Source organism: Tursiops truncatus, chromosome 18, assembly GCF_011762595.2.
Source record: "Tursiops truncatus isolate mTurTru1 chromosome 18, mTurTru1.mat.Y, whole genome shotgun sequence".
Taxonomy (NCBI): Eukaryota; Metazoa; Chordata; class Mammalia; order Artiodactyla; family Delphinidae; genus Tursiops; species Tursiops truncatus.
Genome location: NC_047051.1, coordinates 50,797,036 through 50,869,124, shown reverse-complemented (window position 1 = coordinate 50,869,124; position 72,089 = coordinate 50,797,036). Strand labels below are relative to the sequence as shown.

At 38.1% G+C, this 72,089-nt stretch overlaps 1 protein-coding gene across 1 annotated transcript; it reads left to right on the top strand.

Annotated features, from left to right (window-relative positions):
* The first annotated feature begins 43,255 nt into the window (after positions 1–43,255).
* LOC101339587 (uncharacterized) lies at positions 43,256–71,638 on the top strand. The gene is given in 5 exon segments (XM_073795047.1): positions 43,256–43,333; positions 54,861–54,946; positions 68,456–68,520; positions 71,068–71,520; positions 71,523–71,638. Coding segments are annotated over 5 exon segments (798 nt in total).
* The last annotated feature ends 451 nt before the right edge of the window (positions 71,639–72,089 follow it).

Below are 72,089 nucleotides of genomic sequence, written 5' to 3'. Positions count from 1 at the left end.
CTCACATACTGTTGGCAGGAATTCAATGGTACAACTTTTTGTAAACAGTTTGGCAGTTCCTTATAACATTAAACAAACAACATACAACCAGCAATCCGATTCCTAGGTACTCACCCAGGAGAAATGCAATCTTATATTTAAACATAAACCTGTTCACAAATGTTTATAATGGCTTTGTTCATAATGGCAAAAAAATAGAGACAATCCAAATAGCCTTTTACTGGTGAATGAATAAAGAAACTTAGGAATATTCACGCAATGAAATAAAGTAATAAAGAGTTATAAACTACTGATACACACAATATCTTACATAAATCTCAAATGCATATGCTAAATGAAAGGAGCCAGACTCAAAAGGCTACATAGTATATGATTTCATTTATATGACATTCTTAAAAAGGCAAAGCAAAAAGGGAACAGAAAACAGATCAGTGCTTGGCAAGAGCTGGGAGCTGGGGGCAGTTAACTACTAAGGAGCATGAAGGAAGAACTTTTCTATATCATAATTTTAGTAGTATTATATAAATGTATGCATTTGTCAAAACTCATGGAATTTTACACTAAAAAAGGGTAAATTTTATTATATGTAAATTAAATTTCTATAAACTTGAAATTGCAATAACATGGAATTAACATAAGAACTTATCAAGAATTATGACCTTTCAAAAACTGAATATATAAATGTTTTAATCCTTTAACTGTAGATGAGATAGTTAACCTCTGACTGGTCTAGGGTAGGGACTGGCAAACTTCAGCCCATAGGCCAAATCTGGCCCACCACTTATTTTTATAAATAAAGTTTTATTGGGACATAGCCAAACTTTATTTATGGATGCTTTAACATTCCAATGGCAAAGCTGAGTATTTGTGACAGACAACATATGGTCCATAAATCCTCAGATGTTTATTATCTGGCCCTTTGCAAAAGGTTGTTGACCTCTGGTCTAAGGCTAAATACCACACTCATTAAAACTCTTGATCTTTCTATAAAATTTAGTATGTTTTTAAAGATACCCAAAATTTAAACAAACACAAACAAAGGAAATGCCATCAGTAATACAATCAATCAAACCTTATAGTAAACATTTATTAAGCATCTACTATGTGCCAAGTATATAAAAGTGAAATTTCTAGGGCTTCCCTGGTGGCGCAGTGGTTGAGAGTCAGCCTGCCAATGCAGGGGATGCGGGTTCATGCCCCGGTCCGGGAAGATCCCACATGCCGCGGAGCGGCTGGGCCTGTGAGCCATGGCCACTAAGCCTGCGCATCCGGAGCCTGTGCTCCACAATGGGAGAGGCCACAACAGTGAGAGGCCCGCGTACTGCAAAAAAAAAAAAAAAAAAAAGTGAAATTTCTATTTTTGCCTGAATTGCAGAACTTAAAATTCAGTTGATAGAACTTTTTCTTAAAAAGTGAACGTTCTATTATAGAGACTAAAATTGAAGGAAGAGTTGTTATTTCATTGAATATTTTATTCTTCCTTTCAATTTCCATTTTCGCTGTTCTTTATTCAGACTTTGAGTCTTTCATGGACTTCTGGCCTGGCCTCCATGCTGATCAATTAGTTGGCCTTCATACTAATGCCAGATATATAAAGCTTATCATGCCTCGTCTCAATACAGTTCAAAAGCTCTTGGAATTATTTACAAACCCCTTAGGATATACATATGGCGCTTTATCATCTGGTCTCAATTTATTTCCATACTAATTTCCTATTTTATTTCTTACATCCCAGGTTTCTGCCACTCTAGAGAATTCCCAGCCCTTAAACATGCAATATTTTTCTATACTTACACATTTCCTTCTTTACCCTAGAGGGTCCTCTTCCAGCATTTCTGCCTCTAGAATTCCAATTACTCCTCAAGACCAAGTTCATTTGCCAAATTCTCTGTGAAGTCTTGCTTGGTTTTGTAATGACGTAATTGCTTCTTCCTGTTTTCACAGCACTTTGCTTCCATCTGTAACTCTAACACTCCTACCATGTTGCCTTATTAATTGTCCCATGTTTGTCCCCCATCTTGTTCATGTGCACTGACAGGAGGGACCACATCCTGTCATTTGGTCCCCTTCTTCCGTAGCACCTAAGATTACATTGATACATGGCACATGGTAGGTATTTGATAAGTACTCCTTGACTTGTATTTAATTAAATTCAAACTTTGGATAAGCTATTTTTCGTAAAATCTTACAATAATGATGACAACTTCAAGATTCATTCACAACATTATTTTATATTGTCTGCCCCTCCAGCTACCTTATATACCCATTTTTACATCCTCAATATCCTTAGCAGTCCAATCCAGGGAATTTAGTGTGTATTTTTAGAATTCCTAGTTGAAACTCATCTAGTCCCTTTAATTTTCCTAATCATTTTGATGTTCTACTATCTCTCTTTTTTTTTTTTTTTTTTTTTTTACACGGGCCTCTCACTGTTGTGTCCTCTCCCATTGCGGAGCACAGGCTCCGGACGCACAGGCCCAGCGGCCATGGCTCACGGGCCCAGCCACTCCGCGGCATGTGGGATCTTCCCAGACCAGGGCACGAACCCGTGTCCCCTGCATCGGCAGGCGGACTCTCAACCACTGCGCCACCAGGGAAGCCCTACTATCTCTTTAATTCTCTGCATGTTTATAAGTTCCCATGGATTTACAGAACAGATGTTTATGGTTTCACTAGAGGCAAAGGAAAAAAGAGCTAATACTTTTAGAATCTAGGCAGATCAGCTTTTCTCCTACTTCTCTCATGGGGTATCTTTTTCATCCAGATATGCCTGGGCTGACAAGGTTGTTTCCATGTGTACAAAAATGCTTGTGCACGTGGATTATGTCTAAGGTAACTATACTGTTTCCTCTACCGTTAGTCCCCACTGCTAGGGTAAAAGTGTCATTGCTGGGACTTCCCTGGCTGTCCAGTGGTGAAGACGTTGCGCTTCCACTGCAGGGGGCATGGGTTCCATCCCTGGTGGGGGAACTAAGATCCCATAAGCAACTCAGCACGGCCAAAAAAAAAAAAAAAGTGTCACTGCTTTCAAGTTTTTCTCTTTTGCTGTCAATGTGAAGCACATTTTTTTTTTCATTAAAGTAAACATCCTTTCACTAATTGATTCAGTGCACTGTTCTCTATCATTCCAATGAGGCTGCAATGGTCAGCCTCACCCAGCTGTTAAGTGGTGGAATCTGAATTTAAACTTGTGCAGTGAGCACAACTTGTCCAGCAGGAAACACTATGCATGTAGCCTCCAGATATTGTATGTCCACTATCTCACTCTTAGCATCAAGACTTCTGAGGATCAGAGTGGACAAAACAAGATATGAAGGATCTCTTTAATATGCTGATTTTATTTACAGAGCTAGAGCAAAAAATCTTAAAATTTGAATGGAGACACAAAAGATGCCATATAGCCAAAGAAATCTTGAGGAAAAAAAAAAAGACAGAGCTGGAGGAATCGGATCCCTGACGTCAGACTATGCCACAAAGCTACAGTAATCAAGACAATATGGTATGGCACAAAAAAAGAAATATAGATCAATGGAACAGGATAGAAATCTCAGAGATAAACCCACACACCTATGGTCAACTAATCTATGACAAAGGAGGCAAGGCTATACAATGGAGAAAAGACAGTCTCTTGATAAGTGGTGCTGGGAAAACTGGACAGGTACATGTAAAAGAATGAATTTAGAACACTCCCTAACACCATACACAAAAATAAGCTCAAAATGGATTAAAGACCTAAATGTAAGGCCAGAAACTATCAAACTCTTAGAGGAAAACATAGGCAGAACACTCTATGACATAAATCACAGCAAGATCCTTTTTGGCCCACCTCCTAGAGAAATAGAAATAAAAACAGAAATCAACAAATGGGACCTAATGAAACTTCAAAGCGTTTGCACAGCAAAGGAAACCATAAACAAGACCAAAAGACCACCCTCAGAATGGGAGAAAATATTTGCAAATGAAGCAACTGACAAAGGATTAATCTCCAAAATTTATAAGCAGCTCATGCAGCTCAATAACAAAAAAACAAACAACCCAATCCAAAAATGGGCAGAAGAACTAAATAGACATTTCTCCAAAGGAGACATACAGATGGCCAAGAAGCACATGAAAAGATGCTCAACATCACTAATCATTAGAGAAATGCAAATCAAAACTACAATGAGGTGTCACCTCACACCAGTCAGAATGGCCATCATCAAATCATCTACAAACAATAAATGCTGGAGAGGGTGTGGAGAAAAGGGAACCCTCTTGCCCTGTTGGTGGGAATGTAAATTGGTACAGCCACTGTGGAGAACAGTATGGAGGTTCCTTAAAAAACTAAAAATAGAATTACCATATGACCCAGCAATCCCACTACTGGGCATATGCCCAGAGAACACCATAATTCAAAAAGACACATGCACCCCAATGTTCATTGCAGCACTATTTACAATAGCCAGGTCATAGAAGCAAACTAAATGCCCATTGACAGACAAATGGATAAAAAAGCTGTGGTACATATATACAATGGAATATTAGCCAGAAAAAGGAACGAAATTGGGTCATTTGTAGAGATGTGTATGGATCTAGAGACTGTCATACAGAGTGAAGCAAGACAGAAAGAGAAAAACAAATATCGTATATTACCGCACATATGTGGAACCTAGAAAAATGGTACAGGTGAACCGGTTTGCAAGGCAGAAATGGAAACACAGATGTAGAGAACAAACTTATGGACACCAAGGGGGGAAAGTGGGAAAGTGGGGGTGGGATGAATTGGGAGACTGGGATTGGGATATATACACTAATATGTATAATATGGATCACTAATAAGTACCTCCTGTATAAAAAAACAATAAAATTCTAAAATTCAAAAAAAAAAACAACAACCCAAAAATGGGTTGAAGACCTAAATAGACGTTTTTCCAGAGAAGATATACAGATTTCCAACAAACACATGAAAAAATGCTTAACACCACTAACCATTAGAGAAATGCAAATCAAAACTACAATGAGGTATCACTTCACACCAGTCAGAATGGCCATCATCAAAACATCTACAAACAATAAATGCTGGAGAGAGTGTGGAGAAAAGGGAGCCCTCTTACCCTGTTGGTGGGAATGTAAATTGGTACAGCCACTGTGGAGAACAGTATGGAGGTGCCTTAAAAAACTAAAAGTAGAACTACCATACAACCCAGCAATCCCATTCCTGGGCATATACCCTGAGAAAACCATAATTCAAAAAGCTACATGCACCCCAATGTTCATTGCAGCACTATTTACAATAGCCAGGACATGGAAGCAACCTAAATGTCCATCAACAGATGAATGGATAAAGATGATGTGGCACATATATACAATGGAATATTACTCAGCCATAAAAATAAATGAAATTGAGTCATTTGTAGTGAGGTGGATGGACCTAGAGACTGTCATACAGAGTGAAGTAAGTCAGAAAGAGAAAAACAAATATCGTATATTAATGCATATATGCAGAATCTAGAAAAATGGTACTGATGAACCAGTTTGCAAAGCAGAAATAGAGACACAAATGTAGAGAACAAATGTACGGACACTAATGGGGAAATCAGGGTGTGGGTGGGATGAATTCGGAGATTGGGATTGACATATATATACTAATATGTATAAAATAGACAACTAATAAGAAACTGCTGTATAACACAGGGAACTCTACTTCACTTTGCTGTATAGTAGAAACTAACACAACATTGTAAAACAAGTATACCCCAATAATATAAATAAATAAATTCAATTATAAAATAAAAGAAAATGTTGATTTTAAAACAGATATTTGCTTTCTGGATATGCTGCAAGTTACCTTGTCACCTCTCATTTATGTCTCCAAGTATGTGTCCCATTATACTTAGTTAGCTATTAATATATCTGGATACCTAGTATACTATGGAATCCTTTAAGGTCCAGTGTTTATTTATACTTTCTTGGCACTTATAGCATTGGCTGTCTTTTAGTAAGATCTCAATATGTCTTGAATAGATACACTGAACGGTATCTTTAATCCTAAGGATGACTCAATCATCAGAGGTTCTCAAATTCTTGTTGAGCTTCAGAAGGAGGCCAAATCTTCATCCTCCTATGGTTAAGAGTAAAGGGTCGGTAGTTAAGTATTCCTTATGGAGTATTTTTGAAACGTGCCTAAGATAGAGTCATAAAAAATAAGATTACCATGAAGTTGTGTAAAATTCTCAATTCTAATTCAACAGGCTACTAAATGATCTATTAATTACTTTTTTTTTGCACCACACAGTACTCAAAGCATTAGCACATTTTATTAGATTATCTTCAAGAAATTTTCACCTTAAATAAAGCCATGTCTCTGTGCATCTCTAAAATTCTTAAATCTTATGGTTTTCAGGTTTTCTTTTAATTTTTTTATTAACAAGTGCTACACCTCATGCTCTTACCACTATTCTTCCTAGTCTCTCTCATCTTCCTAGGATTTTTTATGTTCCAGAATATTTTTATGCATATGTTAATATAATATAGTCTTACCCTTCCTTGTTTTCATATACCAGAAATAGCATGCTACCTGTTCTGGACCTTGCTTTTTCATCCAAAAATGTATTCTGTAGTATCTCTGACATACTATATACAGAAATATCGAAACCTCTTCTTTATAGCTGCATGATATTCCCATTTGTGACTATATCATAGTTGATATTGCCTTGTTTCCAATATTTTGTTATTATAAGTGACATCAGAGTGTAATATAATTGTTTTATTTGAGCCAGCAGTGTATCTTAGGCTAGATTCCCAGAAACAGGATTTCTGGGTTCAAGAGTAAATGCATCTGTAAATTTGATAACTACTGCCGAATTTACCTCCATAAAGTTTGTACCATTTGACGTTTTTCCGGAAATGTATAACAGTACCTACTTCTCCATGGCCTTGTCAACAGAACATGTTAACAATTTTGGGGGTTTTTGCCAATCCAAAAAGTGAGAAAAGATATCTAGTTTCATTTTATATCTCTCGTTATGAATAAGGTTTATCTTCTTTTCGTATTTTTAATACCAGTTGTGGTTCTTTTTTCTATGAACTGTCTGCATGAGGCTTGCTCATTTTTTCTATAAGGTTATTGGACTATTTCATCTCAATTTCTAGTAGCTCTTTATATATTACAAAGATTAATCCTTTTATCTGGTATAAGTTGTAATACTTTTCCCTGATTTGACATTTGTCTTTTGACTGCTTATGGAGAGTTTTTTGTTTTTGTTTTGTTTTTGTCTTGACAAGATATTTTTTATTTTTATGTAGCAAAAGTTTTCAATCCTTTCTTTTATGGCTTCTGAATTTTGGGTTGTAGTTAGAAAAACTTTTTTCCACTCCAAGGTTACAAAAAAAAATGAACCCATGCTTTCTTCTAGGACTTCTACGGTTTCCCTTTTCACATTTACATCTTTTATTTATTTATCTTGATGTATAATACAAAGGACCCAACTTTGTCTTTTTCACAAATAGTTATCCATTTGCTCCAAAGGCATTTATTAAAATAGCCCATTTAAAAAAAATAATTCATTTTTATTCCATTGATCTGAGTTGCCATCTTTACTGTAACCTAAATTCCCATGTATATCTGAGTCTATTTCTATGCTTTCTATTCTGTTCTATTCTGTCCATTTGTCTATTGTGCATCTTAATTGCATTTTATATCATATCAATACTTCTTTCAATTAAAAGCAGAAATGTCAACTGATGCTGGGAATATGGCTTACATTTCAAATTAACAAGTATGACCATTAGTTGTCACTCTGTCTTCAGCTTTTTGTGAAGTTTAGATTACCACCTAGATCTCATTTGCTAGGTTTTAGTCTGGCACATCTACCATTATAGATCACATTGCAACATAGAAACATTCTTTTGGAGTTTTAAGCCCTATATCACCTTTAGAGATCTTTAGGCATGTATCGGGTTTCTCTAGAGCAAGCTGAGGCATAACTTCCACCTTCTGAAGTTAGATCGTGGGTCTGTAGCCGTGCACCGACAGTGCAATAGAGTCATCAGTATATTTCATGTCATCTTATGGGTACGAGAAGACTGGAAACATAATCTCTCCACAGGCCACTGGAGATACAGAACAAATCACACAAAATACCGTCAACACAACATAACACAACTAGCTGTACCTCTCACATTCCCAGCAAGCCCAGCCCGGCTCATGAATACATACCTCTAGGCGGAAGCAGCCCTATCAACTTCCTGAATGTGGGCTCATGATGACAGAGAAAATAAATGCTTTCATCAATTTAATGATTTAATGTAGATACTTGGAGGCTGTTCCTGGCACTGTTCATTTGATGACATACTGCTCAAATCACATCAGTTTACTTCACTGATACCTAGTATCACATTATTAGTTTGATTTCAACAGAAAGTATTTGATACAAAGAACTTGCAGATAGAATTTTCATGCAGTAGGGAAGTATTGAGGTGCTCAAATAGAACATTGTTCACCATTTTTTTCTATCAATGGCAGTTATGGTTGTTTTCTTAAAATAAATCTTTGGAAAGATGCCTAATAATAATAATGGAAGTCACCATTTATCTATCTCCTGTCATATGCCAGGCCCGCCTTTACTCATGAATATTGATTGAATACTGACAAAGAAACCTTAAAACTATGAGTGTCTGTATTTTTTCATGTTTGTTTAAACATCTTTGACTTGCCAATAAGATTTGCAGATTATAAACTTGGTGTTAAACACGCTTGCCTTCCAGTTGCTTATGTTAAGAGCTTACTAAATCGTCTTCAGTGTCTTGAAAGTTTTCTGACTTTAAAGTTTTTAAGGTTTAGAAAAGTTTATCTATGTTCAGCACTCACTCTAAAGTCAAAGCATTATATTCGCCACAAAACTAAATTCAGTTTTATGACCTCTGAACTTGCTTATTTGAAACATCAAATTCCGTAAGTGCCTGAGGGATGAATATCTATAAGACCGTGACTTACGTATTTGTAGGAAGCAGAAAATGAGTAAGAGATAATCCTCTTTCTCCTTTGGAAGTTTGCAATCTAATGTCTTCATCATAATGTGAAGAATTCATTCTTGCTCCCTACTCCTTCTGCTACATAATAAGGATATGATTCAACCACAGCAACATAGCTAACTTTGCATTGTCACAATCCAGAAAGATGTACTTCTCTTAAGTGTTGACTGCTAATAGTGTTGGAAATGATGTTAGATGGGATGTCAAAAATTACTCATTAAATCCAAATGTAAGAAGCTATCTATAAATAAGTCCTTTTCTAGGACAACAAATATGGCCCAAGCTAAACATGAAATAAAGACATTGGAATCTTAACCTATGTTTCTGCGGTCCCTGTCCTGTTGTGAACAGAAGATAATATGATTAACAACAGATAATTGTTGTAACTTGTAAATATGCCGTCTTTAAAACGTGGGTAAAAAATCCTTCAACATTTCAGAACTATACATCTCAAGTTCCTACTGATGCCTGGAAGTGTCCAAGAACTCTTAGGAAGAACTGGCCTGGGAATAAGTAGCTGAGATCTGATTCATAAATCATGGGCGATAGTGTAGTGGCTCTCTAATTTTTAAATGATGGTCAAAAAGCTTTATTTACATGCAAAGTTAAAATGAAAGCTTAGCCCTTTCTTCTGAGATCAGGTGGAGATGTCACCAACCCCATTTTGTAGATGCATAAACAAGTTCAGAAAAGGTAAGAAATATACCTAACATCCCACCACCGCTAAGTAGTGTGGCAAGTTAGAGTACAAAGTAAATCATTGCAGAATGAGGAAGGGGGTGAGGGAACAATTGAGAAATAATAGAATTAAATATTAAATGGGAATGTGTCATCTTGACAACCTGATAACATAGCAAAACACCTCCAGAAATTACTTCCAGAAATATTTCCTAATATTTAAATATGTAGGAAAGTGGAGATTTTTCCATGTTGTAACTCTTAAATTTAATTTTTATTTATAGCTCTTAGTATGATAGCAACATGGAAAATTAATGTTTGAAACTCTTCTTTCTTTTAGAGAGAGAACAACATTCAGTGTCCAGGTGACTTGTGCTAAGGGACAGAGGCAAGGTAAGTGTCCTCGTGTATTAACGGTAAGGATTATATTGCACAACCAACTGCATCTGGTTTACAAAACAATGGAGTATTAGAACTATTTTAAAATGTTATATGATCTTAGCTAATTGACTTTATTACAGGTGGGAAATCTGAGGTCCAGAAAATGAAGTTACTGATATAGTCCTGGGTTTTATTCAATGCGTCATGATTACAATGTCTGATTCTTTTTCCTTAATATTTTCCACATCTCATTAGGCAGTGGCCTAATGTAGTACTAAGAGTGGCCTCGTCGTAGCTTCTAATTTCTAATTGTTAAATACGGTTAACTAAATTAAAATTTTTACCTAGACCAGAAGGTCTTATAAAAGGAAAATGTTCCAAATTGCATTGTCTGTGCAGCCAGTGAAGGTGTTAAAATGAACAAGGTAAAAACTGGCATAAGGACTGGCCATTTGAAGAAATAGTGAAAGACCAAAGTTAATCTTTTGCTACCTTCCTAGGCAGTGTTCTGTATCCTTCTGAGCCTAGAAATTATCTGACAGTCATCATCATTTTGGAGAAAATTTCTGTCCAGGATATTGTAAACAAGATGAACAGACAATGAGGGAATGGCTGGTCTGAGTATGTATCTCCCTATGTATGCGTGCATTGTTCTAATCATTCACTGACTCTCAAAGACAGAAAAATCCTTACCATCTGAAGGAATGGGGATGCATCCAAAGTGATGAAGTGTCAAGCAATACGATTTGGCTCAGATCCACAAATGTTTATTGAAGACCTGATGTGTTTCAATTTAGATATGCAGAGATAAACAAGACATGTCATCTACTTTAGCACTGATATATTGCAGGGAGGCTCTCTTGACCTGTTTCCCTCTAATCATGTCATGATTAGTAAACAAGAAAATCACCAAATCTACTGGGAAAGAGTAGTAAGAGAGGTTAAGTCCTAAAGGCATGGAACCAAATTCTGGCTCTGCCACTTTCCAGATGTATTACCTTGGTAAAATTTCTTAATTTTGATGAGCCTCTTACCTAGAATGACTATTTTCTGGTCCCAGGGCAGTCCTGGTTCATACTTGTTGTCCTTGATTGTCCTGTCTCTCCCTCTCAACCGTTTCTCATTATTTATATTCAGTTTTTGATCACCTTATATTTTATTTCATCTTTAAAACTTGGATCAATCATGCCAACATCAGAAGTGGTTGTAAGAATTCAACGAATGTGTGTGTGTGTTTGTGCACAAAAAATTGCCTAGATGTATATAAATGGAATTTTAAAAACAAGAAATCCAACAAATGAATATAAGATTACTGGAGAATGGAGATTTAATTGGTATTTTAAGATATCTCCTCCTTAGCATACGCACAAGCTTATCCCCTGATCCTGGACTTATTTATCGTAGTATGAACTTACATACTGAGTGTTTTTACCAGTATCTCTGTGTGGCAGAAATACATCCCATGTCCATATAAATATATGTCAGGTATCTAATGACATTGATTTTATTTTTTATTTATTTTGAAGTCATTTAAGATATAGCATCTTAATGCTATATCAAAAAATATAGCAATGTGAATGCCATTTTTTGTACGATCCAATGGGCTTTGTGATCATTTCTTTCTTTCTCCCCCACTAGAAGGTGGGTAGCCTGTAATATTCTCTCTGAATCACGTATGAGAAAGCACAGGTCTTGCTTCTTAAGCTACAGAACCCTAGAGGATTATTCTGCTAGAATAACAGCTTGTGAAAATATCTCCACAAGATAATGTGACTTAGAAAGGAAGACGCAAGATGACCCCTTAATTACCAACATTAGAACTCAAAGCTCTTGGAGACTTGGGGGTTTTTCACTTCAATACTTAGCTAAATAGATTAAGATTATGAAATAGCCTAAACAAAAAGCATTGATATTGTTTATGAGAAATGCAAAATAAGTACAAAATTGGTATGTGTGCCTCTAAAAAGACAGCTTTAAAATAGTCACTTAGATGAAAGTCAGAATGGACCCCTCATCTTTCTGACCGCTGTAGCAATAACTAGGTTTATGACTTACCTGTTCACCTCAGGAAGTGGTAATAACAGCCATTATTTTCTGTGGAAGCAATGCCTGTAACCATGTCATCCTCTGATAAATCATACCAATTGCATCTTATTATCTCACCAATGGTTCAATTAACTCACATCACCACTCAATTTATCAAATTAAAAAGGAAGGATTTTGTGTGTTCTAATAATTGTTTCATTAACATAAAACTAGTTAAAAACCGCGAAGCTTCAGATCTTGATTCATATTGTCTTTATGCAGTTTTCTTTTGATTTGCTCTGATGGTCCTACGCTGACATGGCTCTTGTCTTCTATTAGTTGTCATGATTATTCTTTCATTAACATACATATGGCTATTGAATGTGGCAGGATTTCACAGAAGACAAACAATATTGTGGAACAAAATGGCAACCATAATTTTGAAAGTCTGGGCATGTTCTTAAGTATTCAAAAGGCTTTAAAATAAGCATTGCTATCAGTTCAGTAGGGGAGTGTGGTCTTTGTGAAAGAGCCATGTTAGAATAATATATTCAAAGATTTTTAAGTTTTGAGATCAAGGAATTTCGTAGTTAATTTGAAATGATTCTTAAAACTTTTTGTCTCAGCAGAATAGACAACAATTCTGTTGCTCCATTTTACATAAATATATCAAGTAGAAGAAATATTTGAGAGGTATTTGTCTAATAAAAAATAATTTTGGAAATTTTAAGTCAGGTTATTAGAGAATGTCACCCATACCTCAGTCATCTCATAGCTACCTCTTCCAAGAAGAATGGTACAAATGCATATTTAAAGCAGTGTGTTACTCATCACACAATAATAATAACTAATTTTCCCCACTATACAACAATTTACACAACTCTTTCACATTATTTTAATCTTACAACAATCACGTAAATGAAAAGTTATCATTCCCACCTTATAGATGTAGGAACTAAAGTTCAGAGGGGTTACATCGCCCATGTTGAGTTGCCCAACGATGTTAAGATGAAGGTACAGACAGTCTAGTTAAAGACAATAGCCTTGGAATCAGAAAACCAGCTTTGATGCTTATTAATTGAGAAGTCTTGGTTAATTCACTTAAAATCTCTGATTGCCACATTTCTCACCTCTAAAGTAAGGATCCTGCCACTTAGCATAATGATTATGTTAAATGAAATGTGTGTGTGAAAGCACTTGGTATGTTGCGTACACACTCAATAAATACTCTTCCTTTATTTCTCCTTGTGTGATGCCTTGTTGCCTTCCTTATTCTTTCAACCCAACACCAAATGGACTTGAACATTTGGATCATGTTTCTGGTAATGTTCACAGCTGATTCTATGCTGGTCTCTATCCTTTCATTCCTAATAGTAGATTTTCATGTTTATACCCATGGAGATAATTGAGAATGGTACTTCTGACCATCTCCACTGGGGTAACAATAAACTCAAGATTCCTCATAATGAATTAATCACCTCCTCACCCTATTGATTGTTATTTAGACTTCTTCTCATGACAGCCCTGTAATCCGGGTATTCTTGTTCTTAGTTTGAATTCATTTTATCATCATTGTCTCAGTCTTGGAGACTCAGAGCTTTCATACTATTTTCAACTCTCCTCCCTACCTCATTTCTCAAATCCTATTAAGTGCAAAATCTCAACCTGACAATTTTAGCTTCGAAATGCCTCTCACATCCTTTTCTTTCCTTATGTTTCCAATTCCCCTGTGGTACAGGCCCTTTGGCTACATAGCTGGACTATTGCAAAAACCTTCCAATTTGTTACCCCACTTCTAACTAATTTCCGTATCAACATTATCATGTTTATTTCTAAATTAACCTTCTAAAATACTACTTTAATCATGTCATCCTGTTAAAAACCTGTGACTTCTCAATGCTTTCAAGACCTAGCCTAAACTCCTTAACATGGCACTAAAGATCTGCCCTCACTTTTGTAATTTTAGTTCCTTATGTGCCCATATAAAATAGGTCTACTATAATTTCCAAGGCACATCTGATAATTGTGTAACTCTGAAATTTTATTCTCGCCATATTATGTCCACTTGGAATTACTTTGATTCTTTTTCCAGACTTTCTAAAACCAAACTCTTCCTCTCCACAACTAAGATTACATCTTAGCAAAATAATAATTGATATATTGTTTTTCATCTTGCCCTATTTTATTTACTTTCCTTCCTTCTCTCCCCAGCTGTATACTAAAAAATTTAAGGACTATGAGTTTCACTACTCTCAAACCCCCAAATTGCATAGTACACAGAATGTGTACCACAAATGCATGATAATTAAATTGCAAAAAACCATGCGTGTAGCTAAACAGATACAGAACAGATGCTCAATATATATTTTTGACTTAATTTAAAATAAGGTACAACTTCTTTACAAAGAACCAAAAAGTAAATTTTTTTTTTGCGGTATGCGGGCCTCTCACTGTTGTGGCCTCTCCCGCTGCGGAGCACAGGCTCCGGACGCGCAGGCTCAGCGGCCATGGCTCACGGGCCCAGCCGCTCCGCGGCATGTGGGATCTTCCTGGACCGGGGCACGAACCCGCGTCCCCCGCATCGGCAGGCGGACTCTCAACCACGGCGCCACCAGGGAAGACCCCCAAAAAGTGAATTTTATCTTTATAATGTAAATCTTAATTGCAAGATGCAGCAATCGGCATCAAGATCTGCTACCAGTCTCTTAATGTGCACCAGAAATTAGCCCAACGTGGAGCACTCTGTATTTAAAAAATGATATAATTGATGGTACAACTATAGTGCAGGTATTCACAAGCAAAAGAGAATAGTCAACATAATGATCTACTCCATTGGAGAAAGACTCATAATTTTATGTCACTTAGCTCTCAGCTCTGTTTTGAGCCATTAAAAGAACCCTTATTCAAGACCTGTGGTTGCCAGGGAGAGGGGGCAAAGGGAGGGATGGATTGGGGATTTGGGATTAGCAGATGCAAATTATTATACATAGAATGGATTAACGACAAGGTCCTACTGGATAGCACTGGGAACTATATTCAATATCCTGTGATAAACCATAATAGAAAAGAATCTGAAAAAGAATGTATACATATGTATAGCTGAATCACTTTGCTGTACAGCAGAAATTAACACAACATTGTAAATCAACTATACTTCAATAAAATGAATTTTGAAAAAAGAACCCTTGTTTATTGTGACCAAAGTGTTGATAATGCAAGAGAAGACTTATCAGTTGAATCCCAATGCTTCCATATGCAATGACTTGCTCCTTCCAGGGTCACTGCCAAATCAAATCCTTGGTGGGAATATTTCCAGTAGCTCTATAAAGATAATTTTAAAGCCTGCATGTTTGAAAGTATTTTGACAAGTTTCTAAGGCTGTGCTGTTAGTCTGAATGTACCATTTCCTTCACATCTCTCAAATGGGAAATCACCAGAGATCTAACCAGTGATTTAGTGTTCACCCATGCTGGAGAGAAGCTTCAATGGTTCATTAATGAAGGCAGATTCCCACTCCTGTTGCCTTTGATTCTGGTTTTAATATAAGCTTCCTATCTGTGTGACTGTCACAGGCATAACACGGCACAGAGACGGCAGCTGAGAAACCAGAAAGTTATTTTTTCAATCACATATAGGCAGCCTCATTCATTATACCAAAAAAATAAATTACTACTACTAATAAAAAATGTAACCTTTTCATATCACCCAAGTGACTCTTGAGTGTATTGTTTCTAAGTGGTTGTCAGTGTATGAAGCTCTCTCCTGTTGCATATGAAATTAAAAGTTATTTTGTCCTGAGATCCTTTTTTAGAAATTTACATTAATTCTGTATTATTCTTCTCCATTCTGTATTATTCTTTTTCCAGCTAACAATTATTTTGCATGACCAATGGAGAATTGCAGCACCTTTGGCTGTGTAGATACTGAATGACTCGTGATACTGGAAAAGTAACAAGGAAACAAAGTAAGACAAGCAAAGTAAGGATAACTGGATTTTATATATCAAAATCTCTTGATGATAAGGAGACTTCTTTGCTATTTTTCCTAAAGAAGCAGTGCTTCACTCATTGCATAAACCAAACACAAATGAAAAAGAACAGGGTCAAAGGATGCTTTAAAAATCCATTTGCTGGACTTCCCTGGTGGCGCAGTGGTTAAGAATCTGCCTGCCAATGCAGGGGACACGGGTTCGAGCCCTGGTCGGGAACGATCCCACATGCCGCGGAGCAACTAAGCCCGTGTGCCACACACAACTACTGAGCCCGCGCTCTAGAGCCCGCGACCTACAACTACTAAGCGCACATGCCACAACTACTGAAGCTAGGCCTACAGCCCGAACTCCGCAACAAGGGAAGCCACCGCAATGAAACGCCCGCGCCCCGCAACGAAGAGTTGCCCCCGCTCTCTGCAACTAGAGAAAACCTGCGCACGGCCAAAAATAAATAAATAAAAATTCATTTGCTTCTTCTCAATGGCAAAGTACTACCTGGAGTTTTTTTTTTTTTCAACAGAAGAGATGAAAATGTCTCTTTTTAAGTAGCTCAGTGAGACAGGGAAGCAGAGAAGTTAGGAATGAGCTTAAAAGCACTGATACAATCTGAGTATCCCAGGCCTAATTCTGTTCGAGAAGGGTTCCCATTTGACCCAATACCCAAGAGACTTGCATTAAATATCTGGGCTTAGATGGTTCACACCAAAGCAAATGGGCAGCAGAAGATGGAGTGCATGATGCTACCTCACATTTCAGCAGTAACTGGATAAAAAGAGAAGGATACAAAATGAACCATGGTGTCCTAGATTAGATCCTGGAACAAAGAGTATTAGTGGAAAAACTAGTGAAATCCGAATAATGTTTGTAGCTTAGTTAATAGTATTTTCCCAAAGTTAGTGTCTAAGTTTTGAGAAATATATCATGTTAAGTGATATGTTAACATGAAATAAAACTAGATGAAGCGTTGACAGGAACTCTTGTGCTGTCTCTGCAACATCTCTCTAAATCTAAAATTATTCCAACATAAAAAAGTAACAAAAAGAGAGATGAGAGAGATAGCAAGAATGGTAGTTCTTGATTCCTCTTCAGCTGTTGGTTCATTGTTATAGAAGAAATATAAAATCTAAAATAAGATTATCACTCAATAACATATCCCATCAACAGACACAGAAATTATAATACCACTAATTTCCATAACTGCCAAAGTGAAAGACAACTGACTATTGTTAGGCTGGGTTCACATAACCACTCATGTCCAAGTTTCATTTTCTTCCCTCAGCTTTGTATGTATAGAGTCTAACACATCATTCCACACTTGTCCAGAAAACATAAGTTCTATGTTCTAGATCCCAATTAATTAAAATAATTGAGACCCCACAGCGTACACCAGCCATTATTCAGAACAAGCATAAGGTTCGGTGACTGTTTATTTACAGATAAGGGAAAATTAAAATTGATCCTATACACAGCCATTAAATAGAGGTATAATGTCTATCGTGTTCAAATTCAACTAAGAAAGGAATAAAATTTACACATTGCAGAAGGAAATCCCTTTTATATGATCTGAGTTTCTCAACTGCTCTATGCTTCAGTTCCTTCATCCAAAAATCCCCCAAATCAGAGCTGGTAATAAAAACATCCGGGTTCTAGGTTTGCTGAAAAGATTAAATGAGGTAATGGAGGCCCATTCCTGATAGTAAGTATTCAGTAACATTTTATAAGAGTTTCTTCATCACTAGGAATCCCAGGGCTGTTGACGCAAAAGCTATTGGTGAAAACAGAGAGTCATAGATGGGAATGGGTCTAAACTTCTGGCCCTAAAGCACTCTGTGTGCCTTCTAAATAGCATAAAACTGCTGTTAAATGAAACTGGCTACAGGTAGCAAGCCAATATAAGTGGGTGGATGTGAGATGAGGCCAAATTAGAGCTGAACAAAATTCAGCCTGCATTCCCAATGCTGAATTCTTACATAGTTTTCCATAATGTTTGTTTCAGTCTTGAGGTACTCTGTCAAGCTAATGCATGCTGACAGAGCAATGCAAAAAGTGCCCGTGTAAATCCGAGCTGTTAACTGAAGAGATAATGTCTCCTTTCTGTTGCTTCGGTTGGGACAATTTGAAACAGAATTTCGAGTTTGTAGACAATACATTCTCTCAAAATAAGAGATGTTCTCAGTATCTTCCTTGGGAACTTCAACAACAGGTGTTTGGCTTCTTGGATGGATGGATGCGGTCTTGGACGTCACCTCTTCCAAACTTGAGCCTTCAGGGGCCTCTCTTACCCTCATGGGCAGCACCACAGCGTTTAACACCGCTAACTGGCAGCCACGACGATGTCCCTCTCTAAAGTGCCACTTCCTTTTTGGAAGGTAAAAGCAGTCCGGCCATGATTAGCTCAGCACCCGTGGGCGGTTTAGAAGCCATACTGGGACTCCTTTCCCATCCTGTTTTTGTTCTGAGATCACAGCCTTAACACGTTATCTGCTTAAGCAATTCTGCCATCTAGTGGGCACTTCCCATGCTACCGCTTTTCCTTCGGGTCTTTCCCTGTCCGATTGAGGGGCAGTTGGTAGTAGGTGGGGAAGGGAAACCGTAACCCTCCCATAAGAAAATAATCATTGGATAAAAGCAGGCAGAGGTTCCTGGGGCCTTACCTCCAGAAAACCAAGCAAGTAGGAGTCCTGCAGAGCTGTGTGGCTTCAGATCAGCAGACTGCAGCAGGCTCGGAGACCACCTGTTAAGCGAAAATCCCAAAATCTTCAAAGACCTTCCAATGCCAAAAACCTGTGATGAAAATCCTCCTGCGTTTCAACCATCTTCGAAGGCAGCCCCTGGTTAGCCCTGCCCCCTCCTTTCACCGAGAGCTGAGTGTGCCCCCCTCTGGGCTCCATGCAGATATTTTTGAAGAAAAAGAAAGGTTATTTGTTTTTCTACAGACATACAGGGAAGATCTATGGCTACCTCTAACTCCACACTCTTTGCTTTCTAACGTACTAATGTCTGAAAACCCTGATATTAATAAAGTGTCATATTTTAATCATCAAATTAAGACAATGTACTAATAAAAATATCATTTCATAATTGAGCCTGCCATACCCTTTATATTGCCATTAGAGACCAGGTATAGAGATCTTTGGGATATACTATCAAGCTAGGAAAATAATGATTTCCATGATTACAAAAGTATTTCCAGAATATTGATTAAAAAAGCAAGCAATGAAAGGGGGAGGGGGGGAGAGGGAGGATGGGAGGGAGAGGAAAAAAGAAAGCAAGCGATGGAAGGCTTATTCAAGAATAAAAATAGAATTTCAGGAAAAACCAAAATATTAGAAGTGTTCACAGCATTTCAAATAAACATAGATTCATCAGGAATTTTTTACATTTGTGTTACCATTAACCTGAGAGCAACTTGAAAGATTTCCCCAAGAATCAGTATGGTGAATGCTGCAAAATAGAAAACTTCACGATCTTTTTCTTGTTTTAAAAGAAATGCCAGTTTATTTATAACCCTGGGGGTAAGAGAGGCCCCTGAAGGCTCTAATTTGGAAGAGGTGACATCCAAGACCGCATCCATCCATCCAAGAGGCCAAACACCTGATTTAAATATTGTTGACGTACACGTATTTCGTATTAAACTTTTGATTGTGTTTTGTTGAGGTGCTTCTTGTTTTGTGTTTCTGCTGACTTTCCCTTATGGTTACCATTTCCTTATGTAGTTTATAATTTTTATTGTGAGCTCATCTTCAGTTAGTATTTTATTACTGCCGCTGTAGTTTTTTCGTAGTTTGTTTGTTTTTCCTTTGGAGGTCTTGTACACTCTGCGTTATGGAAGAATCCCTGTGTTTGTTCACACAGAATGCCCCAGAGATTTTGTTAGTCTAGGACTAGATCTTCCACTAACTTCTCTACTTGGGAATTGTACACAACATGGATGTATAAGTTTGGACTCTGTACTTGAGAGTTTTATTTCTCATGGGACATTTATACCTTCTTTCAGAGATAAGCATTCTTGACTCTTCCCAGGCTCTTCTTTAAGAAAGAGGCAGCCCTCCCCGGCTGCTGGTTTTACCTTCCATGCTTCTATATTTGATTTCACGGATCTATATTTGCTTGTCAGTGTCCCAAGGACCAGAGCCTTCATTTATATGCTTACACTTGCCTATGGTTACTCTCCTTAACTCTGCAGCTAGGACTTTTCTTGTCTTTCTTTCTAACCCATTTTTGTATTTTTACTAAAACAATACTGGTATATTTTATGCAGCATTAAGTGAGTTTTCGTTAAGGGGAAGTAGTTCATATTAGGTCAGTCTACCACATTGCTGGAACTCAATTCTTTCCCTGTCTATATGTTGTTTCATATAGTTGAAGTGGTCTCTTTGTCCTTACACCAAATTACTTCTTAAATTAGAGGAAAAAAAATAAGTCATGTCATTCAACCCCTTCCAAGCTTCCAGGGTCAGAATCTAAGTCCTGCTCCATCTGTCTTTCTACTTAGACATATCCAGTGCTGCCATCTGTTTCTAACATGTTTTATATTATGGTGTTGTGACCAATGCTTTTTGACCTTTATTAAGAACCACTAGGGTGTGAGAGTACCAAAATGTATAAATAATGAACTCAATATTCTTCTAAAGCAAGTCGTTCACCACACAATCATACGGAATTACATTAAAATCCATGAACTCAATTTTTTTAGAGCTGGAAAGTATCTTAAAAACCATCTCACTGTAACCAACTTTTATAAATGAGAAAACCAAGGCCCTGAGAGTTCAAGAACAATTTCCTAAATTCTTTGCAATACCTCTATCAAAATAGCAACATTCTAATGGCAACATTCTAATGTTAAAATAAGTATCTCTTTAATTAAACTTATTAATCTCTCCATTAAATTTATTAGCAATAAATCTTAAAGCTATTATCTGGGCATGTGGATAGTTGTCTATGCAATGTATAACATTTTTGTTTTAATTTTCTAACGTTCTAGAGTTCGTTTACGTTGTACTTGGTTCAAACAATTTCATCATTTTCTTTTTAAAATTTCAACGTGATTCATGGAAACGACTAAATGCCAACTAACATTCTTTATAAACCAATACAAGCCATTTTGCAGGTACATTTGTAAATGTTTTATCAACATTTTACTATATTATTAAATCCTCAGACAATATGGATCACATAAACTTTTCTTCTCTCATTTTATTCTTGGTTTTACTTTTGTGTAACCTGTGTTTCTTTTTATTTTTGGTTGGTTCTGAGGTGGATTTTACAGGAAGATGGAATCCTATGAAGATGGCGTAACAGGTAAAGTACACTTTGCTACCTTGCTAAGGCAGTTACTTTCACACCCACTGCCCTGACTTGAAGAGTTCCTGAATCTCAGTGAGAAAGTTTTCTGTTCACAAGGATTTCAGTATAACATTTTATCTTTTCCCCAAGTGACTCAATTCTTTTTTCCTGAGAACTTGGAGATAATTTGTTTAAAACTTTTCATGGCCAACTTTTTCTCTCTGGACAAAAGTAATAACTCCATACACATTTCCCTAATGTGTCAGTTATACAAAGGTAATATTAGCAACAAGGTTTAAATAGATTGATTCTTAATTCTTAGTATCTGAAAGGAATACATAAACAATGATTTTTTCCCAAGGGCCGATGCTAATGCTGGGCTAGAATGACAGTCTAAAATTCATTTGGTATTTAGATGAGGGCAGATATTAGTTTCTCCCCCAAACACATAACCCCCTGGCAGGCATTTTAAATTTACACTCATTCAAGAGATGATATTGAGGATGTGGTATGTTTTTCAAAAACTGGCACAAACATTAGATAACTAATGTGTGAAAAGGCACATTGATATTAAAATGCTACAGGAGGCCTGGCTCTCCGAGGTTTGGTTTTAGAAAGTAGCACATGCCAGATGTTTCGGGGAAAAGCATAAAATCTACATTATGTGCCTAATTGTACTGTATTACGTCACAGAGATGGGGATTTTTTTTTTCCCTGACCACAGCTGGTGATAACAATATGCCCTGAAGCATGAAAGAATCGCGCACCCTGAATATAAGGCAGCTCCTTACTGTGTTTTTTTCTGAAAGGGTGGGGAAAATTTTTAGCTTCAAACATCTCTATGTACAGCAACGATAGCACTCTCAATTTAACAGAGTCTATGACTGTGGGCTAAAATACTAATCAGACTAGCCAGTACTATGAGGAATGAACTGAAGAAGGAAGACCGTGGCAGTAAAGTATATACTATTGCAGATCTGGGTACTGGACAAACTATGTTTATAAGAGGGTACCACTGGGATTCCAAAAAGCCCCTGGTATTAATAGGGAGCTTGCCTTGTTAAAACATGTCACGGAATTGAGCTGGTCCCAATAGGCTACTTTTCTCTCATTATGTCAGGAGCTGGCCATACAAAGGAAGGAGTAGAGGAGTGAAAAGTGTTAAAGTGGAGTAGTCATGTTGTGCCTTTCAAAACGGATATCCACCATTGCCCGAGTAAAACAGGAGTAGAGCCTTCCAGCCTTGCTTCCTGCTACATCCTTACCTAGAAATACAGTATTTCTATATCAGCAAAGAATACTCTCTAGACATGGTGTTTATTGCACATTATACAAAATAATTTTTGGATGTAAAAATGTTTCTGTCACTCCCTCAATTCTTTTCTTCCTGTTAACACATAATGCAGGCCATCTACAAGGGATGTCAAACTTTTAGAGTAAGTCACATACCGTATACTACAGTCCAATTTTGTATAGGCTAACACCTGTCTCCAAAAAGGAATCGGATTATTTTTAAAACAGATTTATTAAACTTAAGTTTTTTCTTTAAAAAATTTCTCTCTTATATGCTAAATTATTAGTATACAAAATTATACTCAGGTAAATACCCAACTCTTAGGAACTCAAAAATTTTGATCCCCACACACTTAATAATAGATGGAATATGAGTTGCTTTTTATTTTGAAGTTAGAATGTCTCAGAGGAATTAAATGACTTTCCTTTCCTTTATTTTTCAATATAAAAATTTTGTCCAAAAATATTTACCAAACTTTGCAATATTTGCATCACATGGTCATGGAGCCAGCATGGTAGACAGAGGTCCTGTTTGCCTTCCTGGAATATATATTTTCCCTGTCATCAGCTTTCATGTTCCTATTGCTCTTTCTCAGTCTTTTTACTTTCCCTGAGTTCTGTCTCATTCTCTTGTATCAGAATCTCCAATCTGCATTTCATTTTTTTTAAACTTAAAAACTTACTGTCAATGCAGTGCAGATGAATATGTGAACTGTGCTGTAAACTTTCAATGGAAATAATAGTTTTGTGTCATACTGCCATCTAATGGTGTCCATGATGCTGGACTTCTTCCATAATTAATTGTACATATTTTTTAATTAATTAATTTTTAAAATTTGGCTACGTTGGGTCTTCATTGTTGATTGCGGGCTTTCTCTAGTTGTGTTGAGCAGGGGCTACTCTTCCTTGTGGTGTGCGGGCTTCTCATTGCAGTGACTTCTCTTGTTGTGGAGCACGGGCTCTAGGCACGCTGGCTTCAGTAGTTGTGGCACGCGGGCTCCGTAGCTGTGGCTCATGGGCTCTAGAGCACAGGCTCAGTAGTTGTGGTGCATGGGCTTAGTTGCTCCGCAGCTTGTGGGATCTTCCCGGACCAGGGCTTGAACCCATGTCCCCTGCCTTGACAGGTGCATTCTTTACCGCTGCGCCATCAGGGAAGTCCCAATTGCACATATTTAATAGGAGAACAAGTTATTAATTAAAACACAATTCCCAGATTTGAAGAATTTTTAGAAAAAATATTTTATATAATGAAAAGAATGAACACATTTAAAACCAGTTTTCATGTTTTAAGTTGTATGCATATTAAAATAGTGGATTCTTTGGAGCTGATTTTAATATCAAACAGATTAATCCAGGATATTTACTTCTGTAGCTTGTACTCTGATCATTTCTCTCTGAGCTATAGCCAAAGACTTTCAATAATTATCAACCTCCCTATTATTTGATAATTCACAAGTAGCATATGGATTTATTTCTTCATTTGTGTACATTTCCTGAGATTTTACTTTGGGGCTGGCAAGACCCATAGGTATTTCCTCTTAAAAGACAAGCATGTATTTCCTTCTGTGGTTCTATCATACTCATAGGAAGTAGTCATCTTTATGGAGGGAGAACGGAAAAGCAATCTGACCAACTCTAGTTCTAGTTTCTTCCAGTTCTGTAGCTGCTTCAAGCACTCTGTATTACCTCGGCTGAGGAATTTACTTCCTGAACTTCAGTTATCTTACCTCCTAGTTGAAAGGGTAGTTTATTTCTAAGTTGCCCCATAGCTTTAAAAGAATGTCATTTTCATGTCATATCCATCTAGGATACGTGTAGGATCATAATGTAATTCGACATCATGGGCAAAAAGTCTTTACAGTCATAGCTCTGTGCCTGAAGCCATTTGATACAGCTAGAGGTAGAAAATAATGATTATTCATCAGGTAAATAAATTCTAGCTACTTATTAAGAACACTCTTATCCCCATGTTGCTAATCTGGTTTATCATATTATCTGAAAAATAAGCGATTGCAAGATGATTTTTTTAACCACGAAGTAAGAGAATGTACACAGAATAAACATGAGCCTATTATGATTAAAATAATATTCAAGATAATATATTTTATCTATGTATGTGTATGCTGTGTTTATATAATATGCATGGAGAAACAAAGAAGCATGTGTATTATTCTGACATAGTATATTTTAGGTGTAGTAGAGCTTTGCTCTAAGTCACTATCAATGTAAAATAGCGGGGAGAAGAATAAAATAGTATATAGTTGAAAACAAGAATACAATAATAACAGACTAAAATCAGGATTACAGAAGCTCATTAAATCAGACGGAGACAGGTAGCTACCTAATGCACAAAGAATAGCAGAGCTTGGAACAACACTGACAAAATTCTCTTCAATTTTACTCAAACTCCTAATTTAGAGGCTTCCATTAAAACATGAATTTAATACTTCTGGATCCATCTCACGAGGTTCATGATTTCAGAAATCTTAAATGTGTAAAATTGTCTCTTAAAGCAATTTAATGTCTTCAATTAATCACTGTACTTACTAAGACGGAGAATTCAGGAGGTTTTAATTTTTTTTAAAAGCCTAGTGACTGTAGAGATGGTAGAAAACAGCTGGGAAAGTTTGTGTTCAAGATTAGAAATAAGTTTACATACTCTCATGCTTTCTCTTCCTTCCCTTCCCTTCCCTTCCCTACCCTTCCCTTCCCTTCCCCTCTCTTCTTTTCCATTTTTTTCCTTTACTTTTTGATAATTTTCACTAATGTTAAGCAGGTCTTAAGGAAAACATGAAGTGAGAAAGGGCCATTCATTTGGTCTTCTCTGCCAAGAGGTGGTCAAGAACCAGCTGGGAAAAAAAATAATCCATCATTCCACACTCTTGTATACATGATAAACTCTCAAGGATTTATAGTGAAATAAAAATATTTACTGTCTGTATGCGTTTCCCAGAAACAGAGAAACAACATCTAACTCAGAGTGCTAGGAGTGTTATCTGATACTACAGACAGAAAAGCAGTATGTTTCACAAACACACAAGTAATAAAATCCTTGAGTAAGTTCTGAAGGGAGAACGAAGAGCCAGAGGAAAGAGGCAAGGGCTACAAATCATTAAGAAGATTTAGGTTATAAACCAGAGCCCAGTCTGCACGCCCAAAGAAGAAAGAGTCCCAGAATGGGAAAATTAAAGTATCTCAAAATTTGTCAGTCATCAAAAGCACGATTTTGAGTTCTTTGGGTGTTTGTGTGTCCTATTGTGCTTTTCTGACCTAGATTAGTCTAGTTACTCAGAACACAGCAGTATAGCTTTGCAGTAACGTTGCCCCATGGCTTAATTTCCCAATTAAACTTAAACAAATTTCTCAAACACTCATAAAACCCTTGGTGGCAAGATCAGTGCACCTGAATATTTAATTATTTGAATGTCAGTCTGAGACATAGATAATTGGCAGCTAATAGAAGATGCCTAAGACCCGAAAACAAAAGATTCTTCTATGGTTGATCAGGGAATCAAGTGAATAAATTTACCAAAATAGGGATACTTTTTTTCATTGTCTTTATCCTAAAGAAGTGGAAAGATACTAGAAAACTGAAAAGATATAAAAAATAATTAAGATAGAAGAAAAAAAGATCATTGAATTGTAATTTTTTTCTAGAGGCTGAACTTTGTCTGCAGATAGATGATAGAACTAATAACATTAAGAGACCATCTATGTATATCTCCAGACTAAGTGATTGTCTATCAGAAAATATCAGGCTTAGCCTGGCTGAAAATATGCTTCCTTCTTTGGCTATAATATTTCAACATAAGTAAATATGAAGCTCAGAAAAATAAATATATGCATCAGACAACATTTACAAAATAAAATTAATCTACCGACCCTCATAAATCAACTTAATTATATACCTAGTGAAATGGCTTGAGCCTTGGCTGGAAGATGATAAACCAGAGGTGGTGGTAAAAGAGTTATTGAGCTCAGGAGGGGTCCCAGTGGGAAGCCCAGGGAATTAGTACTGGGCTCAGTCTTACTTTACATCTTAATTACTGATTTCAAAGAAAGGCTAAACTGCACATTAACTAATTTGCAGCTGGTACTGAACTGGCAAACACTGGGAATTGCAGATTAAAAATCCAAAGGGATTTTAAGGAGTTAGAAATAGGAATCAGTAACATCCAACCCTTTAAGTAATAATAACAATGATGTTGATGGTGATAAAACAAAAACTCTGGATAAATTCTTTCGTGGAGACATCATGAAGAGAGATGTGAAAGAAAATATTCCTCTTCAAGACATTGAGTCAGGAAACCTAATGTGCAGAAGCACTGATAGAGCAAACACTGAAACAGATGCAGTTGAAAGGACAGGAGTACAGGATTAGAAAAATACCACAAGTGTATTTCCTTGATCAAAAATCAGCCTGGCCAGCTCCCCTTCACAAGGCTGAGAAATATGATCACTAGCACATCACCACTATGTGTTCACAGCCTTCCTACCACTTGGCTCCTCAAGTAGCAGCCTCTAATTCTTACCCTTCATATTGATTTTCCTCTTGGAACTAAGAGATTCTTTAATTTGAGATTCTAAAACATGTGATGTCTGTGAGAAACAGAAGACATTATGATTGGCATCCCTGTTTGCCTTTCATCTTTTTCAACCTCCAATGGCAGCAGGCTGAGGTGGGGTAAGATAAAATACAAAAAGAATACAGCCATAGCATCTGAGAGAACAAGAAGACCGGGAAAAGCTGTTATCAATGAAAAAAATTTCAAAAATTGTCTGAAAGCCAGAAAGGATGGAAATGAATTTTGAAATTAAACAATGGGTAGGGCTTCCCTGGTGGCGCAGTGGTTGAGAGTCTGCCTGCCGATGCAGGGGACACGGGTTCGTGCCCCGGTCCGGGAAGATCCCACACGCCGCGGAGCGGCTGGGCCCGTGAGCCATGACCGTTGAGCCTGTGCGTCCGGAGTCTGTGCTCCGCAACGGAAGAGGCCACAACAGTGAGAGGCCCACATACCGCAAAAAAAAAAAAAAGAAAGAAAGAAATAGGGGTAGATGTATATCATTTAGAGTTATGAAGGTAATTTTCACCACAAACTAAAAGAGACAGGTAAAAGAGCTTACTTTCGGGACTTCCCTGGTGGCACAGTGGTTAAGAATCCGCCTGCCAATGCAGGGAACACAGGTTTGAGCCCTGGTCCAGGGAGATCCCACATGCCGCGGAGCAACTAAGTCTGTGCACCACAACTACTGAGCTCGCGAGCCACAACTACTGAGCCCATGTGCCACAACTACTGAAGCCTGCGTGCCTAGAGCCCATGCTCTGCAATAAGAGAAGCCACCGCAATAAGAAGGCCACGCACCGTAACAAAGAGTAGCCTCCGCTTGCCACAACTAGAGAAAGCCCGAGAAAGCCCACGCACAGCAACGAAGACCCAACGCAGCCAAAAATTTAAAAAAAGATAATGCTCAAGCCCTGCTTCTTCCATGGACCCTGACCACCCCCACCCTGAAGGATGGGAATAAGCACTGTAATCCCATCATTTACCTTCTTCACCAGTTTTTCTCCACCTTTCCTTCCTGATCATCCTTCTTTCTTCTCCCTGACACATATTTCCTGATACTCTACCATGTGAAAGGCTAATTTGCCAACTGGTCATGGACTATTTGTAAGTCTCTTCTATTGCTACCGAGCTTTTCAAGTTTCTTGACTGGTCTCTCTAGCCTGAATATAAGCTCTATGAGGATAAAGGAACGCCTTTCATACTTCTTTATATATCTCACAATGCTTAGGACTGTGTTTTCAACAAACTAGACTCTTGATGAATATTTTTGGTTAACTGGGTCAGTGTATGATTACTTGCTTTTATAACTTTTTAAATAGAATGATAACATTTAACTTAATTTAATTAACCTTAAATCAGTGTGAAATCTGGATTTTATGAGACAGTGTAGCACAGACATAAAAATTGAAAGAATATGGAGACTGAATTGATTCCTAGTTCTATCGCTTCCTAGCCACGTGACCTGGGATCAGTTACTTAATCTACCTTTGCCACAGTTTTGTCATAGATAAATGTGGCTAATAAAATATCTAAAATACTTCCTAGTGCTGTTGTAAGGATCAAGTGAGACATACAGTGTTCAGGATTGAGCCTAATATGCTGCAAGTGTTCTATAAACTTCAGATTCTTTGTTATTTTCAGGACAAAAGAACCTCAAAATCTCCATTGCTTAACTCCTAACAGGTTTGTTTTACTCACACAAAGTCCACTGTACGTCAATGGGAGGAGGAGGTACACAGGGGGACTCTGCTCCACAGAGGCACTCAGGTACCTAGGCCAATGGACTTTACCTGAGATGTGTTCAGTGAGCTCAGCAGTGGAGGAGACAGCTGGGGTGGAGGGCTGGGTCTTTTACTTGTGGACCAATAAGTGACACACATCATTCACGGCTGCCCAACTGCAAGAAGAGCAAGGGGCTGGAAAGTGTGTGGGAGGACATTAAATGATTAGTGGACCTCCTGTGTCAGCCACAGATAATATGGATCTATGGAGAGAAAATGACAGAAAGCAGAGGTACAACCTAAAAGCCCCCCAAATCATAAGGTTATTCTGAATCAGATTTCAGAAATATAAATTTTTGAAGCTAAGCTACTGAATTAAATGCTTTAATGTAAGATTTATTGTTGGTCTGATCTGGAAATTAGTATCTCCAACAAATTTGATTGATACTATTCATGTTTTTAAATAATGTTTCAAACTTATTCAGAAATCGGAGCTGGAAGGGATCTTGTTTTTAAAACAAAAAGTTGATCTTCAGGAACAAGGCAAGGGTGTCCACTCTCACCACTATTATTCAACATAGCTTTGGAAGTCCTAGCCAAGGCAATCAGAGAAGTAAAAGAAAGAAAAGGAATCCAAACTGGAAAAGAAGAAGTAAAACTGTCAGTGTTTGTAGATGATATGATACTATATATAGAAAATCCTAAAGATGCCACCAGAAAACTACTAGAGTTAATCAATGAATTTAGTAAAGTTGCAGGATACAAAACTACACAGAAATCTCTTGCATTCCTATACACTAACAATGAAAGATCAGAAAAAGAAATTAAGGAAACACTCCCATTTACCATTGCAACAAAAAGAATAAAATATCTAGGAATAAACCTACCTAAGGAGGCAAAAGACCAGTACGTGGAAAACTGTAAGACACTGATGAAAGAAATCAAAGATGACACAAACAGATGGAGAGATATACCATGTTCTTGAGCTGGAAGAATCGATATTGTGAAAATGACTATACTACCCAAAGCAATCTATGTATTCAATACAATCCCTATCAAATTACTAATGTCATTTTCCACAGAATTAGAACAAAAAATTTTACAATTTGTATAGAAACACTAAAGACCCTGAATAGCCAAAGTGATCTTGAGAAAGAAAAACAGAGCTGAAGGAATCAGACTCCCTGACTTCTGACTATACTACAAAGCTATAGTAATCAAGACAGTATGGTACTGGCACAAAAACAGAAATATAGATCAGTGGAACAGGACAGAAAGTTCAGAGATAAACCTACGCACCTATGATCACCTAATCTATGACAAAAGAGGCAAGAATATACAATGGAGAAAAGACAGTCTCTTCAATAAGTGGTGCTGGGAAAACTGGACAGCTACATGTAAAAGAATGAAATTAGAACTCTCCCTAACACCATACATAAAAATAAACTCAAAATGGATTAAAGACCTAAATGTAAGGCCAGCCACTATAAAACTATTAGAGGAAAACATAGGCAGAACACTCTTTGACATAAATTGCAGCAAGATCTTTTTTGATCCACCTCGTAGAGTAATGACGATAAAAACAAAAATAAACAAATGGGACCTAATGAAACTTAAAACCTTTTGCACAACAAAGGAAAACATAAACAAGACAAAAAGACAGCCCTCAGAATGGGAGAAAATATTTGCAAATGAATCAATGGACAAAGGATTAATCTCCAAAATATACAAACAGCTCATGCAGCTCAATATCAAAAAAACAAACAACCAATCAAAAAATGGGTGGAATACCTAAATAGACATTTCTCCAAAGAAGACATACAGATGGCCAGCAAACACAGGAAAAGATGCTCAACATCACTAATTATTAGAGAAATGCAAATGGAAACTACAATGAGATATCACCTCACACTGGTCAGAATGGACAAATCACAAAAATGTACAAACAATAAATGCTGGAAAGGGTGTGGAGAAAAGGGAACACTCTTACACTGTTGGTGGGAATGTAAATTGATACCGCCACTATGGAGAACAGTATGGAGGTTCCTTAAAAAACTAAAAATAGAACTACCATATGACCCAGCAATCCCACTCCTGGGCATATACAGGAGAAAACCATAATTCAGAAACCTACATGCACCCCAATGTTCATTGCAGCACTATTTACAATAGCTAGGGCATGGAAGCAACCTAAATGTCCATCAACAGATGAATGTATAAAGAGGATGTGGTCCATACAATGGAATATTACTCAGCCATAAAAACGGATGAAATTGGGTCATTTGTAGCGACATGGATGAATCTAGAGTCTGTCATACAGAGTAAAGTAAGTCAGAAAGAGAAAAACAAATTTCATATATTAACACATATGTGTGGAAAAATGGTAAAGATGATCTCATTTGCAAAGCAGAAATAGAGACACAGATGTAGAGAACAAACGTATGGATACCAAGGTGGGAAGGGGGGGTGGGATGAACTGAGAGATTGGCATTGACATATATATACTACTATGCATAAGATAGATAACTAATGAGAACCTACTGTATAGCACAGGGAACTCTACTTGGTGTTCTGAGGTGACCTAAATGGGAAAGAAATCCAAAAAAGAGGGGATATACGTATACATATGGCTGATTCACTTTGCTGTCCAGCAGAAATTAACACAACATTGTAAAGCAACTATACTCCAATAAACATTAATTAAAAAAAAGAAGTCTGGGCTTCCCTGGTGGCGCAGTGGTTGAGAGTCCGCCTGCCGCTGCAGGGGACACGGGTTCGTGCCCCAGTCTGGGAGGATCCCACATGCCGCGGAGCGGCTGGGCCCGTGAGCCATGACCGCTGAGCCTGTGTGTCCAGAGCCTATGCTCCGCAACGGGAGAGGCCACAAAAGTGAGAGGCCTGCGTACCGCAAAAAAAAAAAAAAAGGTCTAAGATAGTCATCAAGCTTTTTAAAGTTTCAAAAGGAAATTCCACTAACAGCTGAGTCATCCAGGAGTCCAGATTCAGTCTCCAGCCCGGCTCAGGACCTTCCTACACACTAGACAATCATTATTGGCTTGTTGAAGTCCTAACCACCAGTACCTTAGACTCTGGCCATATTTGGAGATAAGGCCTTTAAAGTGTTAATTAAGGTTAAATCAAGTCTTCGGGATGGGGTTCTAATCCTATAGGACTGATGTCCTTATAAGAAGAGGAAGATACACCAGGGATGCACACACACAGAGGAAAGAACTTGCAAGGACACAGCAAGGAGGCAGCCGCCTGTAAGCCAAGGAGAGAAGCCAAACCTGCTAACACCTTGATCTTAGACTTCTAGCCTCCAGAACTGTGAGAGAGAGTTTTTTATTGTTTAAAAAAAAAAAGTCTGAATTCAAATATCTTTTTCTCCTATACAGAAATGAAACCTAATGCACATATTAATTTTGCCCTGACTGAATTTGTATGTCTATGAAATCAAATAACAATAAAATATAATTAAAAACTTAAAAAATAAAATAAATAAAAAGTTGATCTTAACATTTAGCCATTATATTCAGGGTATATATGCTGAAGTTTTCCATATTCAAGCTGCACTTCTTATTTGCTGCCAGCAAGGGGAGTTGTAAGAACTTTTAAGCTTCTCCACTATGATGCTAAAATGAGAATCTAAAAGGGAATGGAAAAAAGGTTACAGATTTAAATGAATCACTTCCCTAAATCATCAGGGTTCCCTGCAGAGGGACAGAAATATATTGTAATGCTTCTGAATATTGCATCCGATAGAGTAGCAAAGGGCACTTTTCTTTTTTTAAACCTTTGTTGTGTAAAGATGCTCCTAAAATTTTTCTCTAGTTTTGTTTTGTTTTTCCTAAATAAAATTAATGACTGTGGACCCACTCACTTTTTTTTTGCACAACCTCCTGTATATTTCTGAGCCAGAAATACCAAAATACCTTACCTTTATGTGAACCTGTAAATCCTGATTTCAGGAGGGGAGGTGGAGCCCTCCCCTCTTGTATTCTTCAGACTTCCTTCCCCTTTCCCAGCACTGACTTCTGATGTCCTCTAAGTGATTGCACAACTGCTGTCCAGCTGATTATTCATCAAAGCCCATTCTCTGTGAGTAAGAGGTGAACACATTATCCTACATGGCGAACTTCCTGTCTCTTAATTCAGGAATTTAATGGAAGGGATTTGTCTCTCTGGCTCAAAAGAAAAGGTATCTGAATTGTATGTACATTTCACTTTTTTCTTGTTAGTTAAACTTGAAAGTGTGAGTGATATGAAGAAAGATCAAACTGGAGTAGAGAAAGGAGATATTAATAAAATCTGCATCTAAATTAAGAATTATTCTATTGTGCTTTTCTTTTCACTTTTCTATCTTACTTTTTTTCTGTTTGTCATTTTGTGCAATTAATTCAAATAATTCAGATCAGAAAACCAAACTTTTTTTTTTATATGACATAGCACTTACTTAACTCTTTTGTCAATTTTAACCAAATACTTTCCTAAACCTCCTATCTCATTTGGTCTCTATAGCCACAAGCTATATACCTAATCTGGAACTTGACATACTGTCCATGTTTTCATGTGAAACAAAGTTAAAGTCCTCAGTGGACTATAGGATTGTCTAATTTGTTGCATAACTATATAGGGAAATGTCTTTATGCTAGAATTACAAGAAGTTATGCTCCATTATTCAGAATTTAAAACTGTATTTTCAAAAAAGCTCAACTGACTAAATAACTCTATATTCTACCTTACAGAGATTTGGTGAAAATATTATCAAAATAATTCTACTTGCTAACATGTCTACTCAGAAGTTATCATTTTTAATTGGAATTTGCCACAACTTCTCTACTGTATTTTAAAAGGATTACTTTTTTTTCTTAATTTTTTTTTTTTTTTTTGGCCACACCACACAGCTTACAGGATCTTAGTTCCCTGACCAGGGATAGAACTCAGGCCCCAGCAGTGAAAGCACCAAGTGCTAACCACTGGACCATCATGGAATTCCCTTAAAAGGATTACTTTAAATACTTTCTGCTAGGAATGAAGTCTCAAGACAGGCACATCAGCTTTTAAAAAGAGAGTACCTTATGGCACAGTGGTTAAGAATGTGCCTGCCAATGCAGGGGGTACGGGTTTGAGCCCTGGTCCAGGAAGATCCCACATGCTGCAGAGCAACTAAGCCCGTGCACCACAACTACTGAGCCCATGTGCCACAACTATTGAAGCCCGTGTGCCTAGAGCCCGTGCTCCGCAACAAGAGAAGCCACCACAACGAGAAGCCTGCGCACCGCAACGAAGAGTAGCCCCCGCTCCCCACAACGGGAGAAAAGCTCACGCAGCAACGAAGACCCAACGCAGCCAAAAATAAATAAAATAAATAAATTTATTTTAAAAATTTTAAAATTTTAATAAATTTATTAAAAAATTTATAAATTTTTTTTAATAAAATAGATTTATTTAAAAAAGAGTACCTTAGACTAGAGTCTTCTGAAAGTTTAAGTCGTCCTCCATTAGATGCAAACAGCTTCAGCAAGGTGAGAACACCTATTCATATGCTGAAGCCTAAAATAGTCGGACCTGGCCTGGCAGTTTCCCCTCTGAGACTATCGCTGTGGCATCAGGAGTATCTACCCTGCCTCCTACCATATTCCTCCATGCCAACCCTGGTTACATAGTCCCCAACACCCATTCACACACAAACCTCCGTTCAACTTTCCACAAGTCAGTCTTTGACATTCTCTCTTGCTAATATATCTATACTAAAGAGAAGAAAGATGAGGAGAGGAAAGAAAAGGAGTGAGGAAGGGGAAAGAGGAGGGAGGGATCTCCACTCATAACCACCCGCATCAGTGGTGTAGAGGCACCTCTGATATTCTCTGACTTGGTCTGGTTCCATCACTGCTGGTGGCCTCTGCTGATATGCTGTCTCAATATAAATTCTGTCTGTGGTTTTTCTGAGATGACATGCAGCTCACTGAGTCCTGCCCATCTTTAAAAACACCCTCAAAGTGTAGTGCATACACATCTTCCTTTGGCCATTCCTCCCTGGTAAGCACCGTCTTTTTGTGTCATGGCCTCTTGGTCAACTTTGAATCTTCTGCTTCCTCTTTTGAACTCTGTTCTCCTTCATATGGAGCCACAGGAACCACTGAGGTCTTCCAAGTGTTGTGGAGAACAGGGCTGGATATCCTTTTCTTTCCCCAGATCCACTACCCATGCTAGCGTATTCTGCACCAATAAGCTTTGAACATCCTGGGATCTTGGGAAGAGGGGCAGTCACCAGTGTCGTGGATGCAACATTTAAAATCCCAGGTGATGCTGAATTCCTTCACCATATTCTATTTCACTTGAGCAAAGCAAGATGATGGGCCCAAACATTCCACGGCTCAGTAAGCATCCAGCCAGGGAGTAGACACCAGTTTCCCCCTCCATGGACATCCTTAGTGTCTATGATTTTGTGGGAGCCTTCCTATCACTTGGGTAGGAGAACCCTTCCTCCTCCTTCATGGGTGGGAAAGTAAAATCTTTCATTACTAACACTAAACTCCCCTGAAGGCCCACGTCCCCAGTGGCCTTCTCTCTTCTGATTCCTCTCCCACTCTGGAAGTAAAGAATGGTTTTGTTTGGGGTGGCTGTTTTAACTCTGCTGCATTTATTGTGTTGGCCAAAAAGTCCATCCGGGCTTTTCCATAAGATGGTATGGAAAAAATCCGAATGAACTTTTTGGCCAACCCAATAGTAAGCGCTGGGACTGGGAAGGAGGACCCAGTTGCTTTCATCTCTCTTTACAATGGGAGTCTTTTAATGCCTCTTTGTTTTCATTTGTGGATTCCTGTCTTAATTCTATAGCAACAGAAAAATTCCATGCATTCAATATTGCTTTTAATTATTTTGACAGTTCTGCAGGGTGTGAAGCCTAAATATTCCACATGAGAAAGTAAAGGGACAACGAGAGTAAATAACTTTCCTAAGGTCACAGGGCTAGGAAGCAGTGGATTCCAGTTCTGCCTGACTCCAAAGCCCAGGCAGGGTCTCCTTCATACCTCAGTACCTCCTTGAGCAAATGATTCCATATCTCTGGACCTCACTTTCACATGGGCAAAGCTATGAGGATACCTGCACGTTTCTTGCCATTCCTTCAATCAAAAATAGTTTACTATTACATGGATATGTTTTACTAGATATTTAAAGATTCTTTGTATATCTTTGGTTTTCCTTAATTGTTGAGTATTCTTTAAACAAATAATTAGTGAGGACACCCACTATGTGCCAGATACTGTGCTGAGCGCGGGAGTTATAACACTGACAAAACAAAGTCCCTGTTCACATGGAGTTTGTTTGCATTCTTGTGTGTGTGGGCGTGTGTGTCGGATGATAAGGCAACATGTATACATATTTATATACTCTTGATAGGTATTTTCATATATTGATGTATAGCAAATGTAGTATTTACATAATGCATTTTATATACATATAAAAATGTATACTACATATATATTAATTATAGCTGGATATGGTGTATATTATGAAAAAATTAAAATGAGGTAAAGAGAGAAAGGTGGGTGCTTTTAAAATGAGGTAAAGAGAGAAAGGTGGGTGCTTTTTTTTATTTAAAAAATTAAAATGAGGTAAAGAGAGAAAGGTGGGTGTCGATCTGAGTGATCGACAAAGGCCTTTCTGATTAAGTGATATTGGAGCAGAGATGTGAATGAAGTGTGGTCATGAAATGCCATGCAGACATGTGGAGGAAGGTCATTCCAGGGTCGTGGAATAGTTAATGCAAAGGCCTCAGGTAAGAGCGTGCTTGGCATATGCTCCAAGTGTGAATCAGTGAGTGTGGCTGGAGGGAAGTAAAGCAGGGCAGAAAGAGGGCAAGAAATCACAAACTCCATGTAGGGTACTGCGGCCCTAGTAATGACCCTGGATTTTATTCTGAGTAAGATAGGACACCATTTAATGAAATAGAAGGAGACTGACCAACATCTTTATAGGTTATCATCCTGCACTGAGACAAGACTCTAGGGGATGCGGGTGCAGAAGTGGGGAGACCAGTCCCCACTTAGCCAAGAGGTGATGGAGGTTTGGACCTGAGCGTTAGTAGTTGAGATGGTGAGAAGTAGTTGGATTCTAGATATATTTTGAAAGTAGAGCTGACAGAATTAGCTGATGAATTACATATGAAATATTAGAGAAAGGCAAAATGGACAAGCATAATTAAAAGGAATTTCTCCTACATTTACCCAGACCTATATTTTGGATATAGTATTGTAATGTTGATATAATAAAAAATATAGGGACTTCCCTGGTGGTCCAGTGGCTGGGACTCCACGCTCCCAATGCAGGGGGCCCAGGTTCGATCCCTGGTCGGGGAACTGGATCCCACATGCCGCAGCTAAGAGATCGCGTGCTGCAACTAAAGATCCCACATGCCTCAACTAAGACCCGGTGCAGCCAAATAAATACTATAAAAAAAAGAAGAAATATATATTTGGTCTAAGTCCCCAGTTCATGGCACAAAGCTCCTAAAACCCTTGTAATTTTTTGAGTGAGCTTTTAAGACCCTTAGAATCTCCAGAGTGGTAAGAGTATCTTTTTGTGTGTTAACGAGATGACTGGTGACCCCTGGTGAGCTTCAGGGTGAGGGCTGGGTTTGCCAGAGGAACTAGCCATGTGATTAGAGGGTTGGAATGCTCTGTACCATCCCCTGACCTCTAGGGAGGGGAGAGGGGCTGGAGATTGAGTTTATCACTAGTGGAAATTGAGTTAATTAATCATACTTACATAATGGAATCTCCATAAGAACCCTAAACAATGGGGTTTAGGGAGCTTCTGGATTGGTGAACGCACACACCCCAACTACACGAGGAGTGAAGCGCCAGAGCTCAGGACCCTTCCAAACCTTACCCTGTGTTCCTCTTCATCTGCCTCCTCATTTGTATTTCTTACAATAGCCTTTATAATAAACCCACAAATGTAAGTAAAGTGTTTCCCAGAGTTCTGTGAGTCTTTATAGCAAACTATGGAAACTGAGGAGGGGGTTGTGGGAATCTCTGATTGGTAGCCAAGCTGGACAGAAGTGTAGGTAACCTGGGGACTTGTGATTAGCATCTGAAGCCGGGGGTAGTCTTGTGGGACTGAGCCATTAACCAGTGGGATCTGTGCTAACTTCGGATAGTTAGGGTGACAATGGAATTAAACTGTAGGACACCACTTGGTGACTACAGAGAATCGTAGAACTGCTTGGTGTGGAAAACCCACACACTGGATATCAGAAGGGTTATGAGTAGAGTGGTTTTCCTTTAAGCGTTTAAATTTTTCTTGATCCCTACCATGCTGGATTTAGAACCTGTTTGTCTGCCCTTCTACCATGTTGAAGGCTGAGCAGTGTTCCATCTGCTTTTCTGTAGCCTAGAGGCACTGGTGATGTTGAGGAAGGGAAACGGGAGTGGGGAGGACTCAGCCGGGTCTGTGTGTATACTTCATTGAAGGTCACCAGCTCTGCTCTCTCCTTTGGGATTTTCTTAAATGTTCTGGATCATTTCACCTAGTTTGGAAAGTGTTTTAGTCCTGAAAGGGAATGCACTGGGGCTTTGAACTTTTTCCAAAATTCATCAGGAAGTCCTGGATAATCTCAAGTCTCTCCAGTGATTTTTGCGTCCATTTCTATTGGCTCTGCTAATGTGGCCATTTCTCTACAGGATTTGTCCTTAACTCTTCTTGGAGTAACTTTCTCATCTTCCCAGTTCAGCCTGCTTCCAGCTCTGTAAACTAGTAGTGGTGGGTACAGATCTTAATGAGAATGCTGAGAATTTTGATGATTCGACTTCCTACACAATATGACTACCTGAATGTGGAGGTAACGTTAGGAGCCACTATACTCGGCTCCATGTGAGAAATTGTGGGTTTTGTCTCAAACATCACATTTTGAACTTGTTTGATTGTTGCTTATATTTTATACTTTTATTTATATATTACTATGCTTGATTCATTTTTGTTACCTGCTATAGATAGAGCTTCTGAGCCCCAGCTTTATTCTTCCATTTCAGCCTGAAATCTATAATATTTTAATATTAATTTATCTTTGTGGCAGAAGCAATACATGTTTACATACACACACTCACACGCACACACACACACCTCTATATGTATGAAAATGAAAGAAAAAAAATCTGTAATTCTACCATGAAGTGATAATCATTAACACTGAGATAGTACTTTTCTATGATAATATAGTGAGAACTTTTAATATATATATTTTTAATAAAATATCATACATGTGTAATATTATTTTACCACATTAATATATAGTTTTTGTTTGTTACCCTTTTCTTACGTTAAACACTTTAAAAATTGATTTCAATTTTTAATAATAAAATATATTAAATAAATTTATATTTATAAAATATTATTTTAAATGAATCCAACACATTCCATTTTATGAATCTAACATAATTCTTTTGACCAGTATCACACTGGTGGGTACTTAGATTAATTTCGGTGAGTCCTATTCTAGACAATGTTTAGATACACATGCTTCTACATCATATTTTATAGTATTGCTCTTATTTCCTTCAAAGTCCAATGAGTAAGCTCAAAGGAATATTTGAGAAGGAATCCACATTCAAACTGAGGTCGAAAATAGATTATCTTTCTCCATTGTCAGTAGGCCTACCTGATTTGGCCCACTTCTAGAATAACTATCTATGATTTCTATAAGAACTAACTTTTGGAGCTAAAAAGTACTGTAGGAGAATATGTAGTTACAGCATTTAATAAATTTCCAAATGGGTATATTTCAATTGTTTTGTATCTCAAGCCTCAGGATCAAGATCCTGAATTTTAAAAGTATTACTACACACCTGGTACTTGACTCACATGTTTTGTTGGATCAGGAGACATTAAGCTTTCAGTCTTATGATGAGTTACTTAAAGTGGTATTAAAAATTCTAAGACTGCATTTAAGGGTCAAAAAAAAATGCTGTGTCATACTGAGACTACTAGCCTAGTGAGCGATGCTGTGCAATGTTGCAGTAGCCCCTCAAAAAATAGCAAACTCATGACTTGTTCCTTGCTTTGTCCCAACCATCAGGACACTTCTCTTTTTCTCCAGCACTGTCAACTGCAGGGAGGGGAAGGAAAGGGAGAAGAGAGGAGCTCAGGAACTCACAAATTTGTCCTGACACAGCCATCTGCAATGTCATCCCACAAACACTAACGTCTGCTGGGACTTGGAGAAGGCAGTTCTGAAGGGAAGTGGGAGGAGAAAAGGAGGGTGACTATTGCTCAACCTTGACTTTCTTTGGCTACTAGTACTGGTTCACCCTCCGTCAAGCACCGGCAAAGAAACAAGCCTCTATCGGTCAAGATACTGTCATTCTGACACTACTCCAGGAATCTGAGAATTCCCAGTCACAGGGCGTACAATTCCCCTCATTCCAGCTTGGACTGAGTCACGCTGGTAGTAATTCTAGAGTCACTTTATTATAATTCAGGTGCCTCACAGAAAGAAATAGCCCATGCACTTCACTTTCCGGGGCAGGGAGTTTAGTTCCCAAACCAGAGAGGTGCTAAAAGGAATAACAAACTTTTATATCTCAAGGAAAGCATCTACTTCTGACCCTGACTAAAGGGTTGTTTTTTTTTTTCCATGTTGGAACTTAATTTTTCTCAGTCAGTATTATTTTGATGGCTTACCTTACATGTTTTCTTATCCTAAAATTCCAAGCCCATGTAGAAATATCCCATAAAGTGGCTCTTGAATAGGTTCTTCAGTAAAGTCACAGGATGGGCAGATGCATCGGCACCTCTCCTAAGAATGTCACGTGCACTGACGCATCTTTGTCTGCCCATCACCTCAAACAAAGCCAAGTTTGTTGAATGAGCAAAGCAGTGAAAGAGAATTGAGAAACATGAATAAGCAGAAAAAGTCTGCTTCCAAGAACAGAAAGTAGTGATTACTCAAGCATACCCACCTTTTCCAACCTATAAACTTCCTCTGTTACCCAGAACACTTTACCTCAGCTCTGGCAGTTATGGGAAGAGGGAGTAGGCTGTGTTCAACTGATCAGTGAATTTATATGTTATTGAGCCCAGCCAGCCCTGTGCTAGATGACCTAGGAAAGTCACAAACAAACCAATACACTTCACACACATACATGTCTGTGTCATCAAGTCACTTGAAAAATGCTAAACCTATTTTGGGGGTGGTATTTAATGTTTGGGATGCTCTTACTTAAAACTGGGGCTGCACAGTCAATGGCAACTTTTGCTTCAGAGGATCCTGAGATAAGCTCAAAAAAGATAGGCAATCTTATTTAATAGAGCTAAAATTAAGACACAGATGCAATCCCATGAGATCGCTGAGTGGGAGATATTAGCCATGCATGTAGACATGTTGTAGACAGGAAACAAGCAGCGGTTTGATGGGAGGCCCACTCTAGAAGACAACTGGGCAGATACGCTAAGATAGAGGCATTGACGTATGTCAAGCTGTTTCTCACATGCACAGTTGTTAGAGCTCCTCATTGTGAGAAACAGCAGGGTTGTATAACCTGCTATAACAAACAGACCCAAGAAATGCATTATGGATCTTATTCAAGAGTAGTTTATTTCTTGCAGCCTGACACAACTGACCAGGTAGGTGAACAGTTTGGTGTGACAGGCTGACAAAGACTCTGCCATCTTCAACACGTGACTCCCACATCTCAAATCACCTCCATTCTAACTGGCCAGAAGTATGGAGGAGTACATGTGGGAAGTTTTTAATGAATCAAGTCTGAGATGATACACATCACTCCTTCTTACATTCTATTGGCCAACCCTCAGTCCCAAAAGGAGTTGGGAAAGAAGGTCCAGCTGAGGACACAGAATGAAAAGGAGGACTTATGTTCTGGTGAGAAGCTTGCAGGCTCTGTCTTTAGGATACTCTTTTAATTATATAAGGTTGGATAACGATTCTCCCACACAGGGCTAAGTAATACAGAGAAGAGATGACAATAGATAACCTTACTGAGGTTTCACAATGTGCTAAATACTGTTCTATGGGCAATACATGTATAATTTAATTCAATTCTCACAAACCCTTGAGGTATGTAATTCAACTATCCCCACATCCATACAGATCAGGCAACAAAGACCCAGAAACAGTAAGCAATTTTTTCATGGTTACATAGCTAGTAAGTGGCAGAGCCAGGAATCCAGCTAGACTCACTCTGGAGACTGCACCTATAAGCAAAGAGGTGGCTCAGTAGATAGCTGGATATATCCTTCTCTCAAGACATTTGCAGTCTCATTGGGCATATATAATCAACATGCATGGAAAAATAATAAGCCATATATAGAGTCGTCTTGTGCACTGTGCTCTAGAAATTACATTAACAGGAGTTATGGAAGTGAAAGCAACCTGGGTAGCTGGGGATCTATGTAGACAGTGATGACTCTTGAAGGACCCAGTTGTGAAAGCCAGGGGAAAGAGGGATGTAGAGAAGCAGAGGAGAACTGTAATGAGGACCCCTTATTCAAGGGATACATTGTGCTGCAGGGACATAGGAGTGACTGTCAGGCTACCAGGCAGGGGATGGTGAGGACACTAAGCTGACTGTAGAGGCCAGTGTATGATGATTAGATGTGAGTTCAGGGTAACAACCAGACAGCCAGATGCCCTGAGTCTGTGACTCAGTCTAGACCCTCCCCTCTCTATCTACAATGGGAAAAATCCCTGGGCCTTATTCAATGTATGGCCTTATCATTTGTTCAATGCTCTTTGGTTCTATTCTTTAATTTTTTTTTGACCAGTCACACAGTTTATAATATGCAGTTTTTGTAAAAGCACATTTGTAAAAAAAATAATTTTGTCGTTAAAGATCACTAGTTAAGAGCCACACAATAAATTGCATTCAGAATTTATTCCTAGCAAAAGGTTCTCTCTCCTGATAAACTAATATACTCACTTTTATGTCATGATGGAAGTTATGTAAACCATCATGGTGCCTCTTTTGCTAAAGGTACCAGAAAACCAAGATTAAATTCTTTTCATTTTTACCCAAAAAGTGGTGGGGAACTTAGATTTTTTAATACAATATCTTCTCTCCCATTTCTCCCTGCCTGCATTACACAACTCTTGGTTTTTATCTTTATTTTAATGGGCTGACTCTGTGTGCACTCTTCATAGAGTGACTCAAACTATTTCAAGAAGGAAGCTGGTTAAGACAGTAGGGAGTGGATAACCGAGAATTGGGATTTGAAGGTACTTAAGTTTGGCCTAATGACAACCAAGGAATCTTTAAGGAAGTTTAAGGAGAGATCTTGGAAACATGGCCCCTCTAGTTTTTAAGAACGCCATATCTCCACCTATCCCCGCTACATTTCAAATCCAGGGCGAGCCAAACCAGGTATTAGAGGCTTAAACAGCTCATGAGAGGAACATGTTAAAGAATCATTGTAAGTGGGAAATCTTCCTCTTTGTGCGAGGAATTGTAGTATCTGATCTCATTCATGGAAAATGTCTACTTTTCACCTGAGGTTTTTTAATTTCACTTTTAATTTTAAGATAATTATAGATTCACATGGAGTTGTAAGAACTAACACAGAGAGAACCCCGTACCATTTACACAGCTTCTCCCAATAGCAATAAATTGCAAAACTATAGTCCAATATCACTACTGGGATATTAACACTGATACAGTCAAACAGAGAACATTTCCATCACCACCAAGATCCCTCATGTGGCCCTTCTACAGCTACGCTTACTTCCCTCCCCTCCTTCCTGTACCCTCTTTAGCCCTTGGAAACCATTATCTCTTCTCCATTTTTACGCTGGTGTCATTTCAAGAATGTTTTAATTAGAATGTAGCCTTTGATATTGGCTTTTTTCATTCAGCATAATTCTCTGAAGATTCACCCATGTTGTCACATGTATCAACAACAGTTTATTCATTTTTACTGCTGAGTACTATTCCATGGTATAGACATACAACAACTTATGTAATCTTTCAACCACTGAAGGACATGGAGGCTGATTCCAGATTTAGCTATTACATATAAAGCCCCTATGGACATCTGTGTGTAGGCTTTTGTGCGAACATGAGTTTTGTTTTGTTTTTCTCTAGAGGATGAAGTTTTGGAGGCACCTTATTACAGCCTGGCAAAAGTGGAAATCTAGGGGCCTCACTCAACCTTTGCTGGTGGGGTAGGAGTGAGGCCACAGTTTAATCTGTGTTATTTGCCTGTAAAAGAAGGTTATTATGTAAAGGTTTTCTGTCTAGCTAGGTTGTCCTTTTCCTGGTCCTTGGCTAGAAAAAGCAGACTTTTGTTGAATTTTTGGTTTTGGGTTGTTTTGTTGTTTCTTTTCTTTTTTTTTTTTTTTTTGTCTGAGCTCTTTGGTATCCCTGGTTTCTGGTTTCTCCAGCCCCAAGTCTGGAATGTATGAGGCCAAAAAAAAGCCTGGGAACTGACCAACGCATCATTCCTTCAGTCCCCAAATCCCTAACTGGTCTTTCTACTTTTCAGTTTTCTTGTGTTCGTTTTATGTATAATGTCCAAGTTTTTTAAAATTGTACTTAGGGGAATGAAGAAGAAAAATGTATTTACTACATCTTCCTGGAAGTGGAAGTGTTTTGACATCCTTTTTTTTTTTTTTTTTTTTTTTTTTGCGGTACGCGGGCCTCTCACTGTTGTGGCCTCTCACGTTGCGGAGCACAAGCTCCGGACACGCAGGCTCAGCGACCATGGCTCACGGGCCCAGCCGCTCCGCGGCATGTGGGATCTTCCCGGACCGGGGCACGAACCCGTGTCCCCTGCATCGGCAGGCAGACTCTCAACCACTGCACCACCAGGGAAGCCCTTGACATCCTTTTAAACATGGATTAATGTCTCATAAAATCAGTAAAGGCTTCATATATTATCATTTTCATCTACTTCACTGATTGACCCCTATGAAGACATAATAAAGATATAAAAATGATATAAATGAATCCTTTTTAACATCAAGATATATTACACGTTTCCAAAGCTTCACAAAATCTCAGCTACATGACTGACCTATTGTTACTCCATCTGTTTCAACTTTAGTTTGCATTAACATGGAGCTTTGGTGGGATAGGTAATTTACTATGAAGAAAACTGTCTTTTGTAGTAAAATTTGAAAGTCCAGTAAATTCAAGACACTGGTGAATTCAAAACACTGTGGATATATTTACTTGCAAGATTTTTTTCATAAGAACACTGAACTGAACATGAGGAACATGGCCTTATTATTCACATACTAATGAGTTTTTCTTTTAGGCAGCTCTCCATAATTAGCTAATAGCTGCAGGCTGTCAAAATTAAAATTAACTTAAGAAAATATCTTTACTTCAAACCTTGCTTCCTCTGACTTAATTTAAAACTATATTTAAAATTAGAAGATACCTTTTTTTAGACAACCACCTTAAGGAGATAATTAAATGATTAGAGTCCAATCTTTGAAAATTTGCAACTATTCAAGAATTGCAACAACTTTTAAAGATAATACACAATAAAGGATAAAAGAAAAAAATGCAGAGTAATTAAGAATAAAGCCGTAGAAGACAACCTCCAAAGTAATGTCAACATTTAGTACAGTTTATGAAAAAATAAGAAGCAGATATTTAGAAATGAATTTCATTTAATTAGAAAACCACAGTCTCATTTATTCTTGAGGCCTGTATTTCAACCTTTTACATCTATAAGAAAAATTAATTTAGAAATTTAACTGGATATTCTCCATCTTCTAAATACCATTTCCCCCCTAATGTCCAATAACTGTATGCTATGAGGCTATGTTAGCATGTTCTGAGAATCTATAAAATACACTTGAAATTTTGAACATTATTTTTAAGAACACTTTCAATACTGTCCAAATGGATTCCATATATTAGTAGTCAATTAAAAAGTGGGTCAGAAAGCACTGCAGCTAGAGCATACTGAACACAGGTAACTCACTTATCCATCTTCATTCCTTTATGTAACATTTATTTTCTGATCACCTCTTATGTGCCACATACTGTGTTGGATGCTAAAACACCAAATAGCTAGCAACCCTTATCACTGAAGAACTTATGCTACAAAATGAAAAAAAAACAAAAAACAAAAAAACTAGGCAACATAATCTGGAAGTACAACTTCAATTCCTAGAAATGAAACTTAATTGACTATGAGTCTATGTTCAAATCATTTGCCTGAATGAAACAGACACTTGCAGTATCTTTATCCCATTTTGCTGTTGTAGATAAAACTTTTAACCAAAGTTAAATGCTCCTAAGGACAATTTAACCAAAAGCAGTATATGGTGCCCTAACACTGAGGCCTACACCCCATTGGTTCTGTGCCACAGAATATGTAAGCACTACAAGATACATATAGTATATCTTCCTGACAAGTTAATTTTACTTTAAGATTTTGAGAGATAAAGTTACATAATTGTATCAATAAATATTGATAATTTGAGTGTGATATATATATATTAAAACTCATATGATTACATTAGACAAAAAGGCAAATTTCACATGAATTGTTAAGATTAAAAATGACACTTCAAAAAATCCCTTTTGTATGATCTACTTTGCTCATTTTGCTTCTTATTTAATCCAAAGGTTCTAGATTGTGTTTCTGGATGTTTTCCATAACCATCAAAGTCCACTGTTTGCAATGAAATTTTTGCAAATTGCAGTACTATAAGTAAGAAGTAAGGTCAGTGCACTGTCAATTTTGTATGCAGTATAAATCCCTACAAATTCATATATTTAAAGAAATGGCCGCATACGAGCTAAAGGTTACAAAAAGATAGTACAGGGAAGGAAAAACAGGAAATTATAAATCTTTGTATTAATTTCACTCTCAGGCCTGTCATGAAGGGAAAAGAAAAACACAGCAGAAATTGTATACGATAGACCACCGACACAGGGTAATGCAAAGAGAGGACATTAATAAATCATTAATAAATCTACAGCCAAGTCTCAGTGCATAAATCCTGGAAGAATATAACTTCCACAAAAACAATTATCAAAAGCGTATTACCAAGGGATGAGCTAAAGGCTCTTCAGACATAAAAAGCATGTCATATATTGCATTGTTTTACAAAACTAGAATGGCATCATTAACGTCGAAGGTAATCGAAAAAAAAATGACCTGTAGGCTAAATCTTCAACAGGTCAAACAATGACTGTTAATATGGAGTAAGGAAACTAGTTCAAAGTGATAGTTATAAAAAATATAGTACTTAGGGGCTTCCCTGGTGGCGCAGTGGTTGAAAGTCCGCCTGCCGATGCAGGGGACACGGGTTCGTGCCCCGGTCCGGGAGGGTCCCACGTGCCGCGGAGCGGCTGGGCCCGTGAGCCATGGCCGCTGAGCCTGCGCGTCCGGAGCCTGTGCTCCGCAACGGGAGAGGCCACAACAGTGAGAGGCCCGCATACCGCAAAAAAAAAAAAAAAAAAAATATATATATATAGTACTTAAATGAAGCATTAGTTATACATACGTATATATAGTGATTTCATATAATATTTACATAAACATACATTAAATGTGAATATGTATATCGAGTACTTATATATAGTACTTATAAGTACTTTTATTACTTCAGCAGTACTTACAACGTAGCTTTTGTCATAACATCTTGTGGGCTAATTTTTAATATACGCAAATATAAATGGTAAGAAAGGACTTCTTTTCCTGTTCTCCTGAGGTGATCACTTCCTCAGCTGTAGTTTAAATTATTACACACAGAGATGTTGCACACCATTTTATGTCTTCAGCCCAGATCTCACTTCTGGGATACAGATGCATACTTCTACCTGTCAACTACACACCATTTGGATTCTTCAAAAGCATCTAAAACTCCGCAACATTCAGAAGCAAATTCAAGTTCTCTGGCTATCCTCCCCACTATACCTTCAGACCACAGCAATGAATGGTAAAAACTTTCATCCCCGCATCAAAACAAAAATATCCGACTCATTTCTGGCACCTACACTTTCTCCCTTACCTCCCAGGTCAAGGCCATCATGAAGTCCTGCCATTCTTGTCTGCTCAATGTTACCTTCATCCATCTACCTCTCCGAATGTTCACTAACATTAACCTGGTCTAAGTGGCCAGATTCCCTGGTCTGGACCATCCCAGCTGTTCTAGTCAAATCCACTCTTACCAGCCACCTTTCCCGCTGTCACTTCTCTAGTACTGCACTGAAAGTGATCTTTTCAAAATGCAAACATTATTATTCACTGCCTGGCTGAAAACACATCAGTGACTGCCCTTTGTCCTTAGGATAATAAAACAAAATTCTTATGGTCCCTCAAGGCAACTCTGTCTCCAGCCTCATCTGCACTGGACAACCCCTCACTCACGGCACTCTAGCTGTGCAGGCCTCCCTTCAGTTCCTCAAACACACAGTGCCCCTTCCCACTGCAGGGCCTTGCGATGCTTTTTCTCAGCCTAGAAAACTCTCCCACTTCCTTACCTAGTCAACTACTGACCTTTCATTAGATCTAAGGACAGTGATTACTTCCTCAGGTAGCTTTCCTTCATGCCCCTTTATTATGTAATTTAACATTTATGAATGTGCTTCTATGATTAGTATCTGTTGTATCCACATCTGTAAGCTCCTTGAGGACAGGATGCGTCTGATTTTGCTCCACATTACATTTCTAGCACCTAGTAGAGTGTCTGGCACATAACAGGCATTCAAAATACTTGTTGAAAACATGAATGAGTGCAGAAAGGTAGGAGTGTAGTGAGCAATCAAAGAATGCCTACTCTACATTTCATGTACATTTTCCATTTAGTTTCCAAAAGCCCATGGTGCAGATGAAGAAGGTAAAGCTCAGAGAAATTAAAGGCTCTTGTTCAAGGTCACAAAGCTAATATGTCTCTTTACGCCATGTCCAGAATCCTTATGTGGTGAGCATTTGCTGTTTCTAATTGCCCAGCATCCATCCACCTTGCTCTGCTAATGGTACCTCTAATTTTCTTTGGAAAAAGAAGCCTTCCCCACTCTCATTCCATGTGGTTTTGGAAGGGCTAACCTAACCCCTGGTTCCAGTGAAAGTAACCTTAATTAATTAATTAACTAATTTAAAAATAGGAATATATGTGAGAGAGAGGGAGGGAAAGGAATTTGAAAACAAAAATTGACCATAGGGCTTCCCTGGTGGCACAGTGGTTAAGAATCCGCCTGCCAATGCAGGAGACACGGGTTCGAGCCCTGGTCCAGGAAGATCCCACATGCCGCGGAGCAACTAAGCCCGTGCGCCACAACTACTAAGCCTGCGCTCTGGAGCCCATGAGCCACAACAACTGAGGCCCGCACGCCTAGAGCCCTGCTCCGCAACAAGAGAAGACACTGCAATGAGAAGCCTGCGCACCACAATGAAGAGTAGCCCCCTCTCGCCACAACTAGAGAAAGTCCGTGTGCAGCAACAAAGACCCAACGCAGCCAAAAATAAATAAATTAATTTTTAAAAAATTGACCACAAATAATTTTAAAGAATGTACAATTCTTTTTATATGAAATTATGCTTGCTATTTATGTAACAAGATATATAACATGATAGTCATCAAAAATTAATGCTGATTACTTCAGAGTATAAGATTTAAGATTATTTTTTTAAATATATACTCTTTTAAGTTTTGTTTGACTTTTTGAAAATGAAGATATGCTATGTATACAACCAGGAAACAAAGCAAGAGTATTTTGGGGGGGGTAGGGGGAGGTAAAATAATTGGGAGATGCTGAGTATTTAGAGACCCTCATTTAGATAGAAAAGCACATTCAATACCTGGGATTCCACTATGGCTGCCCAAACTTCACTTAAGAGGTACTGTCCTTCTTCCCTTCTCAACTGTTGCTCAGCCAGGAAACATACACATTGAGCCAAGAGTCAATGTGGTTTCTGTGCAAGTTTTTTTTAATTCATTTTTTAAAGTTTTATTCTTGTCACCCTCAATCTCTTAATCATTTTTGTTGATTTTCTGCGAATTTTTAAGTGTTTCCCTACTCCTGTGTTTTCAACTAAAATTAGTAATTATATGTGAAAATGTATAGAAATTTAAATTTTCATTAGCATGCACAGGGCCAATTATAACTGAAGAAAAACCAAACAACTTTGGAAAGGAGCAAAATTTATTCTGATACACTGTGTCATGTAGATTAATTCATACTAATGACGATAAAATCTCTAAGATTATAAAAATAAACTAAAATTTACCTTAGAGAAGTAATGACTAAAATACTAGAAACTTAAGTCTGTGAAATCCAGTTCCTGGCATAATACCAGCCATATAGTAAGCATTTAACAAATGTTTGTTGACAAAATGAATTAATGTTTCAGTAAGTGTTAAAAACTCAAGACTATGAACAATCTTATTACAAAGCATAGTTTTGTATAGTGACTTTCCAAATTTTCCAGATAAAATTGACGGTTTTTTAGCTATTAAGAAAAGAGGGACCCATTTCTTACCAAGACGGTGTCCAGGGAACCAGATTTACTCTTCTGCCTTTTTAAACAACGAAAAAATAAAGGAAAAAAATATATGAAATAATAGTTTTCAAACATTGAACAATAAGCAGTGGAGGATGGTGATCCCTAAAGGAGGGCGTACAAATGAGGTGAGTCCTATGACGGTACCAGGTTACTGCCTGGAAATATTACCAGGATTTAGAGCAGGGAAAGGGAATGTGGATGAAGCCCCGTGGTCTTCCTGAGTTGACAAGATGGAATTGGGAGGCCAAGAGTCCTCAGGGCCGAGTAGCAAAGAGACCTACGGAGAGTTTCCCCCAGCCTGACACTGGGGAAAGAACCACTGGAAAGGAATAGGCATAACAACCCTCGGAATAATCACACAGACTAGGCATAGTTTGTTTCCAGCTGCCATAGTGGGAAAACTTCATAATTCACAGATTATAGAAGACAGATATTGCCTTAGGAATGGGGGAAAAAAATCAGCCCTAGATTAAAGACTTCACTGGACCTGCCAGGCAAAACTTGAAAGCAAACCTTGAAAGGATCAAACTCTTTCCAAGTAACTTAACTGTGTCCCAGATCAAAGCTCAAGAACTGATATTATATTACACACACATGAATATCCAGTGCCCACTTGAGGTGAAATCTAGAATGTCTGGAATCCAGTAAAAAATTACAGGCAAACAAAGAAGCAGGAATATATGTCCCAGAATGAGGAGAAAAATCCATCAATTGAAACAGATCCAGAAATGACACAGCTGATAGAATTTGTAGACAAGAGTATCATGAGAGTTATTATGAGTTGTTATAACTATATTTTATATGTTCAAGAACGTAGAGGAAAACATAAGCATTTTGAGGAGAAACGTGGAAGATATAAAAAGACCCAAATTGAATTTTCAAAGAGAAAAAATACAATGTCTAAGGAGAAAACATATAGAAATTATTTTAAGAATTTCTTGGCTATAAATATGAAGTTTAATCAATTTAAAGTGAAATCCTCCTACTGTATAACACAGGGAACTCTGCTCAATATTATGTAACAACCTATATGGGAAAAGAATTTGAAAAAGAATAGATACAGGTATATGTATAATTGAATCACTTTGCTGTACACCTGAAACTAACACAACATTGTTAATCAACTGTGCTCCAATATCAAATAAAAAGGTTAAAAAAAAAACTTTAACCCATTTCAAAAAAATTAATAAATAAATAATAAAATGAAATGTCCTTAAAATAACTGAGCCAGAGTATGTGGTAGGGACATATTTTCTTTTTGGTTTTCTACCTTTTATCCTACTACCCTGATTCTTGCCCCCAACAAAGAAACTAAATAAAACTTGCCTCATAAGCCCCTTAGAGCCTTATGGGGTGGAGAGGAACTGAAGGGTCTTTGTGGATCTGTGCTGCTTAAAGAAACTCTGAGGTGATGGTGTCTCCATTCTACCTGTTCACTGATCATTGTTTTGGCATCTCTTTCACTTAGAAGTATCTACCCTCCCTGCTTCCCGAGGCAAAATGGCATAATGGCTTCCAAGGAAAATGATTTGTGGGAGAGAAGAATGCAAAACATCAAATTATTATTTTCAAAATATTGTCCCAGTCATGTAATAACTGGATTACAGAGACCCTCCGTAATCAACTCTTCAACACAGGGGTATACCAGAACAACATTTTATAAACAGTTTACATTGGCGTCTACCACCTCCTATGGAGTGCTGCAGAGAATTCTCTCGTTTTTCTACTGACTGTGTATACAATGTATCAGCAGGAAAAATCCTGTTGTGGATTATCAAATAGCTACAATCAAAACCTCTGCTAGTGGTAAAGAATGGGATTCAGTAACATTTTGTTTGTTTACTTACCAAAATACTTCTTCCTTGAGAAATAAATTTAATTATGTTTTAATTGGTTCGAATTCAAGTTCATGCTCTCAGCACTGAAATTTCCTTTGCTAAAATATGTCACCTCATCCAAAGTTCACATGTTTCTTTAACGAATAAAGAAGATAACTCTGGAAGATTATGCCCTAAGATGTGAGATCCTTAGGGACACTGAACTATATTTTACTTCTAAGTTGTTTTCTTTTTATAGCATTTCACATCGAATCCAAGATTGTCCTATTGAAATATGTCTAAGAGAAAAATAAATATTTATGCAAATTTTATTGAGTTGTTTATGTTTTATGATAGATACATTTATGGAATAGGCTTTTGAAGAAAGAACTATTGTGATGCTCTTTGGCATCAAAACTTGAGTTTTGAGAATAATAGATGAGTTTGTCAGTTTTAGAACTTTTTCACATGGACAAAACAAAGATTTTCTTGTATTTTATAGCTAAATTTAAATAACACAGACTCTTTCTTTATTTCTTATAAGCCAATGATACAAATTAAAATGGAATTTGGCCTAAGTATAACATTTCAAAATGGTTAATATGGGCAATGAAACAGTTTTGGCTTCTTAAAATGTTTTGTAAATTAATGCTTTTATGGTTAAATCCCATTAACTAATGACCACAAGATTAAAGAAATGAGTGATAATTGACCTCTGTTTCACTCAGGCAAACTGCATTCTTCAGACTTAACTATTTATCTGGATCACAAAAATGATCATAAAATACACCTAAATAATCATAAAAATAAAGTTTAAACAAGCCATCAAGCAAAGTGTGTCCCACAATACTGTTTTTCAAATAAGTTAAACTCAACGAACATTTATAGAGCACTTAACAAGTGCAAAGCTTTGTGTAAAATCTAAAAGGGACACAGAGATGACAAAAGTATATTTCCTGTCACTGTGACCTTAGAATCTATTAAGTAAGACAGACATACAAATTATTAATGCTACTACAATGTAGAAATAATGAAGTTATACAGTGGAAATATTTATCGACAAGATTATATGTGTGAACTACTTTGATAAGTGTTTTTTATGAATTAATGTACTTGATTTCCAAACAATCCTAAGAAATAAGGACTCTTAATAGTCTTGTTTTATAGGTCCCTTGTTTTACAGGGACCCTGAGGCTTAGAGTTAAATGATCTGAGGTCAAGAAGTCAGAGGCAGGATTTGAATCAAGGCAGAGAGTTTGTAGAGATATGAATAAACTGCACAGGTAGCCAATACTGTTAAAGGAGAAAAGAGTAAGGTGTAGAATCTAATTACTATATAGATCTGAATTTAAATTGTGGCCCTGGGAATTCCCTGGCAGTCCAGTGGTTAGGACTCCTTGCTACCACTGCGGGGGCCTGGGGTTCGATCCCTGGTTGGGGAACTAAGATCCCACATGCTGCATGGCACATCCAAAATAAATAAATAAATAAATATTTTTAAAATAAAATAAATTGTGGCTGCGTTTTTTCCTAACTGTATAAACTGAGTAAATATTCAAATAAGCCTTTCTGAGGCTTACTGTCTGTAATTATGAAGTGAAGATTACCTTAGCTCTTCCATAAGGTTATTGTGGGAATTATACAGTTTAATATTTACAACAAGTCTAGGATATACTTGGCTCTCCCTCAAAAAATTATAATTATTTTTATCTTACAAAGGGTCTTATATAGGTTAGGAATAACAGTAACACCAAAATAACAGTGACAAACTCTCAAATGTGTATTTTCTAACGTAGAAGAAGACTAAGGCCAGAAAGTCCAGGGTTGGTGTGGCAACTCCATGAAGTCACCAGATACCCAGATTTTCCTATCTTTCTGCTCTACCATTTTTGATGTGTTGCTTCCAGATTTAAGGTGACCTCATGATTCAGAATGGATGCTGGAGTTCCAACCATCTCACCCACATTCCAGACAGCAGAAAGAAAAATAAGAGAAAGCTAAATGAGTCTGCCTCTAAGATCCCTTTAAAGAGTCTTCTTGGAAGTTTCTCATAACACATTTGCTCTTACATATCTAAACTGGATGGATACAATAGCCTCAAGCTACCTGGGAATTATTATTATTTTAAGTGGCCCTATGGTCACTTAAAGATTGTCATTCTGTTAGTAAGAAAGGAGAGAAGGGGTATTGGATTGACAACTGGCACCCTCTCATGACTCTGATGGCAACACATAAAGTAAAAATAATTTAGAAGATTGAGGAAAGAAAGCTAGATACAATTCTCAATTCCTGAATGCAAAGGAAGAGAATGCTGTACCCCATAAGTATGACCTTTGCATAAATAAATTACACAGCCCCCAAAGACAGCATCAGAGAGTAGAATTTTCTCATAGAATATGATAGTGGCATTCCCACAATATGGACTAAGTAAATTAGGTGACAACAGTCTTAGAATACAATTCGTAAGCAATGGACAGAAAAGAAAGCAAAATGAGAGTGAGTCAATAGGTTTTCAGTGGCCAACTCAGATAAACGCAAAAAGGGTAAACTATACCTTCTATTTGCTGTAATTAATCTTTTTGTCAATCATCCCTGCTTGATCTAGGTGTTTGGAAAAGGAAATGATAATTCCCAGGAATCATCATCATTCAAAGCTTCCAGCTTAGGCGGCTTCCCTGAGCAACATCAGAGGTAATTCCAGGAAGATGCAGCAGGGGGAGCCTATGGGACAGTAGGCCTGCTTGGAAGTCTCACTTGGCCTGCAATCCACCACCCCTTCCCCTAAGCGCCTATCTCAATCTTTGCAGCAATCCTGACCACTGAAGGAAATAGAATGGTCCCTACACAAGAGGTTCTAAAATCCCTGGAATTCTGGCTGACAGCATTGGGATAGAGTCCCATCTCCCTGTCAGGCTAGCTGTCAACCTTTGGCACAGTTACTCATTTTAAGTCTTGATCTACTCATTGTAAAGCTGGGATGATAGTACCTACCACATGGAGTTGTTTTGAGGATTAAGAGCTCGGTAGAGTACTTCATTTTAGCAAACACTCAATAAATATTAGCTATTCTGCACATTAGAGTCATATTGGATAATAGTGGAACCCTCTTACAAACTAAGTAACTTAAATTTCTAAGTCTCAATTTCTTGAGTATCTGGCACCTAGCAGGTTTTAAATAAAATGTAATGATTTTTGTGATAATTACAATATGTATTTAATTTTGAAATATATATCCACACATATACATATGTGTGTGTGTGTGTGTGTATATATATATATATATATAGAGAGAGAGAGAGAGAGAGAGAGAGAGAGAGAGAGACTAGTAATTGAATTTTCTCAATATGAGTTCTGGAACTTTTCCCTTACAGATTATTTAATTGCAACTGCATTTTATTATAATATACCAATAACTCATTTGATATATTTTCTTCCGTCTTCATACCCTCTCAAGTGATGATATAATAAGATATATTATTTAATAAGCAGACATGCATTTGACTTAGTCATAAACTAGTGTAATATAAGGTCCCTGCCTCTTAGATCTGACACAAACTGCTCTCTTTAAATGGTAACACAGAATGTTGAGATAAGTCTGGATGTGTAAGCTTACGTTTTGATTCCATTAGCGTGTGCACAACTCACTGTATTTAAGCTACAGTCTCAAAAGGGATCATCTTTTATCTGCCAAATCTTAAAGACTCCAGACTTCTGAATTCCAGAAATGAGTTCACTGACCCAAATATTTGGAAAGGGGGTAAATGCATTTTCCCCAAAACGGAATAAATCTACCATAGGAAAATTAGCCAGGGAGGGAAAGAGATTACTCTTGCAACAAGCATGGGTGGATTTATACACAGTGCATTAGTCAATGATGTACTTAATGTCTTGAGATAGCCAGAAAAGGTACAGTTGGGCCAGGACTCTGCACACCAAGAGTGTTAAGCAACTGTTTCCAGGACCCAAGTTCTTTGGGCTAAGTGTTGTTGGTTGAGACCAATGGTATGTTTTCATGGTAAACATCCAGATTTTAGGGAACTGTTTGAATTATTTTGCAGATAAATTATAAATCCAGAAGTTGATAACTTCTTCCAATACCAGTGAAAGTCTCCTACATTTAGGATATAATCCCTTCCTGTGCACTAAGTCTGAAAACAATTAGCCACCAGGTGACAGGTGGAATCTTCTAGAAGTGCTACTTTCTTACTACAGTCTTAGGTTACCTCAACATTGGAAGATATTATTCCCATTGCTTTAGTTCTGAAATGACATGTCCTAGTATCATCTGAATGCAAATATTCATGTGCCGTAGATCTCTTCAACCTCGTTATTTAATGGACATTCATGGTTCAAGTACTGCAGATGGAACACAGTTAACCTGGAAACCTGTCAGCTTTGTATTTCAAATCTTGACACTCCCACCGATTATGGGTTTCTCCCATGCCCCAGGCAACCACCCCCTTTCCTTTCCCTAAAGAAGGTTTTCATCAGGCATAGGTGGCTGTCAGAAGCAGGTATTTAATCCTAGTCTATTCATATATTATTTTTCCAAGAAAAAATTACATTATAATCCTTTGTTAAATAGCCTAATAACCGAAAAAATCATTTAAACAAATAATTGTGACATTTTTGATATAATAGGAAGAACACTGGGTTTGAGTTTAAAAAATTGGAATTCAAATTCTACTTCTAGCTCTGGCAGGATTGCGACCTTGGGTTAGTCTCTTAGTTCCAATTCTTTGTTTACTAATTCATTCATTCACTAAAAACCCAATTTACAATGCCCAGTCGCTATTCTAGACTTAGTTGTACAGGAGAGAAGTAAAGAGAAAAATTTCCTACTCCTTTGGACCTTACAATTACAAAGACAAGAAAGACATCTAAGAAATACAACATCAGGTATGGTAAGTGCCATGATGAAAAGTACAGCAATGTAAGCAGTCTAGTCTCCCAGGAGGTAGCATTTGAAAGGTAAGTAAACAGACGTGAATGAAGTGAAGATAGGAATGTCTAGAGGAAGAATAATTTCGGATTTCCAGGAATAGGAAGTAGCAGAAATGCATCCATGTCTAAGGAAAAGCGAGAAGTCCAGGTAGCGGAGGTAGAGTGAGTGTGGGAGGTGTGGGCAGAAGTTTGGAGGGCGGGACTAGCGTGAATCACGTGGTGCCTGGAGACTCGGAAGGATTTGAGTTTCATTCCACGTATGATGAGAAGCCATGGGAGTGACCTGAGTGAGTAGCGTTCCTAAATCATCATTTTGGGCGCTGGGTGGAGAATGGATTCCAGGGGTCCGCGGTGGAAACAGAGGGATAGGGATTTGTTAAACAAAACGTGAAAATGCCGTGCACACTTTGTGTTGATCTTGAAGTTAGAGCTGACAGTGAGTAAGTTGAAGCAAGGAATGATTTCTTTGTCAGTGAACTCAGCTGTCACCAAACACTTGTCTCTTTTCTCCAATGATGCTGTCCCAGGACCTTTCGATTCTTGGGTCTCAGCTGTTTATCCAAGGAAGGTGTTAAATACCTTCCAAAGGCTGGTCTTATAATCCTGGCCACGCTCTGCCCCTGTGCCTACCAGAAGACGACTCTAAATGATTTTCTTACATGAGTATCATCCCTGGAAATTCTGCACTCGGCTCCTCTGGGCTTTATCTATGCCTACATTTTTCGGGTATGTATCATGCCATAGGTATAATTTAGTGTTTCTTTTTCTTTATATTTACATATACGGCACAATTTCGTGAGTTCTCTTTCTTTTGTATATATACATTTTAAAAGTACTACTCTGTGTCATGCTGCAAATTGCATCATGCTTCTAACAATACATCTGGTAGAAAGTTCTAGGAATAAATCTATGTCTTATTCCTTTTAACTTCTGCAATACATCCTACAATACGAATATACCATAAATTGTTCAGCTCTTTCCATTTATATAAAATTTCTCTTTTGTATTTCTGTTAAGACTCAGGCTGCAAAAAACACCCTCATCTATGATTACCTGTTCACATGAAAACATCATGTGTCTTACTCTAGAATAATTGCCAAAAGTGAAATTGCTAGTCATATGCTATGTGCACTTTAATTGGATAGAAACAATTGGATCACAAAGTAGAACTAATTTATAGTTTTTACCAGCAGAGTACTTATCTATGCATTGGCCAAGACTTTGACTGACTGACTGATTGATTGACTGATTTAGTTAGTTATTGCCATTCTAGCAAGTGAAAAGGGCTAGCTCAGTTTTGGTCCAAATCTCGATAGTTTCACTTATTCCTAGAAAACTTGACTAGCTTTCCACATTCTTATTGATCATTTGTAATTCCATATTTGTCAGTTATCTGTTTAATTCTTTAACCATTTTTTCTATCTTGTTGTCTTTTTCTTATATATTTGTGAAAGTTATATGTTTTAAATATTAATTCTTTGTCTATTATATATTCTGCTAATATTTTCTCTTGGTTTATTTTTCTTTTAACAGTCTTAGCATGTCTTTTGTCACATAAAATCTTGAAATTCTGATTTAAAGAATCAAATTTGTCTTTTTCATTTATGGTGCTTCCATTGTAACTTTGTTTATAGTTTTTTTGTTTTAAGCCATCCCTACCCCAGTTAATATGTACATGTTTCTGTGTTTGCTTCTTGGATTTGTTTGTCAGTTTATTCTTTTATTAATATATCTAGTATTTATAGTCAGATATTTAAGCCATTTTCAATGCGTTTTTACTAATAGTGAGGAGTAAAAGTCTACAAATAATTTTCCAAAGTCAAAGTTAATTGTCTCAAAACTGTTTTATTGGATTGTTCACCCTTTCTACCCAGATTTTCAAACTTTTACCTTGCCTGTGTACTAGATTTCTACATACACATGGATCCATTTTCAGATTTTAACTTGTCCATTGATGTAATTACCATCGAGTTCCCCCTCCTCCACTTTCTTGAGACTCACATAGACAACTGTGTTAATATGCTTTGGGTTGCAAGGAGTGGAAAACTCAATAGAAATGGATAAACAATTAGAGGTTAAGTATTGAAAAGTCTGTTAAATTGAAAAGTCACTGAAAAAGTCCAGAAGTAGGGTTAGATTCATTCCAGACCTGGTCTAGTGCCTCGTGTGATGTGATTAGGAAATAGTTTCTTAGCTACAAATAGCTTCTCTCTCTCCATTTCACAGCTTTGCTTCATTAGCGCTGACTCCATTCTTGGCAGCCCCCTTGCCATGGTACTGAAAGGTGAGAAAGAAAAATCTGTGTCCAGAACTTCCAGAAAAAGTCTGTGAAGTTTACTATTAAGGAATCCTTGAGTTAAACTCCATCCTCAGGAGGGTAGGGAAACTCAGAATGAAGGCTACAAATGGGACAAGGCTGGGTATTCATCTCAATCTCAGATGTTTTGCTTGAGCAGCTGGGTATTCATCTCAACACAGATGTTTTGCTTGAGCAGCTGGGTGGAATGATGGTGCCTTTTATTGATATGGGGAAGATTCCAGGAAGAAAGTGTGGGAGTTGGGGACAGTGAAAGATCAGGAGTTTATCTTAGATGGGCTCATGTGAAATGCTTGTGAGATATCTAAATGGACTTATCAAGCAGGCAGCTGGATATATGAGTCAAACTTAGGGGAAAGTTTTGGGCTAGAAATATAAATATGGGGTTCATCCTGGATTTATATTTTACAGATGAAATATAATGCTATGGAAATAGATAAAATCTAGGAAGAGAATTTAGAGAGACATCAGAAGAAGGCCTAGGACTTACCTTTGAAGAACTCTAGAGTTTAGAAGTTAGAGAAAGGAAGGCATGCTATAAAAGAGCCTGAGAATGTGTCTTCAGTAAATCAGAAGTTAAACTACGAGTGTGAGGCCAGAGTCTAGGAGTATCTCAATACATAAAGCAGGTAATCTAAAATATGGGCCCACATTCATGAGCCTCCAGACAAGAGGGGCAAATAATAATTAACTAATTCCTATATGGACATTGACATACATTCCTTTAAAACTCATGATCAAAGTATGTTAGAGGGCACATAGATGCACTTGGTGAAGGGAGCATAGTTTTGGAATCAGAGAGACCAGTGACTGCCTAACCTTGGTCAAGTTCCTCAATACCTTTGAAGCTCTCATTTTACCATGTGCTAAATGGAACCCATCTACTTCAGTAGGGTTACTGTGAAGGTGGATTATAAGACATACATGAATCCCTGATAAGTGTTTTATTTTCTGCTCCTCACTAGGAATAGGAAATAAAGGGGTAGGAGATGCACTGGGGAGAGGAGGTCTGCATATCCATGTCTAGATATCATTTGACGGAGAAGTTAATAGTTCTCTAATCCCCATAGTAGGGCTTCATTGAGGATATGGCTTGTCAGAAGCTGTTTACATGGCAGGAAGGACATGGCCTGGCCCCGCTGTTCCCTCTCAACCTTTTGAAGTCTTTGCTTCTCCTGTTTCTCCCACACACAATAGCTATAGAAGTCATTTCACATTTCAGTGTGATTTCTAATCATTTCAATCAGGTCTAAAGGAACTACGGTGTCTATCCCTAGGGGATATCTTCTACATCTTGAGTGCATGTCTGAGTTTCTCTTGACTCCAGCTTGTTTAAACATTGCCTTCTCCAGCTCCATATTCTGCTGTGGCAGTGTTTTATATTTCTTATTCTTCTAACGATTGCTTTTCTCAATGACTTCTTCATGCATTAGTAGACTTTTGGGCACAGATGGTGCTTTGAGAAGTAATCTAATCTCCCATCACTTTGAGTTACTTCACAACTCCAGGGTTACAAGATATTTTTGCTTGGACTTAGTCTTTTAGAATATTTTGACATTACAAAACACTGAAAAGTATATTGTACCAAACAATGCTGTCCTCAGTATGGAGATCAACCAAATGACCTAATGTGTCCTGCCAGTTTTTAACTTCTATGCTATCTTACAGTATGGAATCTATTCATAACATAATAGTCCTTTATATGAAGAAATGAATATATCATCTAATTCTTTATTTCCATTTTGAACCACAATGTAGCTTCTGATTAAACCACGCATTTAAGTTAGAAAACAGATGAATATCCTTCAATATCTGCTATAGTCCTTTGATTAAAAGGTAGAGTGGAAATTGATGAGGTCTATTCATTTTATAATTATCTGAGTTTTTCTTGTGGAGGCAGTAAAAAGAGAACAGCACATAGGCTCCTCCTCTTCTAAGTCATACTTATCTTTCATCAAAACCTTTCAGCCAGTTTAAAATCAAATCTAAAATCAGTGAATCATCTGATATCTTTTGTTTCAGTACATCAGGCCCACTTGTTCCACTAGAGACAGTGTATGAATAATATGCTGTTTTATCATTATCAGGATTTAATTATACCAAGCACTTCAGATCTTCAAAGATATTTATCACTGTCAATTACAATGATATAATTACAAACAACAGAATTTGACTGATCTGGAGGAATTTTCCTGCCAACAGTTTAATTTTGTTAGTATTTTCCAAGAAGTTTAAGATATTCTTCATTCAGATTTTGAAGGAAAAAATACATTGACTTTCTTGGTTTGCTGTTCTATCCATTAACAGCAAGGGAAAACTAAATTCCATGCATTGCCAAATGGTATAGTTGATTTGTGAAGAGCACCCATTTGTCTTTTAGGACAAATGCTCATCATAAAATCTGGTTCCCAGGACAGCCCCTGACAGATGGCAATATGGTTATATATACATCCATGAGCAGTAGTTATTTACTGGATGATTTTCATCAAAGTCATAAAAAGAAAACTATCACAGATGATTAAAAATGCTATCATGGTGTGTTAATAATTTTTAATAGACTTTCTTTGTGTGTGTGTGGTACGCGGGCCTCTCACCGCTGTGGCCTCTCCCGTTGCGGCCTCTCCCGTTGCGGAGCACAGGCTCTGGACGCGCAGGCCAAGCGGCCATGGCTCACGGGCCCAGCCGCTCCGCGGCATGTGGGATCCTGCCGGACCGGGGCACGAACCCGTGTGCCCTGCATCGGCAGGCGGACTCTCAACCACTGCGCCACCAGGGAAGCCCTAGACTTTATTTTTTGAAGCAGTTTTAGGTTCACAGCAAAATTGAGTGGCAGGCACAGAGATTTCCCATTAATAGTTTTTTACACCATCTGAGACTGGACTATCAAAAATGTAAAAGCAAGGCTGCCTTTCTAAGTGAACTACAATTAGTAAATTTATTCAATGGCAAGGAAAGGAGTAAAAGTAGATATAATTGACCCAAATGCTCCAGTTGGAGGCCTCCTCATCCACTTGCACGGCTGAGCAGGTTAACCCCATTTAGCAGCTGGAATATATCCAGCGGTCAGCCTAGGCCTTGGGCAAGTGGCTGATTTACTGGGAGGAAGGGTGAGATAAAGGGTAGCCAGGCTAAATGAAGAGGAGCAGGGCTTCTGTGGTGGCGCAGTGGTTGAGAGTCCGCCTGCCGACGCAGGGGACACGGGTTCGTGCCCCGGTCCGGGAAGATCCCACATGCCGCGGAGCGGCTGGGCCCGTGAGCCATGGCCGCTGAGCCTGCGCGTCCGGAGCCTGTGCTCCGCAACGGGAGAGGCCACAACAGGGAGAGGCCCACATACTGCAAAATAAATAAATAAATAAATAAAAGAGGAGCAAAGGAAGGTCTTCAGGGGCTGTGAGAACCCAACACCAGAATCATAAGATCTCCAGATCTTTCCAGCCAGGGGTATTTTAGGTAAAGGTTTTATGAATCATTCTGAAGTTTTGGTCTATTCTGACACTCCAACCACCTTGTAAATAGAGGGCTTCCTAGAATCCTGAATAAAGTACCTAAAGCCTTTACTTCTAATCTCTTTAGGACCTTGAACTTCAGAGTAGATCCACTCAGTGTTGCTCAGTAAGACTCAGTAAGACTCGTGTGATCCAGAGCTCCCTTCTTTCTTCAACAGTATCAGATCTGACCAAAGAGGAAACTCAGTGGAAGTGGGGTCATCACAACCTGCCATGGGAAATCAGAGGAACTCAGTGTTTTGGTGACTGGCACAGTTGGTGTTTATATGAGTAAAATGTTTACATTTTATTACTTTTTTCTTTCACATGACCAAAATTCCAACGCCTAGCATTTTCTTATCCTTGATTTTAAAATTACTCAACTAGAGTTGATTAGTAGTCTAATTTTTCTCTTTATTTTACCTGCATAAGAGAAAAATTCTCCCCATTTCTCACTCAGTTTTCCAGGGCATGTGGAAAGGCCTGAGCAATGGCAAATCTGAGTGCCAAAAGCCCATCTTCACATGGTCTAGATTCATAAATACTTCAGAAAAATTAACAACTTATAAAAGCAAGAAGCTGCTGCTCCTCAAGTTGTTCTTTCTTAAAACCACTTAGGCAGTAATCCAGAGAAGATTAATTTCAAATCCCTCTGTTTTTTTAAAAGCACAAGTTATGAAGCACTATAAATAATCTTGTGATATGTCCTAATAAATATATAAAATTAGTGTACCTCCAAGGCCTAAATGTTCTTTGCATTTATGCTGATTTACCACATTTTCTCATGACTGCATATCACTACTCATAAATCACTGCATATTTATCAAAATCTACCATGCATATCTATCATAAGTCTAATCTGAATGTAGCACATCTTCCTAAAACACAAAACGGTATTTCTAAGATGCAAATTTGATCGTGTTAATTCTCTGCATAAAAATCTTTAGTGACTTTCCTCCATGCCTATAGTATTATACTAAATCTTCACATGATTTTTCCAGCTATAATAAGAACCATATCTACCACCCTGGCTTTATATTGCTTTTCCTACAGTCCATGTGTCCTGGACAGCTGACAACTGTTTCTTTTCCAAACTTGCTCTGGCCCGTTCAAGCTCTCTGCTTTGGCTCAAACTCTTCCTTCTGATTTCTAATTTCCTTTCCCATGGCTATACTCCCAGCTATCAATATCCTTACCATCAGTGTCTTTCAAAACCTACCAATGCCTTCAGGTTCAATTTAAGTATCACCTCTTTGGAAACGCTTGCTCCCAGTGTGTCCCAACCAGAAGTGATGTTACTGAGTCCAAGCTTGTACCGCTCACTGCATGACAGGCCAATAAATCGAAGGATGAATTGTTGGGGCAAGGAATAGCGACTTTATTCAGAAAGCCAGCAGACCGAGAAGATGGTGGACTAGTGTCCCAAAGAACCATCTTGCCTGGGTTTGGATGCTCGTTTCTTTTATAGAACAAAGAGGGGGAGGTGAGGAGGTAAAGTAAAAAAGGTAGTTAGTTGTTGCAAATATTTCCTGGTTCTGCCCAGACTCCAGAGGGGATGTGTTAATTTCTTCTTTCCTATAGACATTTACAGGTGGGCCCGGTCAGGATTTTTCCCGTGAGCTAAACAAAAGTATTTTAGCTTAACACTCAGGCATGGGCAGCAGGGTTCCGGAGATGGGCCATTATGTGTACATTAAGCTATAGGCAACATCCCTTTAGTGATTAACTTGTAGCAAAGGCAGTACAATACAAAGCTTAAAGTAAAAGAGGCAGATCCAGTATGGAGTCAGACTTGTTCTTCCCTATTACAGTAATATTGTCATCCTTTGGATTGCCACAACCGTTGGTTCCTACATCTCTGATGTCATTTATCACTCTGCACAACTTTGTAATTATTTGTGTACATATTGGTTGACATAGCCCCTCATCTCATAGAGCATGGCATCCACAGTAGGCCCTAGCTGAGCTTGTTTTGAATTTAATTGACAGTATAATTAAGAACTAAAGCTCTGAGGCTGTATTAACATTCTAAAAGACTTTGGTCCAATGTTAAAGTATTTTTTTTTTAATAAATATATTCAAATTTTGTCATACTTGGTAGTGACAAAGAAAGTCTTTACTAGGGCTAAATTTGAAGACAAAGGCGCCCAATAAAACAACAGCAACAACAAAAAATAGAATAATTACAGAGTTTAATAAAAAACGCTCCCTGAAAATTAAAAAAAGCATTACAAAGTTTACACCCAGTTAGTGAGTAAAGGGAATATGTGTACAAGGACCCCTCAGGTGCCACCAGCCTCTTAGGCTGGCTCTTCACACTCTATCTGTCCTGGTTTCCTGAGGAAACACTTCCAATATGAACTGCCCTAATGCTATCTGGCCCTATAAGAAGTTGGAAGGCATTGTAAAAGTTTCAAATGTTCCTAATATAATCAATATCCGGTTGCATTTACATTGAAGCTTGCTATCTGTTAGAACCTTTATACCTTGGATTCCTTTAGTAATTATATAGTAGCTTCCACTTAGAAATTGATTCCTCCCTTTCAGTTTATTTACACCAAAAGCAGTACACTGGTTCTGCATACATGGATTGAACCAACTGAAGATATAAAAAATTCAAAAAAAAAATTCCAGAAAGTTCCAAAAGCAAAATTTGAATCTTCCACACACTGACAACTATTTACATAGCATTTCCATTGCATTTATAACTATTTACGTAGCATTTACATTGTATTAGTTATTATAAGTAATCTAGAGGTGATTTAAAGCACATGGGAGAAATTTCATAATGCCTGCCACCTAGAAAGCTCTTAGAACATTTGCTTTGGGGGTTGATTTTTAGTTTTGTTGTTGTTGTTTTAATGAAAAGGAGCATTCCTTTTCTGTTTTCTGCCCTTATAAAAAAAATTAAATTTAAGTAAAAATTAAAGTATGTGGGAAGATGTATATAGGTTATATGCAAATACAACACCATTTCATATAAGGGATTTGAGCATCCACGGATTTTGGTACTGGGGGAGGGTGTGTGTGGGGATACTGGAACTAATGTCCCCCACCCCATACCCAGCGACAGCTGTATTAAGTAGTACGAAGTAAGGCTGGAAGTATGGGGAAATTCCCACTGTCATTAAAAGCATTCTGGCCTATACTTAAGCCTGGAGACATCTTACCTCCCAATAAAGCTTGCCCTGCTCCTAACTTTTCCTCCTCTACCCTTTTAGAAGCACAATGCCTAGTGTTTATTTTTCCCAGCCTTGAAGCCTAGGATCCATCTCAGAAATATTAAGGAGATAAGAGTAACCTATAAAATCTCTAAAGATACTCTTAAATTTACAGCAAACAATGGACTATTTACTTGCCTTATCTGAGGATGGGTGTTCCCTTTAGTTCATTAGAGAGAAGCCTGGGGCAGAGGAAATTTACACAAGGGACTCTGGGCCTCCCAAATCTCCTAGGAAGTGGCCAGACATTCAGGGCACCAGCCCCTCTGACCTCTGCCAGTCCAGCCAGATTCTAAACACAACATATTGTTTCAAATAAGACCCTCCCTCTTTTTACCGAAAGTACACATTTTGTTATAACTTAAACAAGACGAATGTAGGTGGAACAGGTAGACGCAATAAGACTGTTGCATCATTCAGATGTGGAAATAAATAAAGACCACCCAAACAGAATATGCTGAGGCTGTTCATTTGGAGGTTGCTGTAGGGACAGAGTCAGCCACCGTCCCTAGCACTTGGCAGAGATTCAGAGGGAGGCAGGCAGGGGAGAGGGAAAGGTTTTTGATAAAACAAGGAAGGCTTCAGGTGTACTCTGAAAGTTTTTGGTTTTTTTTTTTTGCGGTACGCGGGCCTCTCACTGTTGTGGTCTCTCCCGCTGCGGAGCGCAGGCTCCGGACGCGCAGGCTCAACGGCGCAGGCTCAAGGGCCATGACTCACTGGCCCAGCCGCTCCGCGGCATGTGGGATCTTACCGGACCGGGGCACGAACCCGTGTCCCCTGCATCGGCAGGCGGACTCTCAACCACTGCGCCACCAGGGAAGCCCCTACTCTGCAAGTTTTTGAAATGGGGAATCTGGAGGTGGGCTAACTAGAAGTGGGGCATCCTATGCGATTAGTTTGGGGAGCATATTTGGCTTTTTCTGGTTGACCTTGAGATGGAAGCAGTGACAAAAATTAAGGAAGCTGGCCTTTATTGAGCAAGTCCTGGCTGTTTGGGACCAAATGCTACAGAAGTTGTGGTTTGGTTTCCTGGGCGGGTTGCTGTAAAGGTTGTAGATCAGAGCTCTATTTTCCGTGTGGCCTGGCCATTTTCTGTTTGTATATTCAGTCTCTCACAGGATTTTTGTTGTTGTTCATTTTTAAATCATTTAAAAAGAAAATAAATATCTAGGAAATCATCGAAAGCTTAAGAGTACAAACAAACTATAAACTTGTCTCTGGATATTAACTCTAGAACCAGGCATATTCTCAGCCCTCAGGAGGTTCTTCTCATTTAAAATGTTTGCCTTCAAAGGAAATTTAAAAAACACTACCATGTAGTCATTAAAAACCAGAAGTTGCCAACGTTCGTAAAGCTAAAAGTCATCAACAGTAATCGTTATTAATATATTCCTCTTTTACCATGAATTAGCTCTGTGGTCACTAGCGATTGGATAATTTTCTTTCTCTATAAATGTTAATAAGTGAATAGCACAATTTTCTCCCTGAGTGTAGTATTAGTCTATCTTGCCCATTGCCCCCTGCCCTGCAAACTCCAGTTTATTATTCCATTATCACCTCAGTAAAGATGTGACCAAGGAGCCTCCCTTCCAATCTCAATTAGGCAAATTCATTAGGTTCAATCTCTATGCTACCAATTTTGATATATATTTCTAATAATATATCATTTTTTTTTTTTGCGGTACGCAGGCCTCTCACTGTTGTGGCCTCTCCCGTTGCGGAGCACAGGCTCCAGACGCGCAGGCTCAGCAGCCATGGCTCACGGGCCCAGCCGCTCCGCGGCATGTGGGATCTTCCCGGACCGGGGCACGAACCCGTGTCCCCTACATCGGCAGGCGGACTCTCAACCACTGCGCCACCAGGGAAGGTATTTAACTATTATGTCTTAATTGCCTCCATATTTTTGCCTATGTCCAAGTCATCTTTGTGCTCCTAGCATTTGGAGTATGTTGAATGAATGATTAAATGAAACCAGCAAGTCAAGCAAATCTTTGTAAAGTTTGAATTCTGGTAGTCAATCTTGAGGTTGATTGGGATGATGCTTTTGGGAACACATTACAGGATACCAATACAATATGATGCAAAATGTGAAACAAAGATTTTGCATTATTTACTCATTTATCCATCAAATATTATTAAGAGCTGTTTCATTTAGCCACTGTGCTAGGAACTGGGAAAATATTAATAAACAAAATACAGGTGAATTATATTTAGAAAAATCTCTTCTTGAAAGGGTCTACCTTCCATCTCTGTCCACAGAGTTCCATTTCCACGAATTTGATAGTGAACCAAGACCAGGTGGGTGACAACATGTTGAAATTCCCATATTGTATTTTTTCTCTCCTTCAGTATCTACAGTGTGTAGACATGAACCTAATGAACATTCAGTCAATGTATGCTGAATTGGATTTCTATCACTATTTGTCCACTAAAGTGACTCCAATGTTATGACCATGCAAGACTTAGAAGAGAGGCTACTTTTTCTCTCCTTCTTTGGCTCCCACCAGTTCAAGTGCAGACAATAGTTTTAATTTTCCTGGTATGCAAAATTGTGAGTATAGGGACTTGTAGTGTCAAATCAATTGGGTAAAATTAAGGGGGGGAGGGATCCGAAATATGATAACACTAGAAAATTCTGTAGAAGTGAAGACTGCATTTCCCAGTTATGAGACAGCCTGGTATTGGGGATATGATGTCTGACTTTAAAAGCAGGGTTGTAGTTCTTACCTCTCTCTCATGTAATGGTATGATCTTGGACAAGACGCTTCAGCTTTCCCAGTCTTAATTTCCTCATATGTAACAGGCGAAGATTATAAAGATTAATTTCAAAGTCAATAGTATTGCTCTAGGCAAAAATCTGACCAAAGCTTCTAGACTATCTCAGTTCTGTTGGCCTGATACTCATCGTAGGGTTTAATAGTCTTCCTCAAGGCAGTCCTAACTTATGCGTGTTCCCAAGCAGGGTGCTGATGGGTGACAAGAGTTTTTCCTGAGATCCACATGGTCAAGATGTTGGCCATATTGTTTTGTCCCTCCCTGGATAGTTCTCATGATATGCTTTATTCCTCTACCTCTCATCCGGAAATAAATGAGGAAAGAGAATAACTATGTGGAAATAACTTTGAAGTAGATGATGTCCCTTTTCCACTCTAAGAAAAAGGCTCTCTCAATTCAGTTTTTCATGGCCCTCAACCTGTCGCTGACTTTTTCTCCTTAAATTTCAGGTATAGTTTCACTTTTACATATGAAAGGCTGAGTCTCCAAATTCAAGATTATTGACTTAACTGAACAGTAACCTGGCTTCTACAGGTTTAAACATATGATCTGTCCGGATGCTTCAAAAAGTTTCACATAGGTCTTCCCTAGTGGCGCAGTGGTTGAGAGTCTGCCTGCCGATGCAGGGGACACGGGTTCGTGCCCCGGTCTGGGAGGATCCCACATGCCACGGAGCGGCTGGGCCCGTGAGCCACGGCCGCTGAGGCTGCGCGTCTGGAGCCTGTGCTCCACAACAGGAGAGGTTGCAACAGTGAGAGGCCCGTGTACCGCCAAAAAAAAAAAAAAGTCTCACATATACACATATCTTCCAATTCCATCCCCACTAATATATTTTATGTTTTTCTTAAATATATATTAAATATTTAAGGACTGATCCTTAAAATAAGGCAGGGAGGATCATTTCTTTACTTCTTACGTAACTCACGCCTCCTCTTCCTCCCAAATTGCTTAGTAAAAATCCCTTACATAGCACATGCCATAATGCCTAGCTCCCCTAACAGACTATGAGTTTTATAGGGTAGGCTCTGTGTCTTAGAGATATTAGATTCATCACCTAACACATAATTTGAGTTGTTGAATAAACAACTGAATGGATGAATGAATATGTAAGTCTCCTAACAACAAGGGCTTTTAAGAATATTTATATAACTGATCTGCCACTGTAAATTTACATCTATATGTGATGGGTGGGACCATCAGGCAACTTGGAATTTAAAACAGAATTATTGTGAAACTTTGCATTTGGATCGAAAAGAAAATGAAGTGCTAGGAATTGAGAGAAAGGAACAGACATAAATCTTCTCCTGTCATCATCAGAGCAACACAAACTTCAGCTTAATTCACTGTAAAATGGCAGAGAGGTTGCCTTCAGTCATGACCTCAATTACCTGGCTTTAGAATAATCTCAGAATGAGAGAAATAATGAATCTTGGTTCACATTTCTGAGGCTCTAAAGAAAGCAATGCAGGGCTTCCCTGGTGGCGCAGTGGTTGAGAGGCCGCCTGCCGATGCAGGGGACACGGGTTCGTGCCCCGGTCCGGGAGGATCCCACATGCGGCGGAGCGGCTGGGCCCGTGAGCCATGGCCGCTGAGCCTGTGCGTCCGGAGCCTGTGCTCCGCAACGGAAAAGGCCACAACAGTGAGAGGCCCGCGTACCGCATAAAAAAAAAAAAAGAAAAAAAAAGAAAGCAACAGAAAGTTAACATTTATTGAATGTCTACTGTAGACAAGGTACCAGATTTTTTGACCTTTCATGTATGAACTTGTATTTAACTTAATCTTTACAACACTGAGAGGTGAAATTAGTTAATATCATTATTCTACATGAAAAGCTAGTGAAAGTTATATTTTAAAGTCTCTTTAAGATGCTAATAATATTCTAACCCCTTCCACAATTTTATACTTTGGACTGTGAAGGAGATGAGAACAACAGATAGCCATAGTTTTCTTCCAACTTTGATACTAAAGCTACAGAAATAAAAGGTCATCTTCTTACACAGGGAGTGATACAGCTTGGAATATTTAAAATAGCTTTAAATGTACCAAAGGTTTTAGAGTTAATACACTAAGAATTGTTATTTATACTAATTTTCTCCTTAATTTCATTATCTATCCACAAAAAATCTTTTAATAATGGTTTTTCTCCATCTGTAAAACATGTAAGATGTCAGAAATGCCTGGAATTTGGGCATTGGACTTATGAATGTACAGGAAAAAGAAAGTACCTACATAGGCCTTCAAGAAGAGCAGAACTAAAGAAAGCTTTAAAAGAAAAAGAAAACAGATTATTATTACAAGAAAGCGTTGGAGAAACTACTGTAGAAAGAAAGATCAAGAAAAAAAGGTCTAAGAGTGTAACCAGTTCCAGTAGCAATAGCAGTGACAGTTCAGCCAGTGATTCTTCATCAGGGAGTGAAGAGCCGTCTACCTCGTCCTCCTCAGAGGACAGTGACTCTGATGAAAGCTCCTCCAGTTCATCATCTTTAGCCTCCTCCACAAGCTCTCCCTCGTCCTCTGATGCAGAAGAGATTCCAGCTCTTCTAGTAATAGCAGCAGCAGCACAGAGAGTAGCTCTGAGGATGAACCAAACCACCAAAGAAGAAGAAAAAGAAATAGAATTGTTCCATCCATATTGGACTGATGGACTAAAAACATCAATGTGATTCTCAGAAGGGAAGTTAGAGTGTGTTAAGACCAAATAGGTTAACTGATCAAAATTTTTAGAGTTCAAAAGCTTCTAAATGTTTTACATTGTAAGAGCATAAAGAGTATTAATAATGGATTATATATATAAAGACTTTTATTTTAGGGGTGAATCTTGTTTTTCATCTTTAAAATATATCTCTAAAATTAATCAAAGCTGAAATCTAGTAAATCTTTCTGTGATGAAACCTATCTCTTCTCCCTGGGAAATAAATGCCATGCTTTGTTGTGTGTGTGCTATGTACCAGACATGTTTTCAGGAGAGTGCCTCCGAATATCTACCTGGCAGTGAATTTCTAATGCTTTTGGCTGTATGTTACCATGTAAGATTAAATACCTCTATAAACAGAGCTTTCCTACTGTTAATAAATGTGCTCTATTTTTATGTT